The 72,089-nt window shown below is 38.8% G+C and overlaps 2 long non-coding RNA genes across 2 annotated transcripts; both read left to right on the top strand.

The window, feature by feature from the left end:
• Positions 1-766: 766 nt before the first annotated feature.
• Positions 767-4,688, top strand: LOC140176371 (uncharacterized). Its single transcript, XR_011867637.1, has 2 exons — positions 767-1,709; positions 4,476-4,688. It is a non-coding gene; the product is annotated as an uncharacterized lncRNA (long non-coding RNA).
• Positions 4,689-7,532: 2,844 nt separating this feature from the next.
• On the top strand, positions 7,533-11,389 carry LOC140176372 (uncharacterized). Its single transcript, XR_011867638.1, has 2 exons — positions 7,533-8,358; positions 11,131-11,389. It is a non-coding gene; the product is annotated as an uncharacterized lncRNA (long non-coding RNA).
• The last annotated feature ends 60,700 nt before the right edge of the window (positions 11,390-72,089 follow it).

The following is a 72,089-nucleotide window of genomic DNA, read 5'->3' on the forward strand; positions in this document are numbered from 1 at the left end:
TTAAATAGATTCGGAGATAGTTTTATTTCGAAATCAATTAATATTTTTAAGTAATCTTATTATAATAGAATATTTTGTATAATTTTAGTAATTGAAAAATAAGAAAGAATTGTATAATTTAATTTAAGTAACTTTTTTTCTGAAAAGGTTACGATTTATTTTATTAATTTGATATCTTATTTTATAAATTAATTAATTAAGAGTAATAAAATTAGTTTTATTAATGTTTGGAGTGTAAGTTGATTAATATTCTTATGTAATTTTTATAATTGGTTATTTCAAATGCTTTGGAAATAAAATTTAGTAATGAAAGTATTATATAATTTAATTTAGGTAATTTCTAATATGAATGAATTATGGTTTATTTTATTAGTTTGAACTTTTAGAGATTAATTTATTAGGAATGATTAAATGAATTTTTATAAATACTTTAATTTTAAGTAATTTTATTATAATTAGATATTTTGTAAATTGAAATTAAAGTTTCGGTGATAGAAAAATAATAAAAAGTTATATCATTTAATTTAACTAATTAGTATTGAGTTTAAACTGTATTTTATAAAAATTTGATTAATATGTTTATTTTATAATGAAAATTAGAAATAATTGATTGAACTTAGCAATATATTGATAAATAATGTTCCTAAATATTTTTAATAAAGTATATTAGGTTTTAAAATTACTCTACCCTCTAATTTTATAAAAATATCTATCCATACCTATCCATATTTTTTTATAAAATCCCTAATTTCTAACCCTAATTCCCAAATCAAACTCAGAAACCCTAATTTCCCAAATTGAGAAACCCTAACCCTAATTTTTCCCCTTTCCCCAGCCTTTGAATGCAGCCCACATCCCCCTTTCATCACTTTCAACGTGACACAACACAGACACAGAACCTACGAAAAAAAAAACACAGAGAGAGGAGAGAAAGGCTGAGCACCGCGAGGAAGAAGAAGAAGAGGAGAGGGAGAAGGGAGTCGCCGGCGAGGAGGGATGCCACCGCTGCCGACCCGTCGAGCTTCCTCTCATTGTGTGCCGTCGATTTCAAGTCTCTAATCCGCCAAGCACACCCTCTTGCCGTTGTCGTCGAACTCGTCACCGGAGCCATCGTCGCGCCAGTCGCCGCCGCTGTTGAAGATGGAGCCGTCACCGAAGCCCGTGTCACTGTCGTCCTTGCCAGCTCGCGAGAGAGAAGCACGATGTAGCTCCTTTGTTTCTGCTTCTCTGGTCCGCCAAGGAAGAAGCTCATGGATGGAGGGAGGCCGACAGAGAGAGAGCATCGTTGAGTGAGGGAAGACACCACTGTCACGCTTCACAGTCGTGGTGATGGAACCCGCATCGCTGTCACCCATGACCGCCATTCTTACCGTCGCTCTGTTTGGGTTCTATTTTGAGCTACGACGCCACTACCATCGGAAACCTTGATTGCCGCTGTCCCTACTGGTGGAGCCACAAACGTCGCCGTTGGATAGAGGGGAGAGGAAGAGACGTGATAGCACCGCCGCTGCTGGAACTGTTATTGTTGGTCTGGCCCTGCTCTGGCTCCACTCTGAATCGTTATCGTGCTGTTTGGCTGATGCTGAGACCTTTCACCATCAATGGAGCTACACAGAATCATCATGGTAGCTGCTAAGAGAGCAGAATGGATGTTAGAACTGCCAATGGAGCTGCTGGGTTTAGTGATTTCCACGAGTTTCGACATTGAGGTAGGGGGTTTAAAACGATTTCAATTTAGGAATGCCTACAAGGTTTATTGAATAACTGCAAATAGATTTAATATCTGTGAGTAATTGATTGACTATGTGAATATTGAATTGTGGCTGAAATTGTGATTGGAATGGTTGAGATTGTTATTTGGAATTGTTGATTAGTGATATTGATTGATTATGTGGATTGGAAATTGCTTGATGACTAATTGTTGAGAATTTCTGAATTTTAATGGGTTATGTTGGATTTGTTGCCGTTGAGTTGTTATTTGGTATATTGTAATGTTAATGAACTTGGTTGGTGGTTGATTTGGAATTGGTTTTGAGGGGTTTTGAAGGGTTGGATTTTGAATACTAAATAGATTGCTGAAAAACTGATTTTTGAAATTAAAAGGTGACTTTGGAAGTGATCCGTTATTCAACGATAATCGAAATGATATAAGAGCAAAGGCTGGGTAAAGTATAATAAAAGTTGTTGTTGGGACTCAATTTTGAGAAGTTTGAATTAACTATAGAACTAGTAATGATTTTTCAAAGTTAAAATGTAAAACTTGATTTTCTGCATTATTTTTAAAGGAAGCCGGAAACTTTGAAAAACTATAACTATTTCTGTGATTATCGGAATTGCGTGGGACGAAGTCCGGATTGAGCTTGGGATATAGGGAACTGGACTGCTAAATTTGAGACTTTTTCACTAAGTTTATGATTTATGGTGAATTTTTGAAACATGGATATCAAAACTGGTTTTTCTGCAGAACGTTTAACGCAGCAGCAACTTGATTCCTCAATTGGAAATTCTGCAGTTTGAATTTTGAAATGGAACTAATTTTAAATAAAACTTTATTCCTATTATTTAATGTCGTAAAATTTCAGAACAATTGGACTTGTAGTTTTAAAGATATGAATTTTTGAAGGATGATGCATTATGCAGAAAAAGCCAGATTCTATTTCCTTAAATTAGTAACTTTGGGAGTTTATAACTTTTGATACTGGATAGATATTGAGATGCAACCAATTGGAGGTGAAAATTAAGTATGTTTAGTATATGTGATTTAAATTTCAGGATTTTCTATGTTTTAATAAGTGAGTTATGGGACTTGGAAGAGGTTGTGTTCAATGATTTGTAAAACAGAATTCTGCAGAAAATTACCTAACTTCCAAGCTATGTAACTCCTTCATAAAAAATGGTATGACCCTGGAACCAATTTAGAAAGAAATTTGGATGAGTTATGTTTAACCACATTAATTTTGAAGGTGGTTGGATTTAATTTGGATTTTATATGAAATTTCAAATGTTGTATGGTGCTGCTGTTTTTTGGATTTAAAATACTGCAGAATAGTCACGGTTTTGCTTATATTCCCGAAGCTAGAGACAACGAAAAATTATGATTTTTGATTTAATAGAAAGTTTAATCCGAGACGGTCACGTGGATTTAAAGTTTGCGTAATTCCGAATTCATTTGATATTTTAAAAACAAAATGGAAATCAGGCTGCACAGTTGTGTTGGTAATTATTTTGGATATGGAATTTAAGAAATAGATTTTCTATTATCAAATGTTTTTGAGAATATATTGTTGTGGCAAATGCTGAAAGAGGCTGATGAATTGTTGAGAAAGAAGGAACCCGTAAGGGTGGATAAGTCCTATTTTTAAAGGGGATTATGTCCAAATTTTATAAAAACATATAAGGACTTGATCAAAATAAATATTTAAGACTTATTTAATGATAATAACTTCAATGTTTCTTTTGAGAAAAGAATATTTGGTTTATCAGATTGTTGGTAGGGGCGTGGGTCTAGTCCCGCTTGCTTAGTGCGTAAACCATTATGCAGGGATGGTGGTTTTGTCCCGCCTGCAGTGAGGACGGTGGTTTTATCCCGCTCACGTATTGATAAATTGTTCAGCAAGGACAGTGGTGTGATCCCGCTTGCGTATTATTTTATGTACCCAGTAAGGATGGTGGTTTAATCCCGCTTACTGTGGAGGCAAGGACGGTGGTTTAATCCCGCTTGCGTGTTCCGGGCAAGGATGGTGGTTTAATTCCCGCTTGTCTATGGAACCTACGGATAAGGATGGTGGTCTAATCCCGCTTATCCTAGTCGGGTCTGGCAACATAACCGACGCGTGAGCTCATGGCAAGTAGGACAGGCATGCATCATATGCATCTATGTGACATTGTTTGGGTGTGTATATTGTAATTGGTTTGCCTAAGTGAATAATTCTGTTTAACTGCTTGTTGCTATACTTGATGTAATTGCTCTTGATTGTGTTTGAACCTCATTACTTGTGTTTGTAACTGATTGGCTGGATTGTGTTGAATTGGGTGTTGATTGAGTTGTTTGGGCCTAAGGCCGTGACTGGTACGTTTGAGGTCTAGTTTTGTATAAAGTATCTGACTGATTCAGCATAGACTTAATGAACCTATGCTTGGAGTAGGATGATCATTTATACCGCGTAGGTAACTTCTTTTATGTTATGGTCTAGTAAGGTATGAAAAATCAAACTGGTTCAGCATAGACTTAATGAACCTATGACTGGGACAGGTTGGTCATTCATACAGTCTAGGAAACTTTTAAAAGTTTTACAAGAAAAATATGGATTTAGGATATTGAGTAATTAACTAATGCTTTTAAAGAAAGTTAGTTTCCTTTTAGATGTCTATGAATGCAGTTAACTATGTGCTTTATTCTTTACTTTCATGGCATTCTCGACCTCTACTGAGAACATGTGGTTTGGTTCTCACCCCCAAATTTTCCACCCTTTCAGCGACAGGTTTGAAGACGCAATTTGAAGCTGCGAGCGATCAGTAGGCTTTCTTTATGGTTTTAATTGCTTTCATAGAGTCCCCTCGCTATTGTCCTTTGAGATTTTATTTTACATAGAGGGGTAGGTTTAGTATATTGTATTTGAGTTTTATTTGGTCTCTTTTGTATAAGAATTATTATCAATAATATTTATGTGATTATTATTATTTGTGAATGTTTGAATTATGACTTTAATGAAAAAAAAAACAATTTTCTGGCATTTTCTTAAAACTGAAACGCGAACTCGATACAAAGGCTTGATAATTAAGTAGTTAATACTAGAAAAGGTTACGTAAGTTCTTTCTAGTAGAAATACCCTGACTTAAGCATGGTATTTTGCTGGACGGGATGTTACAATATGGTATCAGAGCAGTCCTTCCTGTAGAGCCTGGGGAGTGGACTGACTATGCTTCATTGCATACTCTGAGTGTCTGTCATGCTTTCTAACTTGTTCTGATGACAAGATTTTATGTTTTATATGCATGACTGTCTAGTGATTAACGCTATTAGTTTACCATTGCATACCTCATGGTATCAAGTTTGGCCAACTTAATACTAATGATTTATGTATTTGGGAACACTAATAGGTTATCACAGGCGAAATAGAAGTGATAGGTTAACGCGAATTACGAGATTTTGGGGACGTTAGAAACTAAATTCTAGAGATTAGTTCCGTTTCGATGTATGCTCTTTATTCGTGCTTAGTGTTATCTCATTTTCTATTAATTGTATTGGAATTTCTAGTTTCTGATCTCTTTCTTGCTAATCTTGTATTATCATTCGTGCATGTCCTTGCTTGACTCTGTATCTGGTTGTTGCTTGAATCTTTTGAAACATTTATCCTTACCTTACAAACTCTATGCTCCTTGCTCTGAATTCGGAATTATTTCGGTACAGCATACTATTTCTTGTAATTTCTTTCTTGAGTACTTGTTTCAGATTCTCTTTGAGAAAAATTTCAATTTAAATCTTTTCTTACTTGACTGTATCCACAACCCTTGCTTAAATTTTGATGGGATTGTTTTTAATTCGGTCTAGACTTTCTAACATAAACTCTAAAACTTCTTTATATAGTTTAATCTTGTTTATCTGTGATATACCACTTATCTTTTATTGATTTATAGAAAATCTTATTTCAAAATTTATTCTTTAAATAGAAGCTGATTTTCAGCCAACTTTATTATACTTTTATAGCTATTCTTACCTAATTATGTATTTAAGTATCCTCCAAGATTTTTAAAGAAAATATTTTGCCTTTAACACCAAACAAACTTTAATTTACAAACCATGCATGATTTGCTTGATCTGAAATTAAAATCGGTATAACGTATTATTTATACTAAGTTTAGTACTTTTGAAAAATGTTGGGTTTAAATATTTTCCTTTGAAAAAGATAAACTAATTCCTTCTGGTTCAAGTTGAAATTGTTCTAAATTGCTGTACTATCTTTTCTATTACTGTTCATATCAAAACTCTTTAATTCAAAATCCTTTCTTAAGCTTTCAATTTAATTCTCCTTCCGGTATATTTCATTGCTTATATATATCCTTATTGTTTGATAATCTTACGTATTCCTTTAAATCCTTGCGAAATACCATCTTTGTCCAACTGTGAACTTGAGTATTCTTCCAATTTCTCGCATAAACCTTTCGTGCCGTTTGTCTTTCTCTTCTCAAGTTTCGTATTCCTTATATGCAGTAGTTCTTAGGGACGTGATTTGTGCGTACGGAAAGTGAATCTGGTAAGTATACGAAGTTATAAGGAGTTATGGAGTTTTGAGGTGACGAGAGGAAGTGATCATGCTTTGTTAAGAGTTCTGAACGAATATTGTGCCTATTTGATTTTGGATTTTAAAATTTTTTTTATGTTAAGTTATTTTATCAACTCTTGCATTACCTAGTATATTTTCTTCTATGTTTATGTGATATAATTTTCTTGGTATCTTTAAAATATTCGAAAGGGGATGTGAATATGAATCTTTTCTCCATCTTATATCAATTTTCGAGGGCGAAAATTTTTGTAAGTTGGATAGAATATAACATCCCGCATTTTTGAAAATCTAATTATAAATAAATTATGATTTTATCTTATTAAGTTCAAACTTTATAATTTTAGAAATTATTTTGTTAGAAATAATTAAATAGATTCGGAGATAGTTTTATTTCGAAATCAATTAATATTTTTAAGTAATCTTATTATAATAGAATATTTTGTATAATTTTAGTAATTGAAAAATAAGAAAGAATTGTATAATTTAATTTAAGTAACTTTTATTCTGAAAAGGTTACGATTTATTTTATTAATTTGATATCTTATTTTATAAATTAATTAATTAAGAGTAATTAAATTAGTTTTATTAATATTTGGAGTTTAAGTTGATTAATATTCTTATGTAATTTTTATAATTGGTTATTTCAAATGGTTTGGAAATAAAATTTAGTAATGAAAGTATTATATAATTTAATTTAGGTAATTTCTAATATGAATGAATTATGGTTTATTTTATTAGTTTGAACTTTTAGAGATTAATTTATTAGGAATGATTAAATGGATTTTTATAAATACTTTAAGTTTAAGTAATTTTATTATAATTAGTTATTTTGTAAATTGAAATTAAAGTTTCGGTGATAGAAAAATAATAAAAAGTTATATCATTTAATTTAACTAATTAGTATTGAGTTTAAACTGTATTTTATAAAAATGTGATTAATATGTTTATTTTATAATGTAAATTAGAAATAATTGATTGAACTTAACAATATGTTGATAAATAATGTTCCTAAATATTTTTAATAAAGTATATTGGGTTTTAAAATTACTCTACCCTCTAATTTTATAAAAATATCTATCCATATCTATCCATATTTTTTTATAAAATCCCTAATTTCTAACCCTAATTCCCAAATCAAACTCAGAAACCCTAATTTCCCAAATTGAGAAACCCTAACCCTAATTTTTCCCCTTTCCCCAGCCTTTGAATGCAGCCCACACCCCCCTTTCATCACTTTCAACGTGACAAAACACAGACACAGAACCTACGAAAAAAAAAACACAGAGAGAGGAGAGAAAGGCTGAGCACCGCGAGGAAGAAGAAGAAGAGGAGAGGGAGAAGGGAGTCGCCGGCGAGGAGGGATGCCACCGCCGCCGACCCGTCGAGCTTCCTCTCATTGTGCGCCGTCGATTTCAAGTCTCTAATCCGCCAAGCACACCCTCTTGCCGTTGTCGTCGAACTCGTCACCGGAGCCATCGTCGCGCCAGTCGCCACCGCTGTTGAAGATGGAGCCGTCACCGAAGCCCGTGTCACTGTCGTCCTTGCCAGCTCGCGAGAGAGAAGCACGATGTAGCTCCTTTGTTTCTGCTGCTCTGGTCCGCCAAGGAAGAAGCTAATGGATGGAGGGAGGCCGACAGAGAGAGAGCATCGTTGAGTGAGGGAAGACACAACTGTCACGCTTCACAGTCGTGGTGATGGAACCCGCATCGCTGTCACCCATGGCCGCCATTCTTACCGTCGCTCTATTTGGGTTCTATTTTGAGCTGCGACGCCACTACCATCGGAAACCTTGATTGCCGCTGTCCCTACTGGTGGAGCCACAAACGTCGCCGTTGGACAGAGGGGAGAGGAAGAGACGTGACACCACCGCCGCTGCTGGAACTGTTATTGTTGGTCTGGCCATGCTCTGGCTCCACTCTGAATCGTTATCGTGCTGTTTGGCTGATGCTGAGACCTTTCACCATCAATGGAGCTGCCCAGAATCATAATGGTAGCTGCTAAGAGAGCAGAATGGATGTTAGAACTGCCAATGGAGCTGCTGGGTTTATTGATTTCTGCGAGTTTTGACATTGAGGTAGGGGGTTTAAAACGATTTCAATTTAGGAATGCCTACAAGGTTTATTGAATAACTGCAAATAGATTTAATATCTGTGAGTAATTGATTGACTATGTGAATATTGAATTGTGGCTGAAATTGTGATTGGAATGGTTGAGATTGTTATTTGGAATTGTTGATTAGTGATATTGATTGATTATGTGGATTGGGAATTGCTTGATGACTAATTATTGAGAATTTCTGAATTTTAATGGGTTATGTTGGATTTGTTGCCGTTGAGTTGTTATTTGGTATATTGTAATGTTAATGAACTTGGTTGGTGGTTGATTTGGAATTGGTTTTGAGGGGTTTTGAAGGGTTGGATTTTGAATACTAAATAGATTGCTGAAAAACTGATTTTTGAAATTAAAAGGTGACTTTGGAAGTGAATCCGTTATTCAACGATAATCGAAATGATATAAGAGCAAAGGCTGAGTAAAGTATAATAAAAGTTGTTGTTGGGACTCAATTTTGAGAAGTTTGAATTAACTATAGAACTAGTAATGATTTTTCAAAGTTAAAATGTAAAACTTGATTTTCTGCATTATTTTTAAAGGAAGCCAAAAACTTTGAAAAACTATAACTATTTCTGTGATTATCGGAATTGCATGGGACTAAGTCCGGATTGAGCTTGGGGATATAGGGAACTGGACTGCTGAATTTGAGACTTTTTCACTAAGTTTATGATTTATGGTGAATTTTTGAATCATGGATGTCAAAACTGGTTTTTCTGCAGAATGTTTAACGCAGCAGCAACTTGATTCCTCAATTGGATATTCTGCAGTTTGAAATTTGAAATGGAACTAATTTTAAATAAAACTTTATTCCTATTATTTTAATGCCATAAAATTTCAGAACAATTGGACTTGTAGTTTTAAAGATATGAATTTTTGAAGGATGATGCATTATGCAGAAAAAGCCAGATTCTGTTTCCTTAAATTAGTAATTTTGGAAGTTTATAACTTTTGATCCTGGATAGATATTGAGATGCAACCAATTGGAGGTAAAAATTAATTATGTTTAGTATATGTGATTTAAATTTCAGGATTTTCTATGTTTTAATAAGTGAGTTATGGGACTTGGAAGAGGTTGTGTTCAATGATTTGTAAAACAGAATTCTGCAGAAAATTACCTAACTTCCAAGCTACGTAACTCCTTCATTAAAAATGGTATGACCCTGGAACCAATTTAGAAAGCAATTTGGATGAGTTATGTTTAACCACATTAATTTTGAAGGTGTTTGGATTTAATTTAGATTTTATATAAAATTTCAAATGTTGTATGGTGCTGCTGTCTTTTCGATTTAAAATACTGCAGAACAGTCACGGTTTTGCTTATATTCCCGAAGCTAGAGACAACGAAAAATTATGATTTTTAATTTAATAGAAAGTTTAATCCGAGACGGTCACATGGATTTAAAGTTTGCGTAATTCTGATTTCATTTGATATTTTAAAAACAAAATGGAAATCAGGCTGCCAAGTTGTGTTGGTAATTATTTTGGATATGGAATTTAAGAAATAGATTTTCTATTATCAAATGTTTTTGAGAATATATTGCTGTGGCAAATGCTGAAAGAGGCTGATGAATTGTTGAGAAAGAAGAAACCCGTAAGGGTGGATAAGTCCTATTTTTAAAGGAGATTATGTCCAAATTTTATAAAAAAATATAAGGACTTGATCAAAATAAATATTTAAGACTTATTTAATGATAATAACTTCAATGTTTCTTTTGAGAAAAGAATATTTGGTTTATGAGATTGTTGGTAGGGGCGTGGGTCTAGTCCCGCTTGCTCAGTGCGTAAACCATTATGCAGGGATGGTGGTTTTGTCCCGCCTGCAGTGAGGACGGTGGTTTTATCCCGCTCGCGTATTGATAAATTGTTCAGCAAGGACGGTGGTGTGATCCCGCTTGCGTATTATTTTATGTACCCAGTAAGGATGGTGGTTTAATCCCGCTTACTGTGGAGGCAAGGACGGTGGTTTAATCCCACTTGCGTGTTCCGGGCAAGGATGGTGGTTTAATTCCCGCTTGTCTATGGAACCTACGGATAAGGATGGTGGTCTAATCCCGCTTATCCGAGTCGGGTTTGGCAACATAACCGACGCGTGAGCTCATGGCCAGTAGGACAGGCATGCATCATATGCATCTATGTGACATTGTTTGGGTGTGTATATTGTAATTGGTTTGCCTAAGTGAATAATCCTGTTTAACTGCTAGTTGTTATACTTGATGTAATTGCTCTTGATTGTGTTTGAACCTCATTACTTGTGTTTGTAACTGATTGGCTGGATTGTGGTGAATTGGGTGTTGATTGAGTTGTTTGGGCCTAAGGCCGTGACTGGTACGTTTGAGGTCTAGTTTTGTATAAAGTATCTGACTGATTCAGCATAGACTTAATGAACCTGTGCTTGGAGCAGGATGATCATTTATACCGCGTAGGTAACTTCTTTTATGTTATGGTCTAGTAAGGAATGAAAAATCAAATTGGTTCAGCATAGACTTAATGAACCTATGACTGGGACAGGTTAGTCATTCATACAGTTTAGGAAACTTTTAAAACTTTTACAAGAAAAATATGAATTTAGGATATTGAGTAATTAACTAATGCTTTTAAAGAAAGTTAGTTTCCTTTTAGATGTCTATGAATGCAGTTAAATATTTGCGCTTTATTCTTTACTTTCACGGCATTCTCGACCTCTACTGAGAACATGTGGTTTGGTTCTCACCCCCCAAATTTTCCACCCTTTCAGCGACAGGTTTGAAGATGCAATTTGAAGCTGCGAGCGATCAGTAGGCTTTCTTTATGGTTTTAATTGCTTTCATAAAGTCCCCTCGCTATTGTCCTTTGAGATTTTATTTTACATAGAGGGGTAGGTTTAGCATATTGTATTTGAGTTTTATTTGGTCTCTTTTGTATAAGAATTATTATCAATAATATTTATGTGATTATTATTATTTGTGAATGTTTGAATTATGACTTTAATAAAAAAAAAAAACAATTTTCTGGCATTTTCTTAAAACTGAAACGCAAACTCGATACAAAGGCTTGATAATTAAGTAGTTAATACTAGAAAAGGTTACGTAATGTTCTTTCTAGTAGAAATACCCTGACTTAAGCAAGGTATTTTGCTGGACGGGATGTTACAGAAATTATAGGGAGCCTCTTGGCATAGAACTACTCTCTGTATTTTACTTTCTCTGCACTTCTAGTTTCATCATGTATTCTCCATCTTTGTTTTCATTTTCCAGAGCTATGAACAACTAAACCCCTTTCATTGGGTTAGGGAGCTCTGTTGTAATTTGATGGATCAATACTAGTTTTAATTATTCTTCTTCTATCTTTCCTCTTGATTTTACTTGAAAGCTTTCGATCTTCATCCAATTGGGTAGTTATCTTGGAAAAGAAGCTATTCAAATTTGGATCTCTTCTGAACCTTGAAAGAGGAATGAAGAGATCATGCTAGAAATGCTTTCTCATGCTGGAGCAAATTGGGTTTGGATGGATATGTGACCATAATCCTCTCAATAGTTGATTTGGGAAATGCATGTGGTATAATCAGTGACCATACTTCATCTCTTCTCATGAGCAATTGACCAAGGAATTGGCTATTGATCAAGATTTGACAGATTGAATTACAAGGAATTTTAATTCGATCACTTAAGATTGCTATGGAGATCAATGAGTGCATTGATTGAGGAAGAGATGAAAATGAAATTGATCCGGACAATGCAACATCTCCTGAGCCCAATGAACTCTCCATTTCTGATCTTACCCATTCTCTTTAATTTCTGTCATTTACTTTTATGAGCAATTACCCCATTCCCATTTAAGCTTCTGCAATTTACTTTCCGTCATTTACATTCAGCTCTTTATTTCTAGCATTTACTTTTCTGTTATTTACTTTCCCGCCATTTAATTTTCTGCAATTCTCAACCCAAATTCTGATTCGCTCAACTAGAACATTCCTCTAACTAAAGTTGCTTGATCAATCAATCCCTGTGGGATTCGACCTCACTCTATTGTGAGTTTTTACTTGACGACAAATTCGGTACACTTGCCGAAGGAAATTGATTATGAGACAAGTTTTCCATGCATCAGAATTTATTATAAATTATGGTAAAAATCGGTTGCTGAAAAGACTGAAAAACGGGTAAAAACAGAGAAAGAATCTGAAGAATTTACGAAGAACATGAAGAACACTTTGAGTGTGATGAAGAACATTGAAGAACACCTTTTATATCTTAAAAAGGGTAAGGTTGTAATTATTTTGGTGTTTGAGGGGTTATTTTGTAATTTCTGAAAGTTAAGGTGGTTAAAGTAGAAATATTAAAAGTTACGGGTGGTAAAAAGTGAATATTTAAAGGTTAAAAGTTAAAGTGGAGTAATTTTTGAAAATTTAATGATAAAATAATAAATAATAATAAAATATTAAATAATAATATTTAATTAAAAATAATATTTTAATAAAAATAATAAAATAATACGAAAAAGGCAGTTTTCTGTAAAAGCTTTAGAAAGACAACTTTAAGCGGAGAATCTCATAATTACCTTCATAAAACACTTAGGGAGTGGTAAGAACATGTTAGTGAGGCAAAGATAAATGAAAGATAAAAAGATAAAGAAAAGATAAAAACCAAAGAAAAGTCTGTAAAGTTTTAACGACAGAAAAACAGACAGAGAATAGCGAACGAACTAGGACAACATAGTTAGTCCTTGAGTTGCGACTAGGGTTAGGTATTATTATATGAAAAGGTAAACTGTTTCAGTATAGACTTAATGAACCTATACTTGGGACAGACTAACTATTCATACCGAAATTTACATAAGCTTTAAATACATACGTTAAACAGAGAAATTAGAGCAGAGTAAAGAGACAATGAGAAAAGAGTAATATAACAAAGAGAATAGAGGAGAAGAGAATAAGAATAAAGAGTTAAGCCTTGTGGCATGATGTTCTGTTGTATGTTCATTTGCTGCTTTTCCATTAGCCCTAGAGGTCTTGTAGGCCCAAGTTCACCTATAGTGAGTTGTTATTCCTGTAGGCTGAAGTTCACCTACAGTGAATATCAATTGTGTATCTCAAGGTGTTGCTCCTGTAGGCCGAAGTTCACCTACAGAGAGTTGTGATACCTGTAAGCCGAAGTTCACTTATGTTGTGATTGAACTATTCTTGTAAGCCAAAGTTCACTTATGGGAGTGCTGTTTCTGTAGGCTGAAGTTCACCTACAGAGATAAAGCCATATCTAGGACTAGTTCCTAGGTAATGTCGGGATGTAGGGTGTAAACCGACACGTGAGCTCATTACTTGCACTAGGGCTAGACATGCATCATATTTGGTTGCGCATTTCCTCTGTTATGATTGTTGTTTGAATGTATGCCTTCTTTGTTTTCATTCTATTCTCTGTGTCTGTGTTTTGTTTTCTTGTATTCTTTTGTTTGTGTTTTGCTTTTTGTTTTCTCTATTTTCTCTATTTATCTGTTTCTTCTGTCTACTGCTTCTCGGTATTCTGCTATTTATCTGCTAAACAACACAGAATTAATGAACGTAACTAATAACCCCGGCCCTACTAAGAACTCCCCAGTTCTTACCCCTTCTCTCTCCCTTCCCCCTTCAGATGGAAGCATGAGTACCCTTCCGTAGTTTGCTGATGACTGTTCTGCAAAGAGGATTCCGCTCTAGGTAGTCTTCTGAGTCTAGAGTGAACTCTGTTACCTGTTTATATGTATATACTGTGAGGCCAGCCAACGTTTGCACCCTGCTTATCTACAAACTTTAACCTAAGTCCTCCGTACGATGTTGCTGTTATGTGGCCACTCGATGAAGTACTTGAGAGATGCTCTTTGATGACATATGATCGTGCAGAGGATTAGTAGACGACCTTCCACCTTTTGATGACGATCCACCTGACTTGAGTTTTGAAGACCTAGAACATACTTTCCCTCGCTTTAGTAGTTTAGAGGGACTAGGTGAGTATAGAGTCTAGGCTAGCCTGGGCGCCATCTTAGGGACTTCTTGAACAGGTCAGGACCTGGGATGTTGTATGTATATATATGTATATAGTTATTATCTAGCTATGTCTAGGGGTGTTCTAACTAAAAGTCTATACTCTAATAAAAGTTGGATCACCGAATATTGTCAACTGCTTGTGATGTATTTATGTGTGGTTATTTATAATTGTTTTATATATTATCAGTTGTGAATTGATTATGAATGATACTGTTTGTTAATCCAAACATTTTCAGAAAAAAAAGTACCTCGTAAAATAACTACGCTTTTAACAACGAATCAGGCTCATATAATAAATAATAGATAATAATTAGGTAGACAAGTTGGTAGCGCTCAGTTTCTAGTATGATCGTGACGTACTAGAAATTAGGTCGTTACATCTTGCTTGTTTCTAGGGGTTCTTCAATAGGGCATCTTCGATCCCAAATATGGTCTATCTGACCGTAGAGCCCAGCATCCTTCAATCCTTGTTGCATGTGTGCTATATTTTTATTGGCTTGTGCTCTTTGATGGTCTACCAATTCTTGGAATTGCTCAAATGGCTTGATTTGTTGGTTCAATGCTGGCATGCTATGGACTACATAGTCCAACTTTGCTTGAATTTCTATATCATACTCCATTCTGTCCAAGTTCCTATGCTCTCCAATTGTATGATATATGTTCTTCCATTGATAGAGATTTTGGGTGTACTCCCTATATTTGTCTTGTCGTAGGGATAATCTATTAAATGATTCTTGAAAGTTTACTGATTGTTCCCTTTGCCCCGCAAGAGTTCTTGCTTGAAACACTCTTTGTTGATCCAACATCTTGAGCTGAAAGTTTTCTTGCTTCTCCATCATCTGCCACTGCCAATTCTCCTGTTGCTCTCGATCCTTCAAATACTACTTTTGTTGCCTCAAGTATTACTCCTGTTGCTACTCCTGTGCTCTCATGTATTGTTGAGACATTTCTTCAATGGCTCTTTGCATTTGGCTCAGGTCCATTGCACCAGAAGCTTGTTCTCCCTCCATTTGTGGTTTAGAGGCTTGTTCTTCTTCTATTTGTGGCTTCCTTCTTCTTCCTTGGGATCTTCTCTCACTCTATTCACCAATGGCACCTTCTAGTCTTTGCCTGGTGAGTGCCCTTCCATCCTGCACCCAATCTGTGTTTGAATCTTCAAAAAGCACCCCTGCTCTATTGCATAAACACAATATGGTACTTGGGTGGCCAAGCCTAGCTAACTTGCTGTTGCTTTCGGACATCTCTTGGATGTTGTCTGTAATAAGTTGAGGGACATTTATTTCTCCTCCTTTTAGTATACAGTGTACCATAATTGCCCTTCTTATTGTGACTTCTGAGGGGTTTCCAGTGGGGAGGATTGATCTCCTCACTATCCCGTACCAGCCCCTAGCCTCAGGCGAGAGGTCCATCCTCTTTAAGTGACATGGCTCCCCATTTGAATCTCTTACCCGATCTCTGATGACAAGTCATCCTAGCCTATTTTAGCTAGTCTTTTTCTTTAGTTTTCATTAGAATTATGCACTTTCTTGAGCTACAAGCAAACTAATTGAGTAGATTTTCATGTTTCCCTTGATTGAACCAACCATATATGAATTTATGCCATTTCATGAGGTTTTATGCTATATTTGTTGCATATTATGAAAGAATGAATATCTCATGATTTTGAGCATAGCTTTGATAAGTTTGGTTGATTAATGATAGGTGAAGAAAGCTTGGAGAAAGGTTGAAGCAAAGAGGAATGGCTAGAAGTGAAGAGAGGACAATGGAATAAGTGAAATTGAACCAGGAGGCATGAAGTTAGCCCCAACGTTAGCCCCCTAACTTGGAGGCTAACGTTAGGCATGAAGATTACTCCCTGGGCTCCCCACGTTTGAGCCAACGTTAGCCCCCTAACTTGGAGGCTAACGTTGGCAAGAGAAACTTCTTCCCTGGGCACCAACGTTTGCGCCAACGTTAGACCCCTAACTTGGGGGCTAACGTTGGCACATGAACATTCAAGGAAGAGGCAAAAGTTAGCTCCAACGTTAGCCCCCTAACTTGGAGGCTAACGTTGGAACTTGAGAGTTTCTCCCCTGGGCACCAACGTTTGCGCCAACGTTAGCCCCCTAACTTGGAGGCTAACGTTGGCACATAAATTACAAAGGGGGAAGGGCCAACGTTTGCGCCAACGTTAGCCCCCTAACTTGGAGGCTAACGTTGGCGCCACTAGCACAAAGCATTGCCAACGTTAGGGTCAAAGTTAGACCCCTAACGTTGGCACCAACGTCCATACCAGAAGGATTTGGCTTGCTGCTATGAAAAGTTGGGGCCAAAGTTAGACCCCTAACTTTGGCTCAAACTTTAGGTCCAACTTTGGCTAACCTCAAACCCGGTTCAATTGGTTCACTTTGGTTCTTCTTCAAACTTCAAGAGCAATCAACCAAGGCCTCTTTCAACCCAATTCCATCAAAAACAAAGGCCCAACTCAAGGCTTGAAGATCATTTTTGAGAGTGTATAAATAGGATAGAATTCAAGTTATTAGGAGAGCTTTCCTTTTGGAATTTTCATAATAGTTTTCGGAGAGCTTTTGAACTTTAATTTCTTTGTTTCCATTGCTTTCAATTTCATTTTACATTTGTCTTGGATCTTGGATTGGAGAATTGAAGAAATTCTGTTTCAATCTCAATCTTGGATCTCTCTGTTTTCTTTACTGTTAATTGAATTTCATTTCCGGTTCATTACTCTTCATCTATTCTCTTTGCAATTTACAATTCCCTTGCAATTGTTCTTGTTGGATCTAGGAAGGCATTGAGATCTAGACTTGGTTTTCTAGTCTCTGGGTCCTGAGATCTGAATTTCTCATTTCAATTCCCTGTTTATTGCTTTTTCTGATTCATTTACTTTACTGCTTCAAGATCCGGTTCAATCCCAATTCCCTTTCCCTCTTCTGTTTGATGCATTTAGTTTTTCCTTGTTTAAATTCTGCAAATCCATTCCCCTATTCGCTTTAAATTTCAAGCAATTTATATTCCTTGCACTTTAAGATTCCGCAATTTACATTTCTTGCACTTTAAGTTTCTGCCATTTAATTTCTTGTTCTTTAAGTTTCAGCAATTTATTTCTTGTTCTCTTTACTTCAATGCAAATTACATTCTGCAAGTCACACAATCATCAACCAAATCTTGATTCGCTTGACTAAATCAACCACTAAACTAAAATTGCTCAATCCTTCAATCCCTGTGGGATCGACCTCACTCCCGTGAGTTTTTATTACTTGATACGACCCGGTACACTTGCCGGTTGGATTTGTGTGTTTTGGGAGAGATTTATTTTTCCTCCAAAATATCTCATCAAGTTTTTGGCACCGTTGCCGGGGATTGATTAGATTGACAATGATTAAGTGAGGTGGTAATCTAGATCAAGCACTTTTTCTTTAATTTTGACTAACCCACTAACTGTTTGAATTTTTGCTTAAGCTAACTAAAACTTCATTCTAGCAGTAGATTGAAGTGTAACTGGTTTGTGTGCTCTTATGTTCTGCTTGTATGTCAGGTACAAGAAGAGCCATACCCAATTTTCATGAACAAGACGAAAGAACTCTCAGGAGGTTAAGAAGAGCTGAAAGAGGGAAAAGTATTGTTGGAGAAGAGGAATAAGACGAAGAATTCCACGAGATGGAAGGAGATACATCTAATCCAGGAGAAGGAGTCAATAATCAACCACAACAGAGGAGAGTATTGGCTTCCTATACCTTTGCAAATGCTAGACATTGTGGAAGTAGCATTCTCACCCCTAATGTCAATGCAAATAACTTTGAACTGAAGCCACAACTCATTACATTGGTCCAGAACAATTGCTCATTTGGGGGAGGACCATTGGAGGATCCAAATCAACATCTATCTACCTTCTTAAGGATCTGTGACACTGTCAAATCCAATGGCGTGAATCCTGAAACCTACAAGCTTCTGCTGTTCCCGTTCTCATTAAGGGATAAGGCTGCACAATGGCTTGAAACTTTTCCCCAAGGAAGTATCACTAGTTGGGATGACTTGGTGACTAAATTTCTAGCCAAATTCTATCCACCCCAAAGAGTCATCAGGCTGAAAACCGAGGTGCAGACATTCACACAATTAGATGCCGAATCCTTGTATGAAGCATGGGAGAGGTACAAAGCCTTAATCAGAAAGTGTCCTCCAGAGATGTTCAATGAATGGGACGTGCTGCAAAATTTCTATGAAGGCCTGACATTGAAATCTCAGGAGGCATTAGATCATTCTGCTGGAGGTTCACTACAACTGATGAAAACTGCTGAGGAAGCTCAGAATCTTGTGGACATGGTGGCCAACAACCAATATTTCTTTGCTCATCAAAAAAACTGCCAACCATCACATAGGAGAGGAGTAATGGAGCTAGAAGGAGTGGATTCAATCCTAGCTCAAAACAAGATGATGCAGCAGCAAATTCAACAACAATTTGAGCAAATGGCCAAGAGGATTGATAGTCTCCAAGTTGCAGCAGTTAACACCAGCCAACCATCAACCACATGGGGACAAAGTGAAGAAACTCAAGAAGAACAACAACAAGAGCAAGTACAGTATATGCACAACCAAGGACCAAATGAAGTGTATGGTGATACATACAATCCATCCTGGAAAAACCACCCAAACCTCAGATGGGGAGATAACCATACCCAAAACCAACAACCATGGCAGAGGAACCCAAACCAACACAACCCAAGAAGCAACCAAAATCACAACCAGCAGCAAACTAACCAAAACCCCTACAGAAAACCTCAAAACAACTACCCCAACCTCAACCAATACCAATCTAATAACCAACCCACCAACCAAAATGCCTACCATCCACCACCCACATCTCATAACCCACCTCAAGTATCACCTGAAGCCCAAAGAATCACTCACTTGGAAGCCATGATAGACAAAATGTTGAAACACCAAGAAATGGTAGCCAAGAATCAGGAAGCCTCTATAAAGAGCCTAGAGAGACAGATGGGGCAACTCTCCAAGCAAGTATCTGTTGAGAGACCTTCAAACGCACTGCCCAGTGACACAATTCCAAATCCCAAGGAGGAATGCAAGGCAATACAATTGAGGAGTGGGAGAACATTGATAAGCAACAATGACACTACAAGGAAGCAAGCAGAGAACATCAAAGAACCAACAGAGGATGAGAATCAAACAAAGGCAGATGAGGATAAGGAGCAAGATGTGATGCCAAACAAAGACACTGAAAAACTCAAAGAGAAGAACAACCAGCCACATAGCTCAAAGGAAGTAGCTCAGGGGCAGCAGCAAATGGGAAAAAGCATCACACCTCCACTGCCTTACCCTCAGAGGTTCAACAAAGAGATTAAAGACCAGCATTTTCACAAATTCCTTGAGATTTTTAAGAAGCTGGAAATCAATATTCCCTTGGCTGAAGCACTTGAGCAAATGCCTCTATATTCCAAGTTTCTGAAGGATCTTATCAACAAGAAAAGAAGCTGGGATGAGAAAGAAACCATAATGATTGCTGAGGAATGCAGGGCCTTGATTCAAAAGGGGCTTCCTCCCAAGCTTGAGGACCCAGGAAGCTTCCTGTTGCCTTGCACCATTGGGAAATTGACAATCACTAAAGCAATGTGTGATCTCGGAGCAAGTATTAACTTAATGTCATCCTCCTTGGTGAAAAAGCTGCATATAGAGGAGGTCAAACCAACACAAATGTCTCTGGAGCTGGTAGACAAGTCAATGGTATATCCCAGGGGTGTAATTGAAAATCTTTTGGTCAAGGTGGACAGTTTTATATACCCTGCTGATTTTGTGGTTCTAGAATCAAATAATGATGATGGTGACTCTGTTATACTAGGAAGGCCATTCTTGGCCACTGCTAGAGCTATCATAGATGTAGAGGAAGGGGAATTAACTCTCAGGATGCATGACCAAAGCATCACTCTGAAGGTATTACCAGAGGCACAATTTAGCAAGGAGAAGAAAGACTGTATGAAGAGTGACCAGGAAAGTCACAGCAACATCCCAATGCTAAGGACTGTGCAGACTGATGAAAAAGCCCAAGAGGATGTTAGAGTATTGGCCACTGAGAAGAGAGGTCCCCAAGGAAAGTCTACAGCCAGAAAAGAAAGATCAACAAAAGGAAAGATGAAGCGCAGAAACAAAGCAAAAAGGGGCTGGAAGAATAGAAAGATTCCAACAGAGGGGCTTTCTAAAGGTGACAAAGTGCAACTGATATATCAACAGCTGGGGGCAAATCAACAAACCGAGGATTACTACACTGTCAGCAACATACTATCATTAGAACATGCTGAAATTGAACACCAGAGAACAAAGAAGAGGATCACAGTCAGGGGAGACAAATTGAGGCCCTACAAGCACCAACCACCATAAAAGAAACCCTCAATGTCAAGCTAGTGACAATAAAAGAGCGCTCCATGGGAGGCAACCCATGATTTAAGATTCATGTCATTTTAAATTCAATAAGTTATGATCACTTGATGCATGAATTCTTTTCTCTTTTCATGAACACGTCCATTTATTGTATGCATTATTTTGAAACATATGCTAAGTTTAGTGTGTCTTCAAGCACACTCAACCAATATTACAAAGGATTTTGTTTCACATGCTTAAAATATTTTGATAGAGCATATGGCCGAACACTAAGTTTGGTGTCCACATAGCTTCATGAAAATTTGAAATTCATGCATCAATAATCATACATGTGTTATTTTCCAAAACCTTATAAATAGAAAAATTCTTATTCGGTAATGAAGGCATTAATTGTGATGTACCCTTTGACAAGAAACAAGTTTGGTGTTCATCAAACCTTGATGCACCGATTCAAGGATACAATTAATCCTTCATGAAAAAAAAAGAGAAAAAGAAAGTATGATGAAAACAATTCTTATGAACATTTAAACTTCACTAATTGGAGGAAGAAACTCATTTTCTTTATACATTACCAAACATCAAGTTTGGTGTCCTCCAAAGGAAGTGTCACGGTTCACATGAGATAAGAATTGATGGTTCACATATTTTTACTAAAAAGAACAATATTGCTACGGTTGGATAAGACTAATGTATGTTGTCTTGTTGTGATGACTAGGAGGTCAAAGAATCTTCAATGAAAAAGACAAGACAAAGGAAAGCATAGCATAAGGACAAAATCCTATCACATGCTTCAAGTAAGAAATCTGCCACTCCTTGAGAATGATCACGGCAAAGGCAAGGGAAGGAGCAAATTTTGTCTTCATTCATCCATACATGCACACCCTTGATCCCCATAGTGTCTAATTGCATCCTAGCCCTTCATTGCTCATTTAAAAGCATACCACCTTCAAGCCATGCACATAACCGAATCACTCCTCAACATAACAAGCCTTGTGCAACCTTTCTTCTACTTTAAACTCCAACCACTTAAACTTCTCTTCATAATTTCTTGTCATAACAAGTTCGGTCCTAATCCCTTTTTCCTCCAAACACACATCAAACTCTCCAACATTCTTCACATTCCCTCTCAACCAACCAAGTGATCATGGCATCCTCCTCAAGAACCAAATGATGAAAAGGAAAAGATCCAATAGTGGAGGAAGAAACACATGAATATGACCAATGGAGGTTCAAGTCTTGGTCTCATCAAATGCAAATTCAATGGATGAACGAGAAAAAGATCTATCCTGAAATTCCATTCATGTTGCCGGATGATGGATGTCAAGAAATGAAGAACAAAATCCGGAAGAGGAGATGGGAGGAACTTATATCACCGGCCACCCGAATTAATACCAATATCATAAGAGAGTTCTATGAAAATGTCCCAAGGATTGACATGCGTGAACCCCCAACGTACAAGAGCTATGTGCGTGGGGTGGAAGTAGATTTTAGCCCGGATGCAATCAAAAAAGTCTTGAAACTAAAATCAGTCCGCTTTGATGAACCGGGATACCAACAAAGATTGAGTGAGGAGCAGGATTATGAGGAGATTGCAAGAGACATTTGTTTTGAGAACTCAGAATGGGAAGGAGATAACAAGAACAGATACAAGTTCCTGAAGAGATGTAATCTCACTCCGGAAGCTAAAGTATGGTATGAGTTGATGAAAAGGTCAATTTTGGGGACAGTGAACACCTCAGAAGTTAACAGGGAGAGAGCCTTAATGCTGCATTGTATCATGGTGGGTGGAGAGATAAGAGTTCATGAAATCCTTGCAAGAGACATTCAAAAGATAGCTGAAAAGAATTCTGCCGGATCTTGGTTGTACTATCCGAGCACCATTTGGAAGTTGTGTGCAAAGGCTAAAGCTCCATTGGAAGAGGAGAATCCAATGTGGTTAAGCCAGGGCATGCCCATAACCATTGAACGGATGATGATGCCCCTTGAAGAACATCAAGGCCGAAGGCCACATGGAGGAAGGGAAAGAGAAGAGCAAATGGAAGAAGATGAGCCACACATAGAAGAAGAGCCACAAGAGGAGGAGGAGCAGCCACACTTTTTCCCACATGGCAATATGGATATGACTCAAATGCAAGAAGCAATAGGGAGATTGTCTCAACAGTACACGAGAATCCAAGAGAGGCAAGAGGAATACCATTCTCTGTACATGCAAAACCAACAAGCACAAGAAGAAAGAGAGCTAAGAATAATCAACAAACAAAATGAATTCGAGTCAAGATTTCTTGCGATGCAAGAAGAACATGCCTTTCAATCTCATGAATCTTTTGGGAAGTTGGAACAAATGCAAGCTGAAAGTTTGAAGGCATTCAAGGAGTTCACAACACTCCAAGAAGCAAGGTATGAAGTGCAAGCCGATTATAATGTCAATAGCCAAATCAAACTAAACTATATTGGAGAACATATGCACAACATGGATCCGGCATTCCCAACTTTTGATGAATTTTTCAAAATGAGAAGTGAGGTAGAAGTAAACAGGGCTATGAGACTTGAAGATAGAGTAGAGGAGGCTATGAATAAGGCTGGCTTTTGGCAAGATCAACAACCACTAAACAAGGATGGTGGGAACACTAGCAGCCAAGTGTATGAAAGGAGAAAGAAAAGGCATGACAAATGAAAGGTGGACTTGCTCCTTGTTCATCACAACATGCATTCTATCTGTTCTAATCTGTCTTTGCATTTTTAAGTAGTCATTTAAAAGTCTTTGCATTATGTTTGTTTCTTTTAAAATAAATAGGCTAGTTTATGTGTGTGCTTGTGTGTTTATTTTCACTTGACAAGAAGTATGTATTGTCCCCTGCATCTTTAAATTCAATAAAAGAACAGTTTGAATGTGAAGTGAAATGGTCTCTGTTAGTTAGAAGTGGAATAAAAGTAAGTGGTGGTATGTGTGTGATTGTATAATAGCTCACTTTTAGTGAATAAAGAGCTAGGATATCCCCTTCTAAGTAAAGAGTGGCTTACTGTCTAGGAATCTCAATTGAATTAAATTCCTTGGTTAGAAAGAAAAACAAAAAGAAGGAAAGAACAAAGAGAGCCAAAAAGTGGCAAAACAAAAGAAAAACAAAAAGAAACAAAGCTGGACACCAATAGCTTGAACCTTAAAATATATGCCTGTGATGTCTTTGTACTAGGATCTGCTTGGATTAGTAAGCTCTTAGGAGTGCCTCAACACTTGGTGACTTGGGTTAACTAACCCGGGATCATCAGCTGAAAGTCCACTATCAAGAGCAACCTAACTACAAGGCATTTAGTAACCCAAAGAGGTGCTGGGCATCAATGTTTTAAGAAGGAATGTGAGCCAAGTGTCTATGGTGAATAATGTGTCAAGTATAAAGAAAATAAAATGAACTTGCTACACATGACACTCAAATAAAGCTTTTGAATAAAGTAATAGCCAAGGATAAAGGAATAATGAGAGGTCATAGCAGTATGTCACTTGAAGCTTGAAGGAGACTTTCTAGGCCTAGAAATCAATAAGAAGTGAGTATTTGCATATCCACATAAAACCCCATGAACTATCAATAACACTCTGCTAGCATGAACTTCCTCTTCCATTTCATTCTTTCTTCTTAATAATTCATTTCTTGCTTGGGGACAAGCAAGCTTTAAGTTTGGTGTTGTGATGACAAGTCATCCTAGCCTATTTTAGCTAGTCTTTTTCTTTAGTTTTCATTAGAATTATGCACTTTCTTGAGCTACAAGCAAGCTAATTGAGTAGATTTTCATGTTTCCCTTGATTGAACCAACCATATATGAATTTATGCCATTTCATGAGGTTTTATGCTATATTTGTTGCATATTATGAAAGAATGAATATCTCATGATTTTGAGCATAGCTTTGATAAGTTTGGTTGATTAATGATAGGTGAAAAAAGCTTGAAGAAAGGTTGAAGCAAAGAGGAATGGCTAGAAGTGAAGAGAGGACAATGGAATAAGTGAAATTGAACCAGGAGGCATGAAGTTAGCCCCAACGTTAGCCCCCTAACTTGGAGGCTAACGTTAGGCATGAAGATTACTCCCTGGGCTCCCCACGTTTGAGCCAACGTTAGCCCCCTAACTTGGAGGCTAACATTGGCAAGAGAAACTTCTTCCCTGGGCACCAACGTTTGCGCCAACGTTAGACCCCTAACTTGGGGGCTAACGTTGGCACATGAACATTCAAGGAAGAGGCAAAAGTTAGCTCCAACGTTAGCCCCCTAACTTGGAGGCTAACGTTAGAACTTGAGAGTTTCTCCCCTGGGCACCAACGTTTGCGCCAACGTTAGCCCCCTAACTTGGAGGCTAACGTTGGCACATAAATTACAAAGGGGGAAGGGCCAACGTTTGCGCCAACGTTAGCCCCCTAACTTGGAGGCTAACGTTGGCGCCACTAGCACAAAGCATTGCCAACGTTAGGGTCAAAGTTAGACCCCTAACGTTGGCACCAACGTCCATACCAGAAGGATTTGGCTTGCTGCTATGAAAAGTTGGGGCCAAAGTTAGACCCCTAACTTTGGCTCAAACTTTAGGTCCAACTTTGGCTAACCTCAAACCCGGTTCAATTGGTTCACTTTGGTTCTTCTTCAAACTTCAAGAGCAATCAACCAAGGCCTCTTTCAACCCAATTCCATCAAGAACAAAGGCCCAACTCAAGGCTTGAAGATCATTTTTGAGAGTGTATAAATAGGATAGAATTCAAGTTATTAGGAGAGCTTTCCTTTTGGAATTTTCATAATAGTTTTCGGAGAGCTTTTGAACTTTAATTTCTTTGTTTCCATTGCTTTCAATTTCATTTTACATTTGTCTTGGATCTTGGATTGGAGAATTGAAGAAATTCTGTTTCAATCTCAATCTTGGATCTCTCTGTTTTTTTTACTGTTAATTGAATTTCATTTCCGGTTCATTACTCTTCATCTATTCTCTTTGCAATTTACAATTCCCTTGCAATTGTTCTTGTTGGATCTAGGAAGGCATTGAGATCTAGACTTGGTTTTCTAGTCTCTGGGTCCTGAGATCTGAATTTCTCATTTCAATTCCCTGTTTATTGCTTTTTCTGATTCATTTACTTTACTGCTTCAAGATCCGGTTCAATCCCAATTCCCTTTCCCTCTTCTGTTTGATGCAATTTAGTTTTTCCTTGTTTAAATTCTGCAAATCCATTCCCCTATTCCCTTTACATTTCAAGCAATTTATATTCCTTGCACTTTAAGATTCCGCAATTTACATTTCTTGCACTTTAAGTTTCTGCCATTTAATTTCTTGTTCTTTAAGTTTCAGCAATTTATTTCTTGTTCTCTTTACTTCAATGCAAATTACATTCTGCAAGTCACACAATCATCAACCAAATCTTGATTCGCTTGACTAAATCAACCACTAAACTAAAATTGCTCAATCCTTCAATCCCTGTGGGATCGACCTCACTCCCGTGAGTTTTTATTACTTGATACGACCCGGTACACTTGCCGGTTGGATTTGTGTGTTTTCGGAGAGATTTATTTTTCCTCCAAAATATCTCATCAATCTCTACCCTCCAGACATATGTCATTTATGAGCTCATCAGGATCATTTTTACCATTTGTTTTCTCATCAAAACTGGGTTCTCTGAAAGGTATCATTCTTATTTGTAAGACCCACATGATTGTAGCTGGGCTGAAGTCCACTTCCACCGCCTCACATAACTTCTGTAGGGAAGTTCAGTTTTTCTTTGTCGTACTGCATTAGCATAGAACTCCCGTATCATAGTTGCGCTTGCATCTATGAGGGGTTCACAGAGGAGTTTCCATCTTCTCTTCTCAATGATTTTCCTCATGATAGGATACTCACCATCCTTCATTCTGAATCTGACTTCTGGAATTATTTTCTTCTCCTCCATCCACCCATGATACTGTGATTCATGGAATTGGGACTTAATCTATTGGTATCATAAGTTGGTGGTTCGGCTACAGCTGGTTCCTTTCCTTTCCTTGTTCTGGAGCTTGATGAAGCCATTTGAGTAGGGGAGAGAATAAGGGTAAGGATTCTTTGGTTGAAGCACGATCTAGGATGAAAGGAAGGAGAAGTAGGTATTGTGTGATAAAGGGAAGAAAATAGGATGTAAATTGTATGAAGGAGTTATATGAATCAAGCAAATATGTGTGGCTCAGGAGGTATTGCTAGCCAATTTTCATAGCAAGGGCATGAATCATTGAAACACAACAATAGATTGGTGGTGAAATGAAAGGTAAAGATGTGGTTGAAGGCAAGGGAATGAACAATGTGCATGTGGAATGGAGTAAGGACAAAAATTACCTCTTCATTGAGCACATGGGTTCGGTCTCCTAGGCGACGAGTCTTGCAGATTTTTGCTTCCTAATGATCAATTTTCGAGCACATGTGACATGCTGTTTACTCTTGTAGTAACCGAGCATGCATGGTCTTGTCCTTTCTTCATTTTTCTTCATACCTATCCATTTCAATCAAAGCAATAGTGAGCTAAAAATTTGGATGTAGCACGGTGGTAGTTATCAAGTGAAAAGCAATAAAGAAAAACAAAATTTACTATATGTTCCTTGTTTATGAAAAACCAACTATGTCCCTTAGGAATTGGGCAAAATTTTTTGTGAACACCAAACTTGTTTTCTGCTAAGTGCTTCATGTGAAATCTAATTAATGTCTATCATAATTAGTATATTCATTATAAGGAACATTTTATTTTCTACCTTAGTGCAATAAACTTATAAAATGATGCAATACATGGTTTATCTATTTATGAATTTAAGCCTTTGAGCAAAAGTGATTTTCTTAAAATTCATAGCATATGTAGACACCAAACTTAATGTTTGGCTATATACTTCAATAGAATGAATGAGTATACATCCTAGGATGGTTACATGATCAGCATGCTTGAAAAGCTATTTAAAGTGCCTTTAGGCACACCAAACTTAGGAGTCAAACATATGCTTCAAAATGATGTGTGCAATTATCAAATCTACTCATGAGAGCTCAAATTTATGCTAGAAGAACCATTAATTATTGAAATTAGAACAAAAACAAGAATATTAAATCATGGGCTGCCTCCCATGGAGCGCTCTTTTATTGTCACTAGCTTGACATTGGTCCCTTGTTAGGGTGGCTGATGATTATGATGCCTCGGCTTGTCCCCTCTCACTGTGAGCCTTCTTCCTGTGCCATGATGATCAATCTCTATATGCTCCAGTAAGAGTATCTTATTGACGATATAGTAATCATCAGTTTGTGGGCCTATCTCCAACTGTTGGTATATTAGTTGCACTTTATCTCCTTTAGAGAACCCCTCAGTTGGGATTCTTTTGTTTCTCCACCTTTTGAACTCCTTTTCTTGCTCTTCATTCCCTTTTTTGGTGGCTCTTCTGTCCTTACAGCAGGCTTTATGTCAGGGTCTGTGATCAACTCTTCAATCTCTTCCTGCATTTTCATCTTAGCCTTCACATGTTCTTTACCCGCTTTTTTCTTCTCCACTGTCCATTTCTTGCCTTACAGGTGAGTTGATGAGTGCCTACTTGGCTTTTTCCTTCCAATGTAAGTATTCTTCTTCAACCCTCATGTAGCTTGTCTCTTCAATAGTATGCTATAGTTCCTGGAAGACATTTAGAGTGATCTTCTCATCATTTACCCTCAAAGTCATTTCTCCCTGTTCTACATCAATGATGGCCTTTGCTGTGGCCAGGAAAGGTCTTCCCAGTATAATAGAGTCATTTCCCTCTTCACCTAAGTCCAAGATTACAAAGTCTGCTGGAAATATGAATTTTCCTACTTTGACCCAGGGATTTTCAATCACCCCCTTAGAAATTACCAGAGATCTATCCACTAGCTTTAATGACATCTGTGTAGGCTTCACTTCTTCTATACATAACCTTCTCATCATAGACATAGGCATCAGGTTGATACTGGATCCCAACTCACACAGTGCCTTGTCAGTGATTATGTTACCAATGGTACAAGGCAAGAAGAAGCTCCCAGGGTCTTTGAGTTTGGTGGGATGCCTTCTTGGATCACTGCACTGCATTCTTGTGTCAAAATCACCATTTCTTTTTTGTTCCAGCTCCTCTTCTTGTTGATGAGCTCTTTGAGAAACTTAGCATATAGAGGCATCTGCTCTAAAGCTTCAGCAAGTGGAATGTTGATCTCCAGTTTCTTAAAAACTTCTAAAAACTTTGGGAACTATTAGTCCTTAATATCCTTCTGAAATCTTTGAGGATATGGCAGAGGAGGGGTGTGAGTCTTTACCATTTTCCTCTGTTCCTGTGATTGCTCCTCCATGACTTCCTTTCCCTTCTTTGAAGGTTGAGATTCCCCATCCTTTCTCTTGAGTTCTTCCTGGTTCTTTTCATTAATTGTGACTTCTTCCTTGTTGTTGGCCTTATCATCCTCTGTTGGCTTCTTGGTGGCTTCTTTATTGCTCTCCAATGTCCTTCCACTCCTTAGTTGAATTGCTTTACATTCTTCCTTGGGGTTGGGAATGGTATCACTTGGCAGTACATTGGGTGCTCTCTCAGCAGCTGTTTGCTTGGACAATTGTCCAATTTGCCTTTCCAAGTTCCTTAGTGAAGCTTCATGGTTTTTGTTGGCCAATTCTTGATGCTTGATCATTTATTCCATCATCATCTCCAAGTTGGAGATTCTTTGAGATTCTTGGGGTGGTTGTGGTTGATTATGGGATGTTGAGGGTGGATGATAGTTATTTTGGTTAGTGGATGGGTTGTTGGGTTGATTATGGGATGTTGAGGTTGATTGTTTTGTGGTTTTCTATATTGGTTTTGATTAGTGTTTGGATGGTTTTGATGATTTGTGTTTCTGGAGTTGTTTTGGTTTGAGTTTCTCTGCCAATGCTGTTGGTTTTGATCGTGATTGTCTCCCCACCTCAAATTGGGGTGGTTCGTCCAGGATGAGTTGTAGGTATCTGATAAACCCATATTTTATGATATATTTTGTTCTTAATTTGAGTGATTTATTCAATCCTTCACCCACCTATTCATATTAATTGCATAGTTTTACTTTCCCTTCCTTATTATGTGATGTATGTGAAAAACATGTTTCCTATGCTTTAAAATTAATTATTTTAATTACCTTTATTTCCATTCGATGTCGTGATTAGTGTGTTGAGTAGTTTCAGATCTTCTAAGGCAGGAATGACTTAAAGGATGGAAAAGAAAACATACAAAAATGGAAGGAAAGCACAAAACGGAGTCCTTGAAGAAACTAGCATCCACGCGATCGCATGGATGACGCGACCGCATGCCAAGCGCGAAGAAGCAGCGATGCGGCCGCATGACTGACGCGACCGCGCGCCTTAAGCAAAACACATATGACGCGGCCGCATGACTGACGCAACCGCATGACAACAAAAGCTCCGAATGACACGACCGCGTGACCCACGCGAACGCGTGACAGAGGCCACGCACCAGAAATTGCAGAAAACGCTCCCAGCGATTTTTGAAGCCCTTTTTGGCCCAAATCCAAGTCCAGAAGGCATAGAGCAGAGGTTATAAAGTGTGGGAATGCATCCATTCAAAGAGAGCTCGCCAATTTAGTTACTTCTCATGATTTAGATTTAGTTTGAGAGGGAGATTCTCTCCTCTCTCTTTAGGATTAGGATTTAGATTTAGGATTTTATTCGCTTTCAGGATTATCTCTGTTTATCAGGTTCAACATTCCTTTTTATTTACTCTTGCAATTTTATGAATTCTTCCATGTTACAGATTACTCTTTTGAATTAATGTTATTTGAGGTATTCCAGTTTATTATTGCTCTCTTTTATTTATGTCACCATTGCTTGCAATCTGAAGACATTTTTATTCTAGCAATTTTACTTTTTCCTCTTTTGGTCTTGGTTAAGAAAGCAGTAACTCAGGAGTTATCTTATCTCAACATAATTGATAACTATTATCTTTGCTAATTGAACTGAACTTCAATAATCCCAACCCTTTCTTAGGAAATAAATAGGATTCGAAGATCAAACTAATTAGTCCCTTGACTTTCCTTTGCTTTAGTAAAGGTTAACTGAGTGGAATTAAGATTCAACTTTCATTGTTTTTGATAAGGATAACTAAGTCTGGACTTCCAATTTCTCATAACTTGCCAAAAGTTTATTTTACAGTTATTTATTTATTTTTAATTGCCATTTAAATTATTTGTCATATTTGTTCCTCATTCTTGAAACCCCAAATCTACAATCTCCATAACCAGTAATAAGAACATACTTCCCTGCAGTTTCTTGAGAAGACGACCCGAGGTTTGAATACTTTGGTTAACAATTTTAAAGGGGTTTGTTACTTGTGACAACCAAAACGTTTGTACGAAGGGATTTCTGTTGGTTTAGAGACTATATCTACAACGCGACTGTTTTTATAAAATTCTTTACTGGCAAAAATCTCTAACGTCAAAATGGCGACATTGCAGGGGAACTGCTAACGTGTGCCTTATTATTGGTTATTGTAAATATTTTTCTTTTACTTGTTTATTTATTTCTGTTTTTCCTTTTTAATTTTACTTGCTACTATGAACTCTCACCCTTCTCGCTTTGAGTTTGGTTCTAACTTTGTTGAAGGAAATAGAAGTTACAGCAGGAATATGTATCAAGGTCAGACCAATCAAGGATGGATGGAGCGAAGAGGATCTAATCAACCCTTTAGGCAACAACACCCTCCAAGATATAATGGGCAACGACCATTCTACAATGCATACCCAGCTGATAGATATGGTGGACAACCTTGTAACTACCAACAAGCCCAACCCCGTGCCTATAGACCATCTTCTCAACATAACCTCGAACCACCACACTCACAAGCTTTTCTTCACCATTCGCCACCACATGATCCCTATTTACCCCAGTACCAATCCAATCACTCCCAAGCACCACCACTTCCCCATGTTTCATGTCCAAATCCATCACCCCGAGAATTAGAGGTTCGCCTCAAGGAAACAGTAAATAAACTTCAAACAACTATTCGACAACTGGAGCAAGCAGTAATTCAATTAGCTTCTAGACGTTCGAACAATCAAGGACCAACCACAGCCCCATGTGTACAATCTAACGACGAACGTAGCATGAAAGAAATACTAGAAACTCCAATGGACAAGACAGAGAATGAATTCGTACTAGAACAAGTAGAAGAAGCTGTCATTATGCAAGAAGAAGAGTTGGTTGAAGATCTAGGAGACGCTGAACCTCCATAGGAATTCAGAGCTGAGGAAAACTCCGTCAAGGACGTTACAGTTGATGCTAAGGAGGACAATACACAATCCCCAAGGCAGGTCGTTTATGAAGAACTAGACGGAATAACCCAGGACACAAATTCCCTTGATGATGATAGTCACAAGTCAAGCTCTCTTAGTAATGAACTCGCATCCACAAGTGAATTCTCTGAGATCGAAGAATCTTCCCTAAATGAATACGAAGATGATGCAGAGGTAGATTTCTCTCAACCTCCAATCTATGACTTAAGTGATGAGGAAGACACAGAAGACTTTGACCAGGACACAGATGCATTTGAAGAATCTTGCAAAGAAGTGGAGGAATTCACAGAAGAGCACAAGGGAGTAGAACTTACAAAACCACCGGAAACACCTTCCCCAAGGCCATTACCACCCAATACAAGCTTCAAGTGGGTACAATCCTTAATCTTTAACGTTACTTTTTCACTTGAATACGGTTTGCTTGAAACAGATGGCCAGCTTAGAGCTCTCTGCGGCTTTAAGAGTAAGAGGAAAATGGCTCGTGCTCAGAGCTGGTGCACAAGGATAAAAAAGGTTCCATGCTTCAACTTGAAGTGCACGGATTGGTATTATGTTCAATTGAATGGATCTCGGAAAACATTTGGTCACCATGGTGAGAATCTACTTTCTAAACCGCCTGAATGGAAAAATATAGATCAAGACGGAGGCGGATTTAAAAGCAAAGTTTGGGATCCTGGAATCTATTCCTACATTCGTCATTACAGGAGCCTAAAAATTTGTTTGAAGCTGCTCAGGAGCTTTACATGCCTAGTTTGGGACCCCGGAGGCTATTGGCATTCCAAGCATTGGTGGAGATTTTTGGATGAATTTAAACATAAGCCGCCATAACAGGAAGCCCCTCCAATGTCCAACTTAAGGACTTTAACTAAAAGTGCTAGGTGGGAGACAACCCACCATGGTATGATCGTTCATTTTTTCTATTTCTATTTCATTTTGTTTGTTTTAAAGTTTTATTTTATTTTATAATATTGAACCTGGAATTTTGCATCGCATTCATATTAATCATTGCATTCTGCATACTGCATAAAAAAAAAGGGTGCGCGACGTGACCGCATCACTCATGCGATCGCATCATATTGCGAAAAACACTACCCACGCGACCGCGTCATCTGTGCGGCCGCGTGACCTGGAGATCGGCGTAAGGATCCAACATCCAGAAAGTTAGGCTGGAATCGTGCAGCAATTGTGCGTTTCGCACAAATGGCCCACGCGATCGCGTCACTTGCACAATGCCAACACCATGCGACCGTGTGAGCGACGCGATCGCGTCGCATGGATTACAGAACACCCCAGAAGAAGACAGAGAGTTGCACAGAAATGACGCTGGATTCGTGCGTTTCGCACAAATCCCAGTGACGCGATCGCATGCCCCAGGCGATCGCGTCATTCACTCTTTTTACCCTCCACGCGATCGCGTCACCCCCCATTTCGCTCCAGCCACACGACCGCGTGCCCCATGCGGCCGCGTGGATTCAAATTTATAACCCCCCAACCACGCGAACCCTATCAGTTGTGCCACCCCCCTGAAACCCTCTCCTTCCTCTCTTCCCCTCCAATCCAACCACCACCATCCAGCCACCATCACTGCCACCCCCAGACGCCGCCGCCACCGACCCCCCTTCCTCCTCTCCCTTCTTTTTTCTTCTTTCTCCTCCTTCCCCTCCTTTCTGCCACTACCCCCTTCGCAACCACAACCCACCGCCGCCGCCCGTCCCAGTCGCGCCACCCCCATCCGCCAGACACACACCTACCCCCTCCCTTCCCCTCTTACCCCCTACCCCATTAGCCAACCCTTCTTCCCCCCTGCCCTAACAGCCGTGCCACCACCGCCAGCCACTGCACCAGCCTCTGTTACCACCACCCCCAGCCACCTGATGCACGAAAAACTTGTCTCATAACAAATTTCCTTCGGCAAGTGTACTGAATTTGTCGTCAAGTAAAAACTCACAATAGAGTGAGGTCGAATCCCACAAGGATTGATTGATCAAGCAACTTTAATTAGAGGAATGTTCTAGTTGAGCGAATCAGAAATTGAGTTGAGAATTGCAGAAAATTAAATGGCGGAAAAGTAAATAGAAAAAAGTAAATAGCACAATCTTAAATGGGAATGGGGGATTTGCTCATAAATGTAAATGACAAAAATTAAAGAGAATGGGTAAGATCAGAAATGGGGAGTTCATTGGGCTTAGGAGATGTTGTATTCTCCGGATCAATATGATTTTCATCTCTTCCTCAATCAATGCACTCATTGATCTCCTTGGCAATCTTAAGTGATTGGATTACAATTTCTTGTAATTCAATCTCTCAAATCTTGATCAATAGCCAATTCCTTGGTCAATTGCTCACGAGAAGAGATGAAGTATGGTCACTGATTATACCACATGCATTTCCCAAATCAAGTGTTGAGATGATTATAGTCACATATCCATCCAAACCCAATTTGGTCCAGCATGAGAAAGCATTTCTAGCTTGATCTCTTCATTCCTCTTTCAAGGTTCAGAAGAGATCCAAGTATGAATAGCTTCTTTTCCAAGATAACTACCCAATTGGATGAAGATCGAAAGCTTTCAAGTAAAATCAAGAGAAAAGATAGAAGAAGAATAATGAAAACTAATATTGATCCATCAAATTACAACAGAGCTCCCTAACCCAATGAAAGGGGTTTAGTTGTTCATAGCTCTAGAAAATGAAAACAAAGATGGAGAATACATGATGAAAACTAGAAGTGCAGAGAAAGTAAAAATACAGAGAGTAGTTCTATGCCAAGAGGCTCCCTCTATTCTCCTTAAATAATTCAAAGCTACTCCTATATATACTACTCTTCTGTTCTTCTAGTTGATTCTTCAAGTCTTGGGCCTTTGGATCTTGAGTTTGAAGCAGTTCTCTTCTTCATTGGGCTTAGCTTTTACTTGCAGAGAGAAAGTATAAAGTGGGTAGGGACCTTGGCTCAGGAAGTTAGTGGTGTTAACGTTCAGTGAAAATATGGGTTCGAGAACGTTAGTGACAATCACCTTTTTCACTAACGTTCCTCACCAAAGTTAAAAGCCACGTTAACCTCAACGTTAGTGGCACAAACGTTGTCACTAACGTTTCCACTATGTCCTTCGCACACGTTATTGGGACTCAACTTTCCCAATAACGTTGAGAAGCCTCCCCCTTCCCTATGTTAGAGTCCACATTAACTTAGTTAACGTGGCTCTTTTAACGTAGGCTTGCCTTCCTTCGAGAACGTTAGTGACACTTACCATTGTCACTAACGTTCCAAATTGCCCCTATTTTCCACGTTAGAGTCCACGTTAACTAGATTAACGTGGCTTCTAACGTGGCCTTGCTAGCCATTTCCAACGTTAGTGACAAAGTTGAGTGTCACTAACGTTGGCTCATCATTCCCTTATCCACGTTAACTAAGTTAACGTCGGAGTTAACGTGGCTCATGGTGGCATGTGTGGCTCCTTCCAACGTTAGTGATAATGTTGGGTATCACTAACGTTGGCGATCACCTTCCTTCTTCACGTTAGCTTCCACGTTAACTAGGTTAACGTGGGAGTCAACGTGGCGTATTGGGGGCTTGTGTGCTTCCAACGTTAGTGACAATGTTGGGTGTCACTAACGTTGTCGACCACTTTGTTTCTTCACGTTAGCTTCCACGTTAACTAGGTTAACGTTGGAGTTAACGTGGCTTAATGTGCTTTGGCCAACGTTAGTGACAATGTTGAGTGTCACTAACGTTGGCTTCCCCCCTTTCTTCTTAACGTTAGAGGCCACGTTAACTAAGTTAACCTGGACTCTAACGTGGCCACTCATGATCTTGATCCAACATTAGTGATAATGTTAAGTGTCACTAACGTTGGCTTCATTTCTTTACTTCCACGTTAGAATTCACGTTAACTTAGTTAACATGACTCTTAACGTTGGCAATGATGGCTTCGAGAGCGTTATTGGCAATCACTTTTCTCATTAACTTTGCAAGTTACTCCCATTCCACGTTAGTGTTAACGTTAGTGTAACTAAGGTAGCCACTAATGTAGTTCTTCTTTGCTTCCCTTGTCCTGAAATCAAGCAATAAAGTGAATCAAAGTTCTAGTCCAATTCATGGGAAATGCAACATCCAATTTGTCCTTAAATTCATGCAAAATCCTCATGAAATCATGTAAAGTGCACAATGTATGCTTGAATCAAGATGTAAGTGTATATCTACCCAAAACTAGCTTATTTCCTAAGGAAATGCATGAAACTACCCTAAAAACAGTAAAGAAAAGGTCAGTGAAACTGGCCAAAATGCCCTGGCATCACCACCTTTCTGCCCACTCTCCTTACTCGGCCTACCAGGTTCCGACGAACGCCACCCTTCTATGCTTAGTCGTTATTTCATTAATTTCTGTTTATGTTCATGTTTAGGCTAGTTAGATATGCATGTTGTAGTGGATCTTAGGTTGTTAGGTAGCCTAGGATGTGGTTAGTGGATTTAGGCCTGTTTACTTGCACTATTTATGTTTCTGTTTTATCGAATTTGCAATTCTGCTGTTGCTGTGATGTTTGTAATGTTCATATGCTGTGATTTCTTGTTTCATGCTGCTCTTTACACTGAATTTTCATGTTTATATTCCTTATATGTAATTGCAAGCTTTAATTTTAATTCATATGAACTATTTGATTGTTGTTTATTTTTCGGGACAATCCAATTTTAGCCGGAATGCTGCCCAAATTTCTGTAAACTATTTTCATTCATGTTTTGGTTTTGGTATTTTGAAATCTGCTTTCCTCTGCTTTACCCAAACCCATTTATGAATGTCGGGCACGCATTCTTATTCTCTTTGATTTCCTGGTTCATACATTGCATTTTTGATGTTTGATTCCAATTTTCGCTATTTCTATATCTATTTGAATCATCATCAACTGGTTTTCCTGGTTTGGTTATGAGTTACCTATCGCTTCTAATTATGAATGCTTGTTACTTAGAAATTTATCCTTATGCCACTTACCTTAACCCATTTTTCATTAACTCAATAATTCTAATTTCCTGAACTTTTTTTTTAATTAATTCTAACCAAACTAACCTTTTAAAATCTTTTTTCTGGTTTTTCACTTTCTTTTAACCCTCTAACCATGGCATACTAATACTTTTTCCTACTTAACATGCCTTCTATTACATTTTGGATTGTAAATTTTTCCTTTCGAACTTTTAACTCCTATACAATCCTTAATGCACATTTACTTAACTCATTTACGTCATTCTAATTCTCCTTTGCCACTTTGTGTTTCTTTTGACTATTTGCCTATTCGTTTTCCTATTTTTATTATATCCTGGTTTTCTATTTTTTAGGATGTCGGATTCCCAGAGAAAGGGAAAAGGAAAGGCTACCACTGGCAAACGTAAAAGAGGAGAATCATCTATGTCTATCATAGATCTCATGCATGATGCCTCCTGGCGGGAGAAAAACTTCACCCCGCAGGAGAAGGCCAACCAGCTGCTCCCTCCTAATGACCCAGTAAAGTTTGCAAACCGATACTATGAGCTGAAGTATCCGGTATTCGCAAACTCCAGGAACCTATACCTGGAAAGGACCTTGAAGATCCCAGGAGAACTCCAGCAATACACCTTTGATCAGATCAAACATAGAGGCTGGTTCTTCCTGGAGAGACCCCTGACTGAGGTCAATGCATCTTGGGTTAGAGAATTCTACTGCAATTACTTCAAGACCTCCCTAGATGCCGTGAACCTCAGAGGAAAGCAGATTCTGGTTACTGAAGAGGCAATAGAAGAGGTTCTGAAGCTTCTGCCTAAATCTGATCAGCCAGATGGTTATCAGAAAGCTGAGGAAGACATGCATTTTCTAAAGTTTGATTAGGATGCAGTCAAGGCCCGGATAGCCCTTGACCCGACCGTTCCTTGGATTATGGGTCAGAACACCACCATGCCCAAGGGAATCAAGTGAGCATACTTGAATGATGAGGCTCGGCTGTGGCATCAGAAACTTAGCAACTTCATTATGCCGAGTACTCACGAGACTGATATACCTGCCGCTATGATCACCCTCTTATGGTGTGTGATGGAGGGTAAGGGCCTGTACCTGCCATGCTTTATCCGGTTCTACATGGCCAGGGTCCACGTCTTAGGCACTCTTCCCTTTCCATACTTGATCACATAGCTAGGCCGTCGAGCTGACATGCCTTGGGAGGATACTGATGAGAGGCCACCTACTACAGAATACAAGAAGATCATCCCGCACAGTAGGAACTTTCTGGCCTTGGGCTACAGACCTCTAGTTCTCACTGCTCCTGGTGACATTGCCACACCATCTGCCGGCCCCTCTTCCTCTACAGCTACACCTACCACCACCACTGCACCACCACCTGCCCCAGAGCCCATCTATCATCTGGTGCACCGCCTGTTTCGACGGCTTGACCAGATAGAGCGTCGCAACAAGCGACGCTATGAGCACCTGAAGCTGATGATACGATCTGGCGACATCCCTCCGAGCCCGACAGACCATCCGAGGCATCTGAGGAGGAGGCAGATGCGCCCGAGGCAGAGACCCACCTACAGCAGGAGGCAGAGCAGGCAGGCACCCAGCAGGCAGCACACCATCAGGAGGCTCCGCCCCAGATTCAGGCTGTAGACCCTGAGATCCCCCTTTAGTCAGCACCTCCTCCACAGCAGTCAGACCCTCAGATCACCACCACAGAGACCCCAGCTACCCACCCTTCCAGTGATGACACTCCTTCACACCCTGCTTGAGTGAGCATCGGGGACGATGCTACATTTTAAGTGTGGGGAGGTCGCCATCTCTGGCGTATTATTTTGGTGAACCACTACAGACTCTTTTTCTTTTATTTTGGATATTTTTCTGTATTTTTCTCCTTATTTTTATTTTTATTTTCTGAGTACTTATACATTGCTACTTTCATGTATTTTTACTCTATTTTTGCATTTTGCATTTTTAGTTCATATTTTAGCCACTTAGTTTAGTTGTAATTCTAACTTATTAGTTATAGAAATTGTGGATTGATTAGTATAGTTTACCCTTTTTAGCATAAGATAACTCAGAATAGATTGAAAAGAAAAAGGAAGTAAACTAGAGACTTTAACAGAATCAAAACAACCCACACCTTGTATATATAGCATTACATGTTAGTTAACAACACTTCATCAAGGAGAAACACTAGAACTTTAAATCCATTCAATATAAGTTTTACATTGAGAATAATGGGAATTTTTAACTAAACCTGCATGACATACATAAGTGATAAATGATTTTTGAGCTAGAGAACACATAGCTTGTGAGTTTTGAGCTTAATTGTATGGTTACATTCAAACCATAATTTTTATTCCTGTGTGTTCCGCCCTTCTTTTATATTCTGGTGTTCTTTACTTTGTTTTAATCTATATGTCCGATTATAGAATGTAGATACATACCAAGAGAGTGATTGAGGCCATTATTTGATTTTAGCTCACTTAATCCCAAAATAGCCTACCTTTTACATCACCCTTGTTAGCCCCCTTGAGCCTTTAAATCCCCTTTTATTCTATTAGCCACATTACTAGCCTTAAGTAGAAAAACAAAATAAAATCCCAAGTTGAATCCTTGGTTAGCTTAAGATAGAAAATTTTGTATAGTTTAAATGTGGGAAAACCTATTGGGAACATGGATAATAAAAAAAAATAAAAGGTAGAAAAGTTGAAAAGAATAAAATAACTCAAATAAAAAGTTTTGGGAAGCATGCTCATGTAAAATCAATTATAATTGAATTACCATGTGCATTAAAAAAAATGTTATGAATAAAGGGGACACAAAAAGAATTCCCCAATTATGAAATAAAGCAATGCACATGGGATAAAAATAAATATTGAGATATGAGCATGTAACATCAAAAGTGAGAAAATATGGAAAATAGGTAAAGAAGCTTTGATTTAGAAAAAATGTATGTTAGGTGAGATCTTAGTCTAATTAAGGATTCACTTATTAGCTCACTTAGCCTTATACATATACCCTTACCTTTACCTTGGCCCCATTACAACCTTACTTAAGACCTCATGATTTTTGGTATGACTATATTCTATGATTGTTGATTGGTTAGATGAAGAACAAAGTTATAGAAAGTAAGAATAAAAAGAAGAATAGAGTGATTAACCCAATAAACACGGAGTGATTAGAGAGTAAACACAAAATCCAGTGAGGGTTCAATAGCTCATCGACATTTATCTCTGTTTAAATTATTAATTGTCTTGCAAGTTTTTAAAATGTTTTTCTCTCCCATCTCAATTGTAAAGGCACCTTATCACTAGCTAAGGTTTGGCTATATATATACATGACTCCTTGAGAATGTGAATTAATTTAACTACATGCAAGCTTTATATACAAGTGAATAAAATATAGAATTGCATGATACATCATTCATCTAGGTAGATTGCATTGCATGACATTCCACCACTCTAACCTTACTTTTTGCCTTGGATTTAGCATAAGGACATGCTATTATTTAAGTGTGGGGAGGTTGATAAACCCATATTTTATGATATATTTTGTGCTTAATTTGAGTGATTTATTCAATCCTTCACCCACCTATTCATATTAATTGCATGGTTTTACTTTCCCTTCCTTATTATGTGATGTATGTGAAAAACATGTTTCCTATGCTTTAAAATTAATTATTTTAATTACCTTTATTTCCATTCGATGCCATGATTAGTGTGTTGAGTAGTTTCAGATCTTCTAAGGCAGGAATGACTTAAAGGATGGAAAAGGAAACATACAAAAATGGAAGGAAAGCACAAAACGAAGTCCTTGAAGAAACTAGCATCCACGCGATCGCATGGACGACGCGACCGCATGCCAAGCGCGAAGAAGTAGTGACGCGGCCGCATGACTGATGCGACCGCGCGCCTTAAGCAAAACACATATGACGCGGCCGCATGACTGACGCGACCGCATGACAATAAAAGCTCCGAATGACGCGACCGCGTGATCCATGCGAACGCGTGACAGAGGCCACGCACCAAAAATTGCAGAAAACGCTCCCAGCGATTTCTGAAGCCCTTTTTGGCCCAAATCCAAGTCCAGAAGGCATAGACCAGAGGTTATAAAGTGTGGGAATGCATCCATTCAAAGAGAGCTCGCCAATTTAGTTATTTCTCATGATTTAGATTTAGTTTGAGAGGGAGATTCTCTCCTCTCTCTTTAGGATTAGGATTTAGATTTAGGATTTTATTCGCTTTTAGGATTATCTCTGTTTATCAGGTTCAACATTCCTTTTTATTTACTCTTACAATTTTATGAATTCTTCCATGTTACAGGTTACTCTTTTGAATTAATGTTATTTGAGGTATTCCAGTTTATTATTGCTCTCTTTTATTTATGTCACCATTGCTTGCAATCTGAAGACATTTTTATTCCAGCAATTTTACTTTTTCCTCTTTTGGTCTTGGTTAAGAAAGCAGTAACTCAGGAGTTATCTTATCTCAACATAATTGATAACTGTTATCTTTGCTAATTAAACTGAACTTCAATAATCCCAACCCTTTCTTAGGAAATAAATAGGATTCGAAGATCAAACTAATTAGTCCCTTGACTTTCCTTTGCTTTAGTAAAGGTTAACTGAGTGGAATTAAGATTCAACTTTCATTGTTTTTGATAAGGATAACTAAGTCTGGACTTCCAATTTCTCATACCTTGCCAAAAGTTTATTTTACAGTTATTTATTTATTTTTAATTGTCATTTAAATTATTTGTCATATTTGTTCCACATTCTTGAAACCCCAAATCTACAATCTCCATAACCAGTAATAAGAACATACTTCCCTGCAGTTCCTTGGGAAGACGACCCGAGGTTTGAATACTTCGGTTAACAATTTTAAAGGGGTTTGTTACTTGTGACAACCAAAACGTTTGTACGAAGGGATTTCTGTTGGTTTAGAGACTATATCTACAACGCGACTATTTTTATAAAATTCTTTACTGGCAAAAATCTCTAACGTCAGTATCTCCATGGAATTCATTCTGATTAGCACATTGGTTATGCATATAATTGACTTCCTCTTACTGCTGTTCTTCATAGATTTCCTCATTTTTCCCCCACCCAGCTGGTGGTTAACTTGGAGTGTTCACTGCTACAACTTGAAGACCATCAATCCTCTTGGCCATCATCTCCATTTGTTGTTGGATCTGTTGATGCATCACCTTGTTTTGAGCTAAAATGGTATCCACACCTTCCAGCTCCAATACACCCTTCCTTTGAGCTGGTTGGCATTGTCTTTGATGACCATAGAAGTATTAGTTGTTTGTCACAGTGTCTATGAGGTTCTAAGCTTGCTCAGCTGTCTTCATGAGTTGTAATGATCCTCCTGCTGAATCCTTCATAGAAATTTTGAAGTTTATCCCATTCATTGAATATCTCTGGTGGACATTTCCTGATTAAAGCTTTGTATCTCTCCCAGGCATCATAGAATGACTCTCCATCCATCTGAGTGAATGTTTGGACCTCTGTCTTCAGTCTGATGATCCTTTGGGGATGATAGAACTTGGCTAGGAACTTGTTTATTAGATCCTCCCAGCTGTTGATGCTTTCTCTTGGAAATGCCTCCAACCATTGAGCAGCTTTGTCCCTTAATGAGAATGGGAATAGCAGCAACTTATAAATATCTGGATGCACACCATTGGTCTTCACTGTGTCACATATCCTTAGAAAGGTAGATAGGTGCTGGTTTGGATCTTCCAAGGAGCCTCCTCCAAAAGAACAATCATTCTGCACCAAAGTGATGAGTTGAGGCTTCAATTTAAAGTTGTTTGCATTGACATTTGGAGTAAGTATGCTGCTCCCACAGTGCTTTGGATTAGAGAAGTTGTAGGAGGCTAGAACTCTCCTTTGAGGCTGACCATTGTTATTAGCCACCTCTTCTATTGGTTTAGAGACATTCCCTTCCATTTCTTAGACTTCTTCTTCCAATACTTCTTCTTTAACAACTCCCTTCCCTCTTGCTTCTCTTCTCAACCGTGAGAGTGTTCTTTCTAATTTAGGATCAAAAGAAGTAGATTCACCTGTTCTTCCTCCTGGCATGCAACCAAAACAACAAGAAACATACACGAAACCAGAAACCAAAAGTAACTCACTCTACTACTAGAGTGAGGTTAAAGTTAGCTTAAACAAAAAACTCAAACAGTTAGTGTGCTTAGTAAAAATAAAAATAAAATGCTTAATCTAGATTATGACCTTACTTAATCATTGTCAATCTATATCAATCCCTAGCAACGGCGCCAAAAACTTGATGAGGGAAGAACGATTCCACACAAACTTGCTGGCAAGTGTACCAGGTCACATTATGTAGTAATTACTCACAAGAGTGAGGTCGATCCCACAGGGATTGATGGATTGAGCAACTTTAGTATGGTGATGAATTTAGTTAAGCGAATATTTGACGATTTGAGTAAATTTTAATCAGCAGAAGTGAAATTACAGAAAACTAAAATGCATAAGGTAAATTGGCATAAAATTAAAGTGTAGAAGAAGTAAAATTGTAGAAACTTAAAGTGCAAGAAATCAAAGGAGTTGAAACTTAAACTGCAAGAAAAGTAAATATCTGAAACTTAAAGTGCAAGTAATATAAATTGCTGAATCTAAACTGCTGGGAAACTTAAATTGCATGAATAGTAAAGGGATTTAGGTATTGGGAATCACAGCAAAACTGAAAAGTTAAATTGTAGTAAACTAAAGAATGCTCAGAAGAAGAAATTTAAAGAGTAAAGCAATCAGGAATTTAGTACCAAACAGAAATCAAAACAGAAGAGTTGAAACAGAATGAAAATGTAAACTAGTTCTAGAATCTTACAAGAGAAATTGACAATTGCAAAAGAAAGATAAAACAGAAACTTAAATCCAATGGCTCTCAAAACAGAAATGAAGAAATAGCAGAAGAAAGAAAATTAGAAAGTAAACTGTGATCAGATCTCAAATTCATAGAACCATGAAAGAAAAATTAAAATCTAAGTCCTCAGATAAAGAAATTCAGTAGAATTCTTCAATCTAAGTTCAGGATCTAAAACAAAAAATAAAAGATTGCAGAAGAGAGAATGTGAAAACAGAAAGCAAAATTCAGATCTGATCTCTAAAATTCTAAAATTCTAAAAACTCAAAACTAAAGGAGAGCCCCCTTTTTGAAATTAAATTCCTATCTATATATACACTTTCTATTTCAGGCCTTCAGCACATGTAGTGGGCTTTTTGGTCTTGCATGAAGTGGATTAAAATCGCCATTTATTGCAGCTTCAGGTGAACGTAGCGTTCTCAAGTTGAACACTGCGTTCTTTCACCGATGCGGGCACGTCCTGTGCGCGAGCGCGTCCCTTGCGCTTTTCCCCCACCGACGCGGGCGTAAACTGTGCGCGAGCGTGCCCTTGAGCAGCGTTCATCAACTGAACACTCCATTCGTGCCATGAATGCTATGCACGCGTGCGTGCCTTGTGCGCTTGCGCATGTATAGCAACAACTCAATTCTGTGCTCCAGCGTCTTGTACGCGTCTGTGTCCATCACCACTTTTACTCCATCGGCGCGGGCGTAGATTGTATGCGTGCGCATCGATTCCCTTTTTCAGGTTCCCACTCTGAAAGTATCGCAGGCATTCACTCAAAATGAACATAGCGTTCAGTGTTGGTGAACACTGATCCACGATGTACGCGGGTGCGCCATCTGTGCATGCGCGTGGATCTCCAAAATTGCTTTTCCGTGCACTGGCGTCTGGTACGCGTCCGCGTCCATGTGGACGTGGCGTTCATTGAGTGAACGCAGTGTTCTCCTGCACGTTGTTTTTCTTTTTGTTTCTTCTTTATTGTTTCTTCACCTGTTATCAATTAAACATGCCATTAAAGTCTAACCAAAAACCACAAGGTTTTACATCATCTATAATAATCAACTAAATTGTGCATAAATCTCATGATTTTATACAAAAATCAACAATGTTTAATTGAATTAAGGCAACATGAAATTCTACTCCAATCACTTATTGTGCAAAAAAGTGCATAAAACCTAATGAAACAAATGAATAATGCTTGTGAATCTAGCATAAGATGACTTGTCATCAAAAGTAAGAAAGAATAAAGAAGAAAAAAGAAAGGAGGAAGAAATAATTAGGATTGGGGGAGAGGAAATTTGAAATCAGGCGCAGAATTGGATAAATTGTGCGTCACATGCGACGCGTACACGTGACATGGGTTGCGCAATTGGCGCGAAGGCAACCCCGCACGTGCACAACTCTCTGTTTGATACGCATGAGAGTAAAAAATGCATATGATGTGTGCGCGTCAGGGACTCGCACGCGTGGATGGCCTGGATGGGAAAACAACGCGTACGCGTCAGGGACTCGTACGTGTGATGGAGGTTGTGCTCCTAGCACAGTTCTAGCCCCACACCATCATGACTCTCTGGCCATACACCCATTTATGCCGATTAGCAGGGTCACGCGTACGTGTGATGGACGCGTACGCGTGAGGGGCCAAAATCACAAGCGATGCGTACGCATGATGGACGCATACGCGTGGTCTTGCTTGTGCCTAAGGCACGCTTCCAGCCCTACTCCCGCGTAACTCTCTGTTCCATTCCTTTAGTTCACACACTCACATGTGATGCGTACGCGTCAGAGACGCTTCCGCGTCGGGTGCCATTTTTTTATGCAGAATGCAAAATGCAGATTGCAGATGAATATACAGAAATTATGAATGACTACTTATGAAAAACAAAAGAAAATGACACTAGGAATAAAAAGGTACAATCATACCATGGTGGGTTATCTCCCACCTAGCACTTTACTTTTACGTCCTTAAGTTGGACGGTCCACAAGCTCAGTCTTCTGCTGTTGGTGGATCTTTCAAGAGGAAGATCTCTAGCTCCTTGGTGTTCTTCATCTTCTTATCATGATACAGCTTTAAGCGATGTCCATTGACCTTGATGAATTTGGAGCTTGAAGGATGACTAATGACAAGTCATCTTAGCCTATTTTAACTAGTCTTTTTCTTTTGTTTTCATTAGAATTATGCACTTTCTTGAGCCATAAGCAAGTCAATTAGGTAGATTTTCATGCTTCCTTTGATTTAATCAACCATGTATAAATTCATGCTATTTCATGAGGTTTTATACTATAATTGTCACATATTATGAAAGAATGAATATCTCATGATTTTAAGCATAGCTTTGATGTGTTTGGTTGATTAATGATAGGTGAAGAAAGCTTGGAGAAAGGTTGAAGCAAGAAGGAATAGCTAGGAGTAAAGAGAAGACAATGGAATAAGTGAAATTGAACCAGGAAGCAAAAAGCTGGACCTAAAGTTAGCCTCAAACTTTTGCACAAACTTTTGGATGAAAAGTTAGCCCCAACGTTAGCCCCTAACTTTTGGGCTAACGTTGGAACTTGAAAATCACTCCCTGGGTACCAAAAGTTTGGGCCAACATTAGCCCCTAACTTTGAGGCTAACGTTGGCACTTGAAAATCACTCCCTGGGCACCAAAAGTTTGCGCCAACGTTAGCCCCTAACTTTGAGGCTAACGTTGGCATGAGAAAAACACTCCCTGGGCACCAAAAGTTTGCGCCAACGTTAGCCCCTAACTTTGAGGCTAACGTTGGCACATGAAAACTACAAGGGGAGGAGCAAAAGTTTGCGCCAACGTTATCCCCTAACTTTTGGGCTAACGTTAGCGTCTCAAGTGCACCAAGGAAGGCCAACGTTGGTGCAAAAGTTAGACCCCTAACTTTTGCACCAACGTGAGTATCAGCAAGTTATGTTGGCTGATATGAAAAGTTGGACCAAAAGTTAGACCATAACTTTTGCTCCAACTTTTGGTCCAACTTTTGCAAAACTCCAACCCGGTTCAATTGGTTCACTTTGGTTCTTCTCCAAACTTCAAGAGCAATCAACCAAGGCCTCTTTCAACCCAATTCCACCAAGAGCAAAGGCCCAACTCAAGGCTTGAAGATCTTTTGAAGAAAGTGTATAAATAGGATATAATTCAAGTTCTTCGGAGAGCTTTTCTTTTGAATTTTCATAATAGTTTTCGGAGAGTTTTGGATGTTGAGTGATCTTTAATTTCTCAGTCTGGGGGAAGGAGAATTCACTTCTCTTCCTCTTAGTTTTATTGCTTTCAATTTCAATTACAATTGTCTTGGATCATGGGTTGGAGAATTGAAGAAATTCTGTTTCAATCTCATCCTTGGATCTCTCTGTTTATTTACTGCAATTGAATTTCAGTTTCTGTTACTTGATTCTCATCTACTTTCCTTGCAATTTACAATTTCCTTTGCAATAGTTCTTGTTGGATCTAGGAAGGCATTGAGATATAGACTTGGTTTTCTAGTCTCTGGGTCCTGAGATCTGAATTCCCAATTTACATTTTGTTTCTTGCTTTTAATGTTTATTTACTTTACTGCTTCAAGATCCGATTCAACCCACACCTTCTTTTACTCTTTTGTTTGATGCAAGTTACTTTTCCTTGTTTAATTTCTGCAATTCCAAGTCCCAATCCCCTTTACAATTCAAGTCATTTACATTTCTTGCACTTTAAGATTCCGCAATTTATATTTCTTGCATTCTAAGTTTCTGCCATTTAATTTCTTGTTCTTTAAGATTCAGCAATTTATTTCCTGTTCTCTTTAATTCCATGCAATTTAATTTCTGCAAATCACAAAACACTCAACCAAATCTTGATTCGCTTGACTAAATTAACCACTAAGCTAAAATTGCTCAATCCTTCAATCACTGTGGGATCGACCTCACTCCCGTGAGTTTTTATTACTTGATGCGACCCGGTACACTTGCCGGTTAGATTTGTGTGTTTTGGGAGAAATTCATTTTTCCACCAAAATACTCATCAAGTTTTTGGCGCCGTTGCCAGGGATTGATTAGATTGACAATGATTAAGTGAGGTGGTGATCTAGATCAAGCATTTTTTCTTTAATTTTGATTAACCCACTAACTGTTTGATTTTTTGCTTAAACTAACTAACACTTCAATCTAGCAGTAGATTGAAGTGTCACTGGTTTTGTGCATTTCTCATGCTCTGCTTGTATGTCAGGTACAAGAAGAACCACACCCAATTTTCATGAACAAGACGAAAGAACTCTCAGGAGGTTAAGAAGAGCTGAAAGAGGGAAAAACATTGTTGGAGAAGAGGAATCAGACGAAGAGTTCCAAGAGATGGAGGAACATTCAACCAATCCACCAGGTGGAGCAGACAACAACAATGACAACCCACCCCAGAGGAGAGTTTTGGCTTCCTATACCTTTGCAAATCCTAGACATTGTGGGAGCAGCATCTTGGCTCCAAATGTCAATGCTAACAATTTTGAACTCAAGCCACAACTCATCACTTTGGTTCAGAACAATTGTTCTTTTGGTGGAGGACCACTTGAAGACCCGCACCAACACTTATCCACCTTCTTGAGGATATGCAACACTGTCAAAACTAATGGTGTGCCTCCTGACAGTTACAAGCTGATGCTATTCCCATTTTCTCTCAAGGACAAGGCCACTCAATGGTTGGAATCTTTTCCAAGGGACAGCATCAATAACTGGGATGATTTGGTAACCAAGTTTCTTGCCAAGTTTTACCCACCTCAGAGGATTATAAGGTTGAAGGCTGAGGTACAAACATTTACACAAATAGAGGCTGAACCCATCTATGAGGCATGGGAGAGGTACAAGGCTCTAATCAGGAAATGTCCCCCTGCCATGTTTAATGAGTGGGAGAAGCTGCAGAACTTCTATGAAGGCTTAACACTAAAATCCCAGGAAGCTTTGGATCATTCAGCTGGAGGTTCCTTGCAACTCATGAAAACTGCAGAGGAGGCTCAAGAACTCATTGATATGGTGGCCAACAACCAATATTTCTTTGCTTATCAAAGAGGCCGCCAACCATCGCAAAGGAGAGGAGTAATGGAACTAGAAGGAGTGGATTCAATCCTGGCTCAAAACAAATTGATGCAGCAGCAAATTCAACAACAATTTGAGCAAATGACCAAGAGGATTGATGGCCTCCAAGTTGCAGCAGTTAACACCAGCCAACCATCAGCCACATGGGGGCAAAATGAAGAAATCCAAGAGGAGCAACAGCAGGAACAAGTCCAGTACATGCATTCAAATCCAAGATCTACAGAAGGAAGTAGCATCTTTAAAAAGAGTGGGCCACCAGAATCCACAGTCTAAAATTTTTCTAGCTGTTCTTTGAGGGCTAAAATGTTCACCACTCTCAGAAGAGTGGCAGGCCTCTAAAATTGACTCGAATTTTGATTGAGGCACACTCCTTCTAATTATCTGGTCAGCACCATACTTCCATAAATATGGGTCATCCCATATGTAATATTTGGACTCACTTTTCAGCTTGTCCCTTTGATGCTTAGTAAAATTGGGAGGGAAGGTATGACTAACTAGATAGTTAGCTATAGGTGCATACCAAGGAATTACTTCAGATATTGCATGCAAACTATCAAATGGAAAAGCATCATTGATAGGAGTGGAGTCACTCTTAATGTGCTCTAGGCGACTCAAGTGGTCCACCACTAAATTATGGGAACCACTCCTATCCTTAATTTCTAAATCAAATTCTTGCAGCAACAATATCCAACGTATTAACCTTGGTTTGGACTCTTTTTTAGCTAATAGATATTTTAGAGCTACATGGTCTGAGTACACTACCACCTTAGTACCAAGTAAGTAGGCTCAAAATTTATCCAGAGCAAAAACAATAGCCAGAAGCTCTTTTTCAGTGCTTGTGTAATTAGACTGAGCAGCATCTAAGGTTTTGGAAGCATATGCAATTATGAAAGGGTCCTTACCTTTGGTTGGAGGCATCACACATAATCTCAAATGGCTGGTCCCAGTCGGGTCCTCTGACAATCGGAGCTTGAGTCAAGGCGATCTTCAGCTTATCAAATGCTTTCATGTAGTCCTCACTCAGCTCGAACTCAACATCCTTCTGCAATAATCTGGATAAGGACAGTGCTACCTTACTGAAGTCCTTGATAAATCTCCGGTAGAAACCTACATGACCAAGGAACGAATGGACTTCCCTCACGGAGGAGGGGTAAGGTAAACTAGAAATGACATTTACCTTTGCTGGATCAACTGAAATACCAGCATTAGAAACAACGTGTGCTAAAACAATACCTTGTTTTACCATAAAATGACTTTTTTCAAAATTTGAAACAAAGTTTGAACTAACACATCTGTCTAATACTCTAGATAAACTATTGATGAGCTGAATTCACACCCCCATTATAAAATTTGTGAATCCGTTCTTTTGGCAAGAGCACCAAAATTATCGCCAAGTAATAACCCACAGTGGAGTGGGATCGTATCCACAGAGATTGATAGATTTGAGCAATTTTAATCAATTGGTGAATTAGTCAAGCTAAGTAGAATAAATTGTGATTATCGAATTATAAATGTGCAGAAATATAAATGACTCAAAAGTAAAGGAAAGCAGTAAATAGCAAAATTGAAAATGGCAGGAAAATAAAGAGCAGAAACTTAAATGACTTAATTATAATTGGGAATGGGGAATTGCAGAATGTAAAGAAAGCTATAAAGAAAGTGGAAGATAAGAATAAGGGAATTCATTGAGATCAGGAGATATTGTCTCTTTGGACTAAATCCAGCTCATATCCTCTTCAATCATGCAACTCATTGACCTCTTGGCGATCATGATTGATTGAGACCCACACTTAAAATGAAGCATCGTCCCTGATGCTCACTCAAGCAGGGTGTGAAGGGGTGTCATCACTAGAAGGGCGGGTAGCTGGGGTCTCTGTGGTGGCGGTCGAGGGATCAGCCTGCTGCAGAGGAGGTGCTGACTGAATAGGGATCTCGGGGTCTACAGCCTGAATCTGAGGCGGAGCCTCCTGATGTGATGTAGCCTGCTCTGTGCCTGCCTGCGCAGCCTCGCTTTGTGGATTGGTCTCTGCCTCGTGATCATCTGCCTCCTCCTCAGATGCCTCGGATGGTGTATCAGGCTCGGAGGGGATGTCGCCAGATCGTATCATCAGCTTCAGGTGCTCATAGCGTCGCTTGTTGCGACGCTCCATCTGGTCAAGCCGTCGAAACAAGCGGTGCACTAGATGATAGATGGGCTCCGGGGCAGGTGGAGGTGCAGTGGTGATGGCAAGGGTAGCTGTAGAGGAAGAGGGGCCGGCAGATGGTGTGGCTGTGTCAGCAGTAGTAGTGAAGAATAGAGGTCTGTAGCCCAAAGCCAGAAAGTTCCTACTGTGAGGGATAATCTTCTTGCATTCCGCAGCAGGTGGCTTTTCATCAGCATCCCCCCAAGGCAGGTCAGCTCGACGGCCTAGCTGTGTAATCAGATAAGGAAAGGGAAGAGTGCCTCGGACATGGACCCTGGCCATATAGTACCAGATAAAGCGTGGCAGGTACAGGTCCTTACCCTCCATCACACACCATAGGAGGGTGATCATAGCGGCTGGTATCTCAGTCTCGTGAGTACTCGGCATAATGAAGTTGCTAAGTATCTGATGCCATAGCCGAGCCTCATCATTCAGGTAAATCCGCTTGATTCCCTTTGGCATGGTGGTGTTCTGACCCATAATCCAAGGAACGGTCGGGTCAAGGGCTATCCGGGCTTTGACTGCATCCCAATCAAATCGCATGAAGCGCATATCCTCCTCAGCTTTTTGATTACCATCCAGCTGATCAGTTTTAGGCAGAAGCTTCAGAACATCTTCAATGGCCTCTTCAGTGACCAGAATCTACTTTCCTCTAAGGTTCACTGCATCTAGGGAGGTTTTGAGGTAATTACAGTAGAATTCTCTAACCCAAGATGCATTGACCTCAGTTAGGTTTCTCTCCAGGAAGAACCAGCCTCTTTGTTTGATCTGATCAGAGGTGTATTACTGGAGTTCTTCTGGGATCTTCAAAGCCCTCTACAGGTATAGGTTCCTGGAGGTTGCAAACACCGGATACTTTAGCTCACAGTATCGGTTTGCAAACTTTATTGGATCAGTGGCAGGGATTAGCTGGTCGGCCTTCTCTTGCGGGGTAAAATTTTTCTCCCGCAAGGAGTCATCGTGCATAATATCTATAATGGACATGGAGGACTCTCCTCTTTTTTGTTTGCCAATAGTAACCTTTCTTTTTCCTTTTCTCTGGCTGGCATACATCCTGAAAAAACAGAAAACTGGGATATAGTGAAAACAGGAAAATAAATAGGCAAATAATCAAAAGAAACACAAAGTGGCAAAGGAGCAAAAGGATCAGGAAAATGAGTTAAGTAAATGTGCATTAAGGATTGTATAGGAGTTAAATGTCCGAAAAGGAGAATTCACAATCCAAAATGTAATTGAATTCATGTTAAATAGAAAAATTAACATCATGCCATGGTTAGAATGTTAAAAGAAAGTGAAAGAAAATCAGAAGAGAAGTTTTGAAAGGTTAGGTTGGTTAGAATTGAAAAGGAGTTTAGGAAGTTAACATTAGTGAGTTAGTAAAAAGTGGGTTAAAGTAAGTGGCATAATGAAAATATTCCAAGTAACAAGTATTCACAGTTAGAAGCTATAAGTAACTCATATCCAAATAAGAAAAACAGGTTGATGATGATTCAAATAGATATAGAAATAGCAAAAATTGGAATCAAACATCAAAAATGCAAATTATGAACCAGGAAATCAAAAAGAATAAGAAAGCTTGCCGTGGCATTCATGAATGGTTTGGTTAAATCTAAGGAAAGCACAGTTGAAAATGCCAAAATCAAGACATGAATGGAAATATTTTACAGAAATTTGGGCAGCATTTCGGCTAAAATTGGATTGTCCCGGAAAATAAACAACAACAGAATAGTTCATATGAATAAAAAATATAGCTGCAATTACATATAAGGAATAAGAACATGAAAAATCAGAGTAAAGAGCAGCATGAAATAAGAAATTACAGCATATGAACAAAACTAACATCACAACAACAGTAGAATTACGAAAATAATGAAACAAGAAACACGAACAGCGCAATTAAACAGACCTAAATTCACTAACCACATCCTAGGCTGCCTAACAACCTAAAATCCACTACAACATGCATATCTAACTAGCCTAATGACGAACATAAACAGAAAAATATGAATTAACTACGAAGGATAGAAGGGTGGCGTTCGTCGGAACCTGGTAGGCGTAAGAAAGAGAGTGGGGCAGAGAGGTGGCTAGGGATGACGGCGGTGGCGTCTGGTGCGGCGGAGGAGGGTGACGCGGCGGCGGTGGCGGCTGTTCAGAGGAAGGGAGGGAAAGGTAGGGGTAATGGGGGTGGGGGGTAATAGGGGAAGGGAGGGGGCGTGTGGGTGGCGCTGGGCAGTGGTGACGGGGCGGTGGCGGTGGGTGGTGGTCGCGGAGGGGGGCAGTGGCGTTGGAGGGGAAAGAAGAAGGAAGAAGAAGAAAGAAGGGGGAAGGAGGAAGGGGGGTGGGTGGCGGCGGCGTCTGGGTGCTCGGCAGCGTGATGGTAGTTCGGTGGTGGTGGCTGGGTGGTGGTGGTGTGATTGGAGAATAAGAGAGGGAATAGAGGGGTTTGAGGGGGAGGGGGCACGACTGGTAGTGTTCGCGTGACTGGGGGGTATAAATTTGAATCCACGCGATCGCATAGGGCACGCGGTCGCATGGTTGGGCTGAAATGGTGGTTGACGCGATTGCGTCAGTGGCACGATCGCATGGAATAACTAAAAGAGTGAATGACGCGATCGCATGAGGCAAGCGATCGCGTCGATGGAAATTGTGTTAAACGCATGATTCCGGCGTCATTTCAGCGCAACTATCTGTCTCCTTTTGGGGTGTTGTGCAATCCATGCGACGCGATCGCGTCGCTCACGCTGTCGCGTGGGATTGAGGTTGTGCAAGTGACGCGATCGCGTGAGTGACGCGATCGTGTGGGTCATTTGTGCAAAACGCACAATGGCCGCACGATTCCAGCCTAACTTTCTGGACGTTGGATCTTTATGCCGATCTCCAAGGCACGCGGCCGCGTGGATGACGCGGTCGCGTGGGAACTGTTTTTCGCAACTTGACGCGATCGCATGAATGATGCGGTCACGTCGCACACCCCTTTTTTTTTTTACAGGTATGCAATTATGCATTATGCAGAATACAATGATTAATATGAATGAGATTCAAAACTCCAGGTTCAATAAAATAAAACTTGAAAACAAATAAAACTAAATAAAAGTTGAAAAAAGGACGATCATACCATGGTGGGTTGTCTCCCACCTAGCACTTTTAGTTAAAGTCCTTAAGTTGGACGTTGGATGAGCTTCCTGTTATGGCGGCTTATGCTTAAATTCATCCATAAATCTCCACCAATGCTTGGAATGCCAATAGCCTCCGGGGTCCCAAACTAGGCATGTGAAGCTTCTGAGCAGCTTCAAACAGATTGTCAGGCTCCCGGGGTGACGAATGTCAGCATAGATTCCAGGATCCCAAACTTTGCTTTTAAATCCGCTTTCGTCTTGATCTATACTTTTCCATCTGGGTGGTTTAGAAATTAGATTCTCACCAGGATAACCAAACATTTTTCAAGATCCATCTGATTGATCATAATGCCAATCCGTGCACTTCGAGTTGAAGCATGGAAACTTATTGAACCTTGTGCACCAGCTCTGAGTACGAGCCATTTCCCGCTTACTCCTAAAGTCGCAGAGAGCTCTAAGCTGGCCATCTGTTTCAAGCAAACCATATTCAAGTAGAAAAGTACAGTTAAAGGTTAAGGATTGTACCCACTTGAAGCTTGTATTGGGTGGTAATGGCCTTGGGGTAGGTGGTTCTAGTGGTTCTGTAAGTTCTACTCACTTGTGCTCTTCTGTGAATTTCTCCACTTCCTTGCAAGATTCTTCAAATGTATCCATGTCCTGATCAAAGCAATCTATGTTTTCCTCATCACTTAAGTCATAGACTGGAGGTTGAGAGAAATCTACCTCCGTATCATCTTCGTATTCACTTGGGGAACATTCTCTGATCTCAGAGAATTCGCTTGTGGATGCAAGCTCATTACTAGAAGAACTTGACTTGAGATTATCATCATCAAGCAGACTTACTTCTTGGGTTATTCTGTCTAGTTCTTCATGAAAGACTTGCTCTGGGGGTTGCGCACAATCCTTCTTAGCATCAATTGTAACATCCTTGACAGAATGCTCCACAACTTTGGATTCCCATGGAGGTTCAGCGTCTCCTAAGTCTTCAACCAACTCTTCTTCTTCAATAATGACAGCTTCCTCTACTTGTTCCAATACGAAACCATGCTCTGTCTTGTCTACTGGAGTTTCTAGTATCTCCTTCATGCTACGCTCTTCATTAGATTGTCCACATGGGGCTATGGGATGTCCTTGAATGTTCGAACGTCTAGCTGATAATTGCCTTACTGCTTGCTCCAGTTGATGAAGGGTTGTTTGAAGTTGATCTACTGTTTTCTTGAGGCGAACCTCTGATTCTCGGGGTGATAGATTTGGATATAGTACAGGCAGAAGTGGTGATGTTTGGGAGTAATTGGACTGGAATCCGGTAGATGAGGATCATACGGTGGTGAATGGCGAAAAGGAGCTTGTGAATGTGGTGGTTCGAAGTTATGTTGAGAGGATGGTCTATAAGCACATGGTGGGGCTTGTTGGTGATTACAAGGCTGTCCACCATGTCTATTGGCTTGGTATGCATTGTAGAATGGTCCTTGTCCATGATATCTTGGAGGGTGTTGTTGCCTAAAGGGTTGATCAGATTATCTTGGCTCCATCCATCTTTGATTGTTCTGACCTTGATGCATGTTTCTGTTATAACTTCCATTCCTTTCAATAACATTAGAACCAAACTCAAAGCGAAAGGGGTGAGAATTCATAGTAGCTAAAAAGAAATAAAGAGGGGAAAAAATAAAGACAAATAAACAAGTAAAAGAAAAATATTTACAATAACCAATAAGAAGGCACACGATTGCAGTTCCCCGGCAACGGCGCCATTTTGATGAGAGAACTTTTGTGTGGTCTAGAAATTTGCGGATAAATCCTCGTTACAAGTATAGTTTCTAAACCTTCAAAAGTCCTTTCATACAAACGTTTTGGTTGTCACAAGTAACAAACCCTAAATAAATTGATAACCGAAGTATTCAAACCTCGGGTCGTCTTCTCAAGGAACTGCAGGGAAGTATGTTCTTATTATTGGTTATGGAGATAGTAAATTAGGGTTTTGTGAATGAGGAGTGAATAGTTTAATTATCAATTAAAGTAAATGAAGAACAAGCAATTTAAATGGCGAGTAAAATAAATAAATGACTGTAAATAAACTTTTGGCAAGGTATGAGAAATTGGAGGTCCTATCCTAGTTATCCTTATCAATGATGATAAGAATTAAATCTTAATTCCACTTTGTTAACCTTTACTAAGATAAAGGAAGGTCAAGGGATTAATTGGTTTGATCTTCGGATCCTATTTATTTCCTAAGAAAAGATTGGGATTATTGAAGTTCAATTTAATTAACAAAGATAACAATTATCATTCATGTTTGAGTTTGATAACTCCTGAGTTACGGATTTCTTAACCAAGACCAAAAGGGGAAAAGTAAATCTACTAGAATAAAAATGTCTTCAGATGGGAATAATAATAATGTAAATAAAAGAAAGCAACAATAAAATGAAATACCTCAAATAACATTAATTCAAAAGAGTAATCTATAACATGGAAGAATTCATAAATTAAATTGCAAAAGTAAATAAAAAGGAATATTGAACCTAATAAAGAGATAATCCGGAAAGCGAATAAAATCCTAATTCTAAATCCTAATCCTAAAGAGAGAAGAGAGAGGAGAGAACCTCTCTCTAAACTAAATCTAAATCATGGAAAACTAACTAAAGTGGAGACTCCCCTTTGAATGGATGCATTCCTCCACTTCATAACCTCTGGTCTATGCCTTCTGGACTTGGATTTGGGCCAAAAAGGGCTTCAGAAATCGCTATGAGCGTTTTCTGCAATTTCTGGTGCGTGGCCTCTGTCACGCGTCCGCGTGGGTCACGCAGTCGCGTCATTCAGAGTTTTCCTTGTCATGCGGTCGCGTCAGTCATGCGGCCGCGTCATATGTATTTTTCTTAAGGCACGCGGTCGCGTCAGTCATGCGGCCGCGTTGCCCATGCGATCGCGTGGATGCCAGTTTCTCCAGAAACTCCATTTTCTGTTTTCCTTCCATTTTTGTATGTTTCCTTTCCATCCTTTAAGTCATTCCTGCCTTAGAAGATCTGAAACTACTCAACACACGAATCACGGCATCGAATGGAAATAAAGGTAATTAAAATAATTAATTTTAAAGCCTAGGAAACATGTTTTTCACATACATCACATAATAAGGAAGGGAAAGTAAAACCATGCAATTAATATGAATAAGTGGGTGAAGGATTGAATAAATCACTCAAACTAAGCCTAAAATATATCATAAAATATGGGTTTATTAAGTAGGAATCCCAGTTCGTCTCCCAACGAGTTGACAAAAGAGTGCTATTTTATTAGTCAGGAGTTTTTCGAGAATTTGTAAGAGGTTGAAGAAAAGAAAAAGTAAATAATTGTAAATTAAAGCAATGAAAATTAATGAGAGAATTTATATAATCAAAATAAAAGCCTTGACCCAGACAAGATTAATTGGAAGTTCTATCCTTGTTGGATTTTCCCAAGTGTAATATTAAGAGGTTGTTGTTCTACTTAGACATCCCTTACCTAATAAGGGAAAGTCAAGTAACTAACTAACCAACTATAAACCTCAGGTCCTAATCCTCTCCCCGAGGAAGGATTAGAGTTAGAGACTAGAGAGCCAGCCAAAAATTTCCAATTAAAATTAACACTTGAGTATTCCAACTCAAGGTTCTCCTATTAATCAATTCCAAAGTCATGTTAGGAGTCTACTCCATTGACATGAATATAACTTTCATAGAAATATAAAAAGAAGACATGATAAATTAAATAAAATAAGAACTGAAAATTAATTAAAGGTAAAAGTAATTCTTTGCATTAATAAATCCCAAAATGCAACATCCTTATCTGAACAGGGTTAATAAGTAATCAAAAGAGTAAAGGAATAAGAAAACAAACTAGAATAGTAACTTCAATGGAGGTATCGACTCTTCTCAGAATCTAAAGCAAAAGCATAAACTATAAAAACTATGAATGTGTAGAAAGCCTAGAGGAAGAGTGATTTTTCTCTAAGATTCCAATTTAAAGCTAAAAACTATCCGAATGAGAATGTCTGTTGAGTCTCTGCTTGTCCCCTGGCTCTAGTCTGTGTTTTTGGGCTGGAAACTGGGTCCAAACTTGGCCCAAAATCACCCCAGTGTTTTCTGCGAATTTTGCAGGTAGCGCATGTCACGCGTACGCGTCAGTCACGCGTACACGTCGCTGGACAACTTCGCGTATCACGTGTACGCGTCAGGAACGCGCATGCGTCGCTGTGCGAACTCTAATTCACGCGCACGCGTGAGCCATGCGTGTGCGTCGCTGCTCGCTGGTTGTCTCCTATATTTCTTGTGCTCCTTCCAGTTTTGCAAGCTTCCTCTCCATCCTCGAAGCCATTCCTGCCCTAATAAGCATGTAAACACTTAACGCATAGATCACGGCATCGAATGGAAAAAAGGGAAATTAAAATACACAATTTAAAGGCTTAGGAAGCAAGATTTCAATTATGGAACAAAACTAGGAAGGAATTGTAAAATCATGCAATCTGTATGAATAAGTGTGTACAGACTTGATAAAACCACTCAATTGATCACAAGATAAACCATAAAATAGTGGTTTATCAATCTCCCCACACTTAAACATTAGCATGTCCTCATGCTAAGCTCAAGGAGACAAAAGAATGAATAGGGGAAAGTAAGACTCATGAGATGCAACCTATGAATGCAACTATATGCTAAGATGATTCTGTCTACTTGGTCAAAAGTAAATAAGTTCTTCAAGACAAGCATAAATCAGATTCCACTAATTCAAACCACACAATAAAAGACAAGTAAACTTGTAAGAAGATAGCTCATGAAAGCAAGGAACATAGAATTTAAGCATTGAACCCTCACTGGTAGTGTATATGCACTCTAATCGCTCAAGTGTCTAGGGTTAATTCACTCTACTCTTTTCTAGTCATGCTCTCTAGACTTTGTTCTTCATCTAACCAATCAACAAAAATTTAGTATACCAATCCAAACATCATGAGGTCTTTTCAAGGTTGTAATGGGGCTAAGGTAAGGGTGAGGATATATGTATGGCCAAGTGAGCTATAATTTGAATCTTTGACTAACCTAAGCTCTTACGTAACACACACACACACTCTATGTAATTCCAATTCATGCCTAGCTACCCATACTTCCCACTTTTGCTTATTTTACATACTCATGTAGCCAAATTTTTCTTCAATTTCATCACCTATGCATTGATCTTTTATTCAACTTAGCATTGGGGTAATTTCGTCCCCTTATTTATTTATTTACTTATTTATTTGAATATTTTTTGTTTTTTTGTTTTTTTATTTTTTTTATAAACATGAAAGCAAACATAACTTTATCAATGCACATAGGTTTTTAATTATTTTTTTCTGGTCTCACATGAGTAGTGATGAGCAAATAATTTATACCCTTTTTGGCATTGTTTTTACATAGTTTTTAGTATGTTTTAATTACTTTTTTATTATATTTTTATTAGTTTTTATGCAAAAATCACATTTCTGGACTTTACTATGAGTTTGTGTGTTTTTCTGTAATTTCAGGTATTTTCTGGTTGAAATTGAAGGACCTGAGCAAAAATCTGATTTAGAGGCTGAGAAAGGACTGCAGATGCTGTTGGATTCTGAACCTCTTACACTCTAAATGGATTTTCTGGAGCTACAGAATCCTAATTGTCACGCTCTCAATTGAGTTGGAAAGTATACATCTTGGGCTTTTTAGCAATATATAATAGTCAATATTTTGCCTGAGATTTGATGGCCCAAACTAACGTCTAAACGCCGGCCAGAGACCCCTTTTCTAGAGTAAAACGCCCAAATTGGCACCAGAATTGGATTTAAACGCCCAAACTGGCACCCAAGTGGGAGTTTAACTCCAAGAATGGCCAATGCATGTGAAAGCTTCAATGCTCAGCCCAAGCACACACCAAGTGGGCCCCGGGAGTGGATTTCTGCACTATCTGCACTTAGTTACTTATTTTCTGTAATCCCTAGTAACTAGTTTAGTATAAATAGCACTTTTTACTATTCTATTCGCATTTCTGGACATTTAGTCCTTAGACTTGGACTTGGAGGCTGGCCATTCGGCCATGCCTAGACCTTCTTCTCTTATGTATTTTCTACGGTGGAGTTTCTACACCTCATAGATTAAGGTGCGAAGCTCTGCTATTCTTTATGAATTAATGCAAATACTATTGTTTCTCTTTCCATTCATGCCTACTTCTTCTCCAAGATATACTCTTGTACTTAATTCAGTCAAGTCAGAATGAAGGGGTGACCCGTGACCCACTATCTTCGTTACTCGCTTAGCCAAGATCCGCGTGCCTAACAGCCACAAAGCGGTCAACATGATGTTCAACGTAGTCATTGGACGACAGCCGGGGTATATTCTCTTGGGTCTCTAATCTACGGACCGAGTCCGTGAGGTTAGGATCTTCGTGGTATAGGCTAGAACCAATTAGCAGCATTCCTGAGAATCAGAAAGTCTAAACCTTGTCTGTGGTATTTCGAGTAGGATCTGGGAAGGGATAACTGTGATGAGCTTCAAACATGCAAATGTTGGGCACAGTGACAGTGTGCAAAAGGATAGAGAGATCCTATTCTGACGCTAGTGAGAACCGATAGATGATTAACCGTGCGGTAGCTATACCTAGTAATTTTCATCCGAGACGAGAAATTCGACAGTTGATTAGCCGTACAGAGATCGTACCTGGTATTTTTCATCCGAGAGGATCATACAGCTTGCTATGGAAGGGAGCACGCATGGTTGGAAGAAGAAAATAGGAAAGCAGAGGTTCAGAAGCAACAATGCATCTCCAAACGCTTATCTGAAATTCCCACCAATGAATTACATAAGTATCTTTATTTTATTTTATGTTTTATTTATCTTTTAATTATCTAAACATCATAACCAATTGAATCCGCCTGACTGAGATTTACAAGATGACCATAGCTTACTTCAAGCTGACAATCTCCGTGGGATCGACCCTTACTCACGTAAGGTATTACTTGGACGACCCAGTGCACTTGCAGGTTAGTTGTGCGGAGTTGTGAAAAGTGTGATCACAATTTCGTGCACCAAGTTTTTGTCACTCTAGAGGGGACCTTACAGAAATTTTTAAAAAAGAAGAAAACATGGCAGCTGAAAATAACAACAATGGTAGAGTTGCAAGGAAGGTACTTGGTGACTTTACTACACCAACTTCTGGCTTCTATGGAAGAAGCATCTCAATTCCTGCAATTAGAGCAAACAACTTTGAGCTTAAGCCTCAATTAGTTTCTCTAATGCAGTAGAATTGCAAGTTTTATGGACTTCCATTAGAAGATCCTCATCAGTTCTTAGCTGAATTCTTGCAAATCTGTGACACTGTTAAGACCAATGGGGTTAATCCCGAGGTCTATAGACTTATGCTTTTTCCCTTTGCTGTAAGAAACAGAGCTAGGATATGGTTGGACTCACAACCTAAAGAAAGCCTAAACTCTTGGGAAAAGTTGGTCAATGCTTTCTTGGCCAAATTCTTTCCACCTCAAAAGTTGAGCAAGCTTAGAGTGGAAGTCCAAACCTTCAGACAGAAGGAAGGTGAATCCCTCTATGAAGCTTGGGAAAGATACAAGCAATTGATCAGAAGGTGTCCCGCTGACATGCTTTCATAATGGAGCATCTTATGTATATTCTATGATGGTCTGTCTGAATTGTCCAAGATGTCATTGGACCACTCTGCTGGTGGATCTCTTCATCTAAAGAAAACGCCTGCAGAAGCCCAGGAACTCATTGAAATGGTTGCAAATAACCAGTTCATGTATACTTCTGAAAGAAATCCTGTGAATAATGGGATAACTCAGAAGAAAAGGAGTTCTTGAGATTGATACTCTGAATGCCATATTGGCTCAGAATAAAATATTGACTCAGCAAGTCAATATGATTTCTCAGAATCTGACTGGAATGCAAGCTGTATCCGGCAGTACTAAAGAAGCCTCCTCTGAAGGAGAAGCTTATGACCCTGAGAATCCTGCAATGGAAGAGGTGAATTACATGGGAGAATCCTATAGAAACACCTATAATCTTTCATAGAGAAATCATCCAAATTTCTCATGGAAGGATCAACAGAAGCCTCAACAAGGCTTTAATAATAATGGTAGGAGAAATAGGTTTGGCAATAGCAAGGCTTTTCCATCATCTTCTGAGCAACAGACAGAGAATTCTAAGTAGAGCCTTTCTGACTTAGCAACCATAGTCTCTGACCTATCTAAGACCACTCTCAGTTTCATGACTAAAACAAGGTCCTCCATCAGAAATGTGGAGGCACAAGTGGGTCAGCTGAGTAAAAGAGTTACTGAAATCCCTCCTAGTACTCTCCCAAGCAATACAGAAGAGAATCCAAAGAGAGAGTGCAAGGCCATCAATATACCCAACATGGCCGAACCTATAGAGGAGGAAGAGGCAGTGATTTCCAATGAGGAAGACCTCAATAGACGTCTACTGACCACTAAGGAGTTCCCTATTGAGGAACCAAAGGAATCTAAGGCTCATACAGAGACCATAGAGATTCCACTAAACTTACTGTTACCATTCATGAGCTCTGATGAGTATTCTTCCTCTGAAGAGGATGAAGATATTATTGAAGAGCAAGTTGCTTAGTATCTAGGAGCAATCATGAAGCTGAATGCCAAGTTATTTGGTAATGAGACTTGGGAGGATGAACCTCCATTGCTCATCAATGAACTAAATGCCTTGGTTTAGCAGAAATTACCTCAGAAGAAACCGGATCCCGGAAAATTCTTAATACCCTATACCATAGGCACCATGACCTTTGAGAAGGCTCTGTGTGACCTGGGGTCAGGAATAAACCTCATGCCACTCTATGTAATAGAGAAACTAGGGATCTTTGAGGTACAAGCTGCAATAATCTCATTAGAGATGGCAGACAAATCAATAAAACATGCTTATAGACTTGTAGAGGATGTCTTAGTAAAGGTTGAAGGCCTGTACATCCCTGCTGACTTCATAATCCTAGACACTGGAAAGGATGAGGATGAATCCATCATCCTTGGAAGACCCTTCCTAGCCACAGCAACGACTGTGATTGATGTGGACAGAGGAGAGTTAGTCATTCAATTGAATGAAGACTACCTTGTGTTTAAGGCTCAAGGATATTCTTCTGTAACCATGGAGAGGAAGCATGAAAAGCTTCTCTCAATACAGAGTTAAACAGAGCCCCCACACTCAACTTCTAAGTTTGGTGTTGCGAGGCCACCATTAAGCTCTGAGTCTCTGTGAAGCTCTCTAAGAGCTCACTGTCAAGCTATTGACATTAAAGAAGCGCTTATTGGGAGGCAACCCAATCTTATTTATCTATGTTAATTACTTTCTCATTTGTTTTCCATTGCTATTTTAGGTTTTCTTTAGGTTGATGATCATGTGGAGTCACAAAAATAGGTGCAGAATTAAAGCAGAATCAAAAACAGCATCAAAAATAGCACACCCTGGAGGACAGGCTTACTGGCATTTAAACGCCAGTAAGGATAGCAGAATGGGCGTTTAACGCCCATGCAGGCAGCATTCTGGGCGTTTAGAAAAATGCCCAGTAAAGAAGGATTCCTGGCATTTAACACCAGCCAGGGTATCTGGCTGGGCGTTAAACGCCCAAATAGGCAGTCAAGTGGGCGTTAAATGCCAGAAAGGATAGCATTCTGGGCGTTTAACGCCAAGATGACACAAGGGAGGTAATTTTGTTTGCAATTCAATTTTGTTTCAAATTTGCATGTTTTAATTCATAATTTTTTGCATCAAACATGTTTTAAACATTCATCTTTCAATTTCTATTTTCAAATATAAATAACCTTTCCAATTCTTTTTAATTTATTTAATTCTTTTCAATTCCTTCCAAGACGTTTTCAAAACTTACATATCTTTTCAAATTCGTTTCAACTCTTTTTAATTTCTCTTTCATACAGTAATAAGTTTTCAAAATTAATTGCATCATTTTTCTTCTACTCCCTTCTATCTTATTTTGCTCGAGGACGAGCAAACCTTTTAAGTTTGGTGTGGAAAAAAGCTCTGCTTTTTATTTTTCCATAACCATTAATGACACCTAAGGCCGGAGAAACCTCTAGGAAGAGGAAAGGGAAGGCAGTTGCTTCCAACTCCGAGTCATGGGAGATGGAGAGATTCATCTCAAAAGCCCATCACTATAAAGAGGATGGAGCAAACAAGAGAGCTGCTCATGGACCTCAAAAAGAGCCATGAGGGAAGAGTAACAAAGGCAAGGAAGAGACATAAAGGAGCTCAAGCACTCCATAGGATCTTCAAGAGGAAGAACTAGCCGCCGTCACTAAGGTAGACCCATTCATTAATTTCCTTTTTCTTATTTTTCTGTTTTTCAGTTTCTATGCTTTATGTTTGGTCTATATTTGTGTCTTTATTACATGATCATTAGTGTCTAGTGTCTATGTCTTAAAGCTATGAATGATTCCATGAATCCTTCACCTTTCTTAAATGAAAAATGTTTTTTGAAAAAGAAAAAGAAGTACATGAATTTCGAATTCTATCTTGAAATTAGTTTAATTATTTTGATGTGGTGGCAATACTTTTTGTTTTCTGAATGAATGCTTGAACAGTGCATATTTTTTATAGTGAAGTTTATGAATGTTAAAATTTTTGGCTCTTGAAAGAATAATGAAAAAAGAGAAATATTATTGATAATCTGAAAAATAACAAAATTGATTCTTGAAGCAAGAAAAAGCAATGAAAAACAAAGCTTGCGAAAAAAAGAAAGAAAAAGAAAAAGCAAGCAGAAAAAGCCAGTAACCCTTTAAACTAAAAGGCAAGGGTAAAAAGGATCCAAGGCTTTGAGCATTAATGGATAGGAGGGCCCAAGGGAATAAAATCCTGGCCTAAGCGGCTAAATCAAGCTCTCCCTAACCATGTGCTTGTGTCATGAAGGTCCAAGTGAAAAGCTTGAGACTGAGTGGTTAAAGTCATGGTCCAAATCAAAAAGAGTGTGCTTAAGAGCTCTGGGTAGCTCTAACTGGGGACTCTAGCAAAGCTGAGTCACAATCTGAAAAGATTCACCCAGTTATGTGTCTGTGGCATTTATGTATCCGGTGGTAATACTGGAAAACAAAATGCTTAGGGTCATGGCCAAGACTCATAAAGTAGTTGTGTTCAAGAATCAACATACTGAACTAGGAGAATCATTAACACTATCTGAATCCTGAGTTCCTATGGATGCCAATCATTCTGAACTTCAAAGGATAAAGTGAGATGCCAAAACTGTTCAAAAGCAGAAAGCTACTAGCCCCGCTCATCTAATTAAAACTAATCTTGATTGATAATTTTGGAATTTACTGTATTTTCTATTCTTTTTATCCTATTTTTTTTTAGTTGCTTAGGGACAAGCAACAATTTAATTTTGGTGTTGTGATGAGCGGATAATTTATACCCTTTTTGGCATTGTTTTTACATAGTTTTTAGTATGTTTTAGTTACTTTTTATTATATTTTTTTAGTTTTTATGCAAAATTCATATTTCTGGACTTTACTATGAGTTTGTGTGTTTTTCTGTAATTTCAAGTATTTTCTGGCTGAAATTGAGGGACCTGAGCAAAAATCTGATTCAGAGGCTGAGAAAGGACTGCAGATGCTGTTGGATTCTGACCCTCCAGCACTCGAAGTAGATTTTCTGGAGCTACAAAAGTCAAATTGGCGCGCTCGCAATTGCGTTGGAAAGTAGACATCTTGGGCTTTCCAGCAATATATAATAGTTCATACTTTTCCCGAGATTTGATGGCCTAAACTGGCGTCTAAACGCCGGCCAGAGACCTTTTTCTGGAGTATAACGCCCAAACTGGCACCAGAATTGGAGTTAAACGCCCAAACTGGCACCCAAGCTGGCGTTTAACTCCAAGAATGGCCAACACACATGAAAGCTTCAATGCTCAGCCCAAGCGCATACCAAGTGGGCCCGGGAGTGGATTTCTACACTATCTGCACTTAGTTACTTATTTTCTGTAATTCCTAGTAACTAGTTTAGTATAAATAGCACTTTTTACTATTGTATTCGCATCTCTGGACGTTTAGTCCTTAGACTTGGACTTGGAGGCTGGCCATTTGGCCATGCCTAGACCTTTTTCTCTTATATATTTTCTACGGTGGAGTTTCTACATCTCATAGATTAAGGTGCAGAGCTCTGCTGTTCTTCATGAATTAATGCAAGTACTATTGTTTCTCTTTCAATTCACGCCTACTTCTTCTCCAAGATATACTCTCGTACTTAATTCAGTTAAGTCAGAATGAAGGGGTGACCCATGACAATCACCCACTATCTTCGTTACTCGCTTAGCCAAGATCCACGTGCCTGACAACCACAAAGCGATCTACATGATGTTCACCATAGTCATTGGACAACAGCCGGAGTATATTCTCTTGGGTCTCTAATCAATAGACTGAGTCCATGAGGTTAGGATCTTTGTGGTATAGGCTAGAACCAATTAGCAGCATTCCTGAGATCCGAAAAGTCTAAACCTTGTCTGTGGTATTCCGAGTAAGATCTGGGAAGGGATGACTGTGACGAGCTTCAAACTTGCGAATGTTGGGCATAGTGACAGTGTGCAAAAGGATAGAGAGATCCTATTCTGACGTTAGTGAGAACCGACAAATGATTAGCCGTGCGGTAGCTGTACTTGGTATTTTTCATCCGAGACAAGAAATCCGACAATTGATTAGCCGTGCAGAGATCGTACCTGGTATTTTTCATCCGAGAGGATCATACAGCTTGCCATGGAAGGGAGCACGCATGGTTGGAAGAAGACAATAGGTAAGTAGAGGTTCAGAAGCAACAAAGCATCTCCAAACGCTTATCTGAAATTCCCACCAATAAATTACATAGGTATCTTTATTTTATTTTATGTTTTATTTATCTTTTAATTATCTAAACCTCATAACCAATTGAATCCGCCTGACTGAGATTCACAAGATGACCATAGCTTGCTTTAAGTCGACAATCTCCGTGGGATCGACCCTTACTCACGTAAGGTATTACTTGAACGACCCAATGCACTTGCTGGTTTGTTGTGCGGAGTTGTGAAAAGTGTGATCACAATTTCGTGCACCAAGTAGGTACGCAAATTCCCAATATATTTTTCAATAAAATTCAACACTTTCCTATTAACCCAAGCTCTCATGGTAAAATATAGAATAAATGGGGATTAAAAGGCTCAAGGTGGCTAATAAAGGTGATTGAAAGGGTAGGCTATTTGGGATAAGTGACCTAATAACAAACGATGACCTCAATCATATGCAAGCATGTAAATACACTAAACAATGGACATATAGAATGGAACAAAATATAGATTACAATCATAGAAAAGAAAACACACAAGAATGGAATGTTATAGTTAAATAATGTAACCATGTAATTAAGCTCAAATCTCACAGGTTGTGTGTTCTTATCTCTAATTCATGTTCCAATTTACAGTCTTCAAACAAGTTTAAGACAAAATTTTCAATTTAAATTTGTGCAATACTATAAAAAAGGGTCTTGAAAAGAAACTCATTACTCTAACCAAGCAAAACATACATGAAAACAATTATTATCACGCAATCTATCCTATCTAACAAAAAAAAAGTCAAAATATTGGTGTTAAGAGAGAGAAGTTACCTCCAGAAGTCAAAGGACTGACCTCCCCACACTTAAGGCTTGGCACGGTCCTCCGTGCCATCAGTAAGGAACAAGTGAGGGCTGGAAGCGTCGCCTCCAGTGTCTGGTTCGCCTTGGCTGCCTGTGCTACTGGATGAGAGGGAGTCTGGGGTGTCCTTCTATTCTGGATGAGCCATGCGTGCGCGTCGCTGCTCGCTGGTTGTCACCTCTATTTCTTGTTCTCCTTCCATTTTTGCAAGCTTTCTTTCCATCCTCTAAGCCATTCCTGCCCTAATAAGCCTGAAAATACTTAACGCACAGATCACGGCATCGAACGGAAAAAAAAAGGGAAATTAAAATACACAATTTAAAGGCTTAGGAAGCAAGATTTCAATTATGGAACAAAACTAGGAAGGAATTGTAAAATCATGCAATCTATATGAATAAGTGTGTAAAGACTTGATAAAACCACTCAATTGAGCACAAGATAAACCATAAAATAGTGGTTTATCATTGACCACCAAACCTTGCCAAGACCTTTTTGTCATTTGATTTCCTATATCATTTACTTTTGTTGTTTCCTAATCAAAACCCCAAAATATACATGCCCATGACCAATAACAAGAACACTACCCTGTATTTCCTTTGAGAGACGACCCAAGGTTTAAAAACTTCAGTTTATTATTTTAGGGGTTTGTACTTGTGACAAACAAATGTTTGTATGAAAGGATTATTGTTGGTTTAGAAATTATACTTCGACGAGATTTTAATTGTGAAATTCTAGACCACACAAAAAACCATTCATCAAAATGGCGCCGTTGCTGGGGAGTTGCAATGGTGTTATGTTATTGGTTATTGTATATATGTGAATATTGTAAATACGTTGCTCTTTCACTTGTTTAGATTTAGTTAATTTGCCTTTGTTTTCGCTATGAATTCTCATTTTGGCTATGAGTTTGGTTCTAATTGTGTTGTAGGAAACATAAACTTCAATGACCACATGTATCAACGATGGAACCAACAAAGATTGGAGGAGCCTCAAGGAATTATTCACTCCTATTGGCAACAACCTCCGGATACTTATAGGTATAATCACCATCCTAATGCATGTCAATTCAATGGCTATGGTGACTCTTTTTGTGAAAATCAACAACTATCATCATATGCCTATGAGCCATATCCTCAACATGAACCTCAACCATACTCACAAGCCTCTCTTTACCAAGCACCTTCCTATGACCCATATCCATCATACGACCAATCATCCATACCATTTCCTTGTGACCACTACGAGCAAGCACTACAAGAAAAAAGGCCTATGGCCACGCTTTTTTTTTGCTACGCTTCAAAAGCGTGGCCAAAAGTAGGCTATGGCCATGCTTATGTGTGTGTGGCGTTTGAATAGAGATTTTGCCACGCTTTTTTTTTTGCTACACTTTAAAAGCTTGCCGAAATCTCTCTATGGCCACGCTTTTATGAGGGTGGCAGTTGATGTGAGATTTAACCACATTTTTTTCTACCACGCTTATAAAGCGTAGCCATAGACAGATTTCGGCACACTTTTAAAGCGTGGCAACAGGTATTTGTTATTGTGGCGTTTTAGAAGCGTAGCCGTTTCCTACAAGCCTTTGGGCACACTTCAAAAGCGTGGCCAAAAGGTTCCCTCAGAAAAAAAAAATTAAAGAAGCTCGAATTAACAAAAACGCTCCAGATAGCTAGAGATCAATTCTTCGTGATTCTAACACTTAGAGAAAAAAAGCTAACTCCTTCTGCCCTAACTCCTCCTTCGAAAGCCCCAATGGCAACCACCAATCTCCTCCTTCTTTGTGCCTCACCGCTTCCCCCTCCGAAAGCCCTAGCTAATCATTCTTCAATTTTTTCGCCTTAACCCTTCTTCAAAAGCCCTAACCCCTGTCCTCACCGCGACGACAACACTCCAACGAAGAACAACGAAGCCCTCCCTTCCGCACTGCCGCTCGTTTCCTGCTTCTTCGCTTCCGTGAAGAACGACGAAGCCCTCCCTTCCGCGCTGCTGCTCGCTTCCTGGTTCTTCGCCTCCCTGAAGAACGACGAAGCCCTCCTTTTCGCGCTGCCGCCCGCTTCCTGGTTCTTCGCTTCCGTGAAGAATGATGAAGCCCTCCCTTCCGCGCTGCCACTCGCTTCCTGCTTCTTCGCTTCCATGAAGAATGACGAAGCCCTAACATCTGACGAGGTGGAAAAGTGCCATTTCCAGCTTCGAATAAGGCTGTAGGTTTCTCCTCCTTTTGTTTTTCTGCAGTCAGATTCATGAGGATGACTCTAAGTTTTCATTCTTTTTTTTTATTGTTCATTGTTTTGATTCTCATGCATTTCTTCAGGAGAAGGTGAGGAACCCATTAGTCGAAAACCATCCTAAGCAGTTCGGGATCAGAGGAGCAGAGGAAGAAGAGGATCCTCAAGCAGAGGTTGAAGGCTCCACCAGCTTTGAACCAGTTCACCAAGACCCTTGACAAGAACCAAAGGTGTGTAAATAAGTATCTCCATTTTGTTTCATTTGCCCTGTTTTATGTTTGTGTAATGCTTCAAGTGTAGTAATATTTTCCTCTTATGGCAATTAGATGATGCTTCTGATCACTTTATTTTTTTATCTAATTGCATTTAACTTCCTCTTTGCAATTTCACATTTTGGAAATGATATCAGTTTCAGAAAAGGAAAGGGAAGCTTGAAAGCTAAACATATATATGGTGAATGTATTGAAGTTGTAGCTTCATTTTCTGAGAGAAAGAGTGCATCCTGTTGATCTTGTTGGTGGTGTTGTTTGACTGAAATTTTAAGAATGTAATAGACTTCTCAAAGTTTTATAAAAAATATTTTTCACTATTTTTGGATGTCTAGATTGAGAGCAGAAATTTATGAAAATTATTGCCATTTCTACAATAAATACTGTCGAATTCGGTTCAAACTCTAAATGATCATTTTGAGTTTTAGAGACTTCTAACTCTTATTAACTCTTGATTCTACCTTATTTTAGTTACTTAAACTTGTCTAGCTTAGTGTCACAGCCCCAAGAGCTAAGCTCTTGCCATTATCAAAAGCTAAACATATATATTAGTTTCACTATGATGCATTATTCTTTCATTACTTATATGCCAAAACTTTAGTGTGTTTGATGTATTGTCTTGCTGTCACTTTAAATAAGAATTGAACGCATATAGAGTTATTAGTCAAGAGAATTTTTTTCTACTTTATTAAATCATTTGGATTTTAATTACTGCAGCTTAATAATGATTTTCTACTGGCTCACTGTATCTTCATTTTGGTTATTTTAAATTGGTTTCTGTGATGGTTACTATAGGTTCATTTGAGCTATCATGTCCTATGTTCATGTGTGTAAGTTTAGGTTTCTGCACCAAACATGAGTTCATGGTCGTATGTTTTCATTGTGTTTTGCTTTATTTGACTGAGTCTTAGTAGAAATGAAGCAGAAATGCACCATTTGGAAAAGAAAGAGCACTGGTTTCAAACCCAATACATAAGACCATCTGAAATTTGAAAAGGAAAATAACACATAAAATTTGAGTTTGTTTTAAAGTTGGGAACAATTTGTTATGCTTAAGAAAGGGAATCAAGTGCGGGTGGGCTTATATAATGTGAAGTAAGTGTTCAAAAGACCTCTTTGCCTCAGAATGCAATATACTGTGGCTTACTCTCCTTCTAGCATTAGATACCTAGCAACAGTAGTAGAAAATTAAAGGTCACTTATGATTTTTTGTGCATAAGCAACCAACATCAAGATCAGCCAAAAGATTTTAAAATTCTGCATTGGAATCAGGGTTGGTTGTAGAGCTGATTTATATTTTATTTCTACAGGGGAAGCTATTTTGTTCCTAATTTTGTTTATTTTTCTATTTTATGTCAGTAGAAGAGTTAGAATGAGTGCAAAAATGGTGTTTCTTGTGAATGATTGAGCTTCTTTTATTTCCCCAACTGTTAAGACAAGAAGTTAAAATATATGAACATGAAAATTTAGTCTCCAAGTTTATTTGCTTTTAGTTTTCGGATGTTTACTACCCTTGTTTTTTGGTAGTTTTTCTTGTTTCTCACTCTGGTCTCATTTGTTTCAGTTTCACCCAAGGCACCTAAACTAAAGCCAATAGCAGATTTGTCAATTCTACTTTTTTGGATAAGAGAAACAAAGCCCTGGTTCTTGGTCTTTAAT

Source organism: Arachis hypogaea, chromosome 11 (assembly GCF_003086295.3).
Source record: "Arachis hypogaea cultivar Tifrunner chromosome 11, arahy.Tifrunner.gnm2.J5K5, whole genome shotgun sequence".
NCBI classification, from domain to species: Eukaryota; Viridiplantae; Streptophyta; class Magnoliopsida; order Fabales; family Fabaceae; genus Arachis; species Arachis hypogaea.